At 43.4% G+C, this 72,089-nt stretch overlaps 1 protein-coding gene across 2 annotated transcripts; it reads left to right on the top strand.

Moving 5' to 3' along the window:
* Positions 1–38,700: 38,700 nt before the first annotated feature.
* Positions 38,701–65,195, top strand: NAPG (NSF attachment protein gamma). Of its 2 annotated transcripts, none has more exons than XM_054985715.1 (12): positions 38,701–38,712; positions 46,368–46,435; positions 48,289–48,373; positions 49,722–49,739; positions 52,703–52,733; positions 53,791–53,900; positions 54,021–54,087; positions 55,937–56,007; positions 57,019–57,097; positions 58,002–58,081; positions 58,429–58,558; positions 62,985–65,195. In XM_054985715.1, the coding sequence occupies exons 5-12, from the start codon at positions 52,722–52,724 to the stop codon at positions 63,132–63,134; spliced, it is 699 nt and encodes a 232-aa protein (XP_054841690.1). In that variant the 5' UTR covers positions 38,701–38,712; positions 46,368–46,435; positions 48,289–48,373; positions 49,722–49,739; positions 52,703–52,721; the 3' UTR covers positions 63,135–65,195. The 2 variants fall into 2 exon arrangements, with proteins under 2 accessions (XP_054841690.1, XP_054841689.1); XM_054985714.1 differs by lacking the exon at positions 38,701–38,712 and adding an exon at positions 45,304–45,394.
* The last annotated feature ends 6,894 nt before the right edge of the window (positions 65,196–72,089 follow it).

Below are 72,089 nucleotides of genomic sequence, written 5' to 3'. Positions count from 1 at the left end.
GAAACCAAGCTAGCTTAATAGTGCTTCTCAATGAAAATGTCCATTTAAAAAAGCCAATTTAAAACAGCAATAAATACAACAAAATCAACAACAGCAACATAAACAATGATCAGTCATCACTAATAAATCTGTCTGAAGACACAGGGGCCCTTTGAAAAGCCTCAAGCTCTGAACCTCATTAGAGAGATCATTCAACAGCTTCGTAGTAAGGGTTGCAAATCCGAGGTTGGGAAATTCTTGGAGATTTGGGGGTGTAGCTTATAAAGGGAGGAAAGGGAGCTTAGTAGGAATAGGATGCCATAGAGTTCACCATCCGAAGCTGCCATTTTCTCCAGGGGAACTGATCTCTGTAGTCTGGAGATAAGTTGTAATTCTGGGAGAACTCCAGGTCTTACCTGGAGACTGGTAACCCTATTTTCATAGCAATTGTGTTAAAGGCCATGCTGCTTGCAACAGATGTCCTTGCCTTGTGAGGTGTGGGCACCACAGAGAAGGCACTGCTGCAAACTGTAGACAGTAGTTGGAGTCTTTGAGGGAGAATCAGTCTGTGATGTTCCACATGCAACACAGGAGTAGGAAGTTACACAGTGGCCCCCAAATAAGAGAATTAACTACTCCTTTTAATGGATTCCATCTATTATGGCTTCTGGTCAGAGATGATGATCATAGAATCATAAAGTTGGAAGGGGTCTTACAGACTATCTAGACCAACTCCCTGCCCAATGCAGGAACAGCCTAAAGCATCTCTGACAAGTATTCATCTAGCTGCTCCTTGAAGATTGCCAATGATGGGGAACTCACCACATCCCTAGGCAGGTGATCCACTGCTGAATTACTCTTAATATGAAGAAGTTTTTCAGCCAGTACCTTCATTCCTGTAGAGGGTACCTTCCTGTCATTCCAGAAAAGGCACTGAAAAAACAGAAGCCAAACAGCCTACAACCATTTTGAAAACAGAGATGTCTGGACTCAAATGGGAAAAGCCGCCAGCCTTTGGTGATTGGGCTGTCCCTTTAAGGACGTGTGGAAAGGGCCTATATGAAATGAATTTAATTTGTCAGCAATAACATCCGATAATAATAATAACATTCAATTTATGTACCATCCTTCAGGACAACTTAACGCCCACTAAGAGCAGTTTACAAAGGCGATAATGATGAAAACTCTTCCTGAAAAAATGATGACCCACTATTTTTGTTTAATTACTTGCCTGATACCAATGATACTTTTATAATAGGTATATAGTCCATCTCTCTATGTATCTTATTTTTTTCCTTCCCTTCCACAAAGCAGTTCAGATTGGTGTACATTTTAACTTCACAGCAATCCTGTGAGTGGAGTTAGGCTACGAGACAGAGTGACTGGCTGAAAGACACCTGGTAAGCTTCATGGCAGATTGAAGATTTGAACTCAGGTCTCCCAGATCATAATACATGCTGGCTCTCAATTAAACTTTGTAGTATATAATGCTGAAATGGTTTATTATCAACAATCCTCACCTAATTTTTTCCCATTTGTTTCTAATTGACATTCCAGTTGATAGCTGATATCAGTCTATGTATCTTCAATGGAAAAAGAGTATTTGAAAAAAAATCTGTTCTAACAATGTTTATGTAGGAGAGGGTAATTTTGAGCAGGATTAATAGGCTTTGTCCTGTTCTTTTGGCTCAGACAACACAGGATCTTAATGAAAGGAAACAGACACAGTTGTTTTAAGCATTTCCAAAGGAAACTGCAGTAAAGTATAAAAGGTTACCATATAAAAGCTGCATGTGGTCATGAAGATGTTCTGATATTGTTTTCATTTGCCAGCTGTATGTAAAGTGGTAGGTTATGCCCATGGCCAAGAGGTCTTCCCAGATCAGAGCAACAAGAACCAAAACGTCATGGAAATATTGGCAAAAATGCTCACTTTACCTCCAAATGCATTTGATTCTCCAAAACAATGTACGTGTGTTAGGAACATATTCGAAAGCAACCAGACAAGATTTATTAGCTTTATTACAAAGTGCTTTATTGAGCGATATAATAATGGGAAAAGACATTTTCAGTAGGAACATTTTAGTCTCACTGGTCAGTGCGCCAGATACCATTACCAGTGTAATCCTAAATAGAGTTACTCCAATCTAAACTCATTGATTTCAATGGGCTTAGATGGGAGCAACTTTGCTTAGGATTGCACTATAAGTTGTCCCTGTTGCTGATTTTTTATTGCTAGGAGCCTCTCAGGTTGTTCCAGTATTACACATGTACTTGCTGATATATCTTGGGACACTTCTGAGGGCATACCAGGAACTGTTGATGCTGTTTATACTTACCATTCTGTGCACAGAACACCTCATTTTCCTGTGTTCCTCTTTGTTCTTTTGCAGCCCCTTCTGACATCTGAAAAGATCACACACACACACACACACACACACGTAATAAGACTGCATGGAGGAACAGCTGAGCAGGTTTGGGAGGAAGTAAGGAGGACAAGGAGGTAAAATTGTTCTTCCTTTCTCTTCCGAAAGTGCAGGTTCACTGAGGAGAGGTCCATATCATCCCCTTGTCCTGCCTCACTTCAGACTACTGACCTTCATGGCTGTTCCTCTTCATGGATCCTGCAACCCAAGGAATGATCATTCCAGGGGTCAAAAAGAGCTGCAGGGAAGTTGAAGAATGTAGGAAAATTCTGTGTGCCTTCTGCACGTGGATGGTAGAGTATTGCCTACTGTATATGGCTTCTCTTCCCTTGTGGATTAAGGTACGGCAGAAGTCAGTAGTACCTCATCAAAGCATTTTTCTTTTTCACAGTGTTCCCACAGTCAGATTCTGTGAAGATTATTATCCTCTACAAGCTCGCTTCTTGAAGGCACGGAGTGAATATGTTAGCATACTTCCTGTCCTGTTTATATAATACTTTTGAGTGCAAGTCACTTTCTTTCTTTCTTTGGCCATCTGTTACCAAGTTTTCTTCCATAACTTTGAAATAAAGTCTCAGTAAGTTGTTTCCATACCACCTAGTGCAAATGGGTGCTGTGCATAGTCCTGATTTGTAGTTTCTGCAATGAGTATCCACATTGTAACGGACCCTGGAGCTGCTTTTTTATTAGATTGATTATGACTTCACCTCCTTTGACAAGCATCTCTGCACTGTTGTGTCGATGTCTTCTCAGAATACCTGGACACAGGGGCTTCTATAATTAACTGCTTTTAAAGTTTTTTTCAAATTCAGTATTATGGTTGTGTTTCCATCTCCACTGACTGTGAGAGAACTGTTCTGACATGTCTGGTTTGATCTGTTAAGTATATAATTTGAGCGGTGAGCCAGCTATGAATAGTGGGCAGCATAATTCTGTTTTTACTTTTAAATATTTATGACTCACAGGAGAAACATGGAAGTCACAGATATTTCTTTTGTACTTCCATCAGATTCTGCTGGTCTTGTAGCATCACTGGAATAGAAAGAAAATAGGGTGGAAGACTGGTATTAGGCAATAATCCAAACTCTTCTACTGGAAATCAATGTCAAATCAAGCCTGTAGCAAAGAGCCAGCTTACTTTTCCTCTTTAAGTAAAATATGTCAAAGACGACAAGCTTTACTGTTGATGATAAGCCGCACTGTATCAAATATTTGCCAGATAAAACCAGGGATTTCAGAGTGGTAGAAATTTCTCTCAAGGGGAAAAAAAGAGAATTGCGTGAGACTATTTCCTGAGCAAGACAAAATTAATCACACCACTGAATAGGACTGATAATAGAAATGTTCTAGAATTAATCAGTTAGCCACGTTGTGAAGCACAGTTCCGTGGCTTCAAGACTGAGCATTTCTATGCTGCTCATTTTAATTAGTTTGCCCACATTTCCCCAAGCCTAGTTAAAGATGAAAAAGAAGTAGTACTTTATACTCACTTCAGAGACATTATTTATAGCATGCAATTTTATCCTTTCCCTCCCAGGCACAAGTCAGAAAAAAACATATCTTGTCATGTTTGGGCAGTATCTTTATATTTCCATTACAGTAACCAGGTGGAGATGACTTTTCATTCTATGCCAGAAGAATTGCATATCCAGAATATTTTTTTTCTTTTAAACATTTTGCTTGTTTTCTCCCTCAGAAGCATTTATCTTATTGTAATGGTGTCCTATGAAAATAATGCTGTCTTTCTCTTGCATTTACTACTCAGTTGTGCTTGCCTACAGTATGCAATATGTTATAGGTAGAAATTCTGCATTTGGAGTCTTGTTGACAAAGCCACAGCACAAAAGGAAGTTGGCTACCCCAGAATGACCACCAGCACAAACAATGTAACCGTCACCTACTAACTAATGTACCACTAAAAAATACTTGACACAGTTCTATGCAAAAATACAAAATTTACTAGTACATAAAGTGAGCTCTAAGTAGGCAATAAAGCAAATTCTGTTTAAACAACCATGGTAGAACGTATACCACACCCTCACCTCAACACAAAAGGGGGGGGGGGAAACATTCAAACCAATCCCCAATATCTACAGAGCCAATACAATTATAATAGGGCTAAAAAGCCTCTACAAAAATTCATCCAAGTATCAGTATACTTTTAACAGAATACACACGTATGTCGCCAGAATCGCTGGTCAATAGAAATTTGATTTGTAATTTGTAATAAACATATTCAAATTGTAACCACGGTAACAACAGCACAAAGCTATACCTTGCTCTGCTACCAGCAGCTAGTAAACCTTTCTCATTTAGCCATTACTTTATTACCCACCTACTGTGCCCACCCCCCTGCTGTGTTCAGACAGCACACTTTCCCCACAGCACCATCTTTCTACCTATGAGGCCACCACCCAAGGGGGATTTATTCCAAGAAAATATGGTTAAGATTGGGCTGTAAGAGTTGACTGTACGGGGATGCCCAGTGGGAAAAGCATCATCTGCATGAATCATATAAGCAGGAAAAGGAGTCACGTTGGCTTTGTAGGGGAAACATAACAGCACTTCCTCTGAAAAGATTCACTTCCCATTCCTCTCTTTTCCTTTTCATGGTTTATTATTAGAGAATCTGAAAGGGCACCCCAGAGATGATACCGGTCCACACTAGGGATGTAGCACGTTTGCTGTGAATGAATTCATTTGGCAAACTTACCTCATTTGCTGGAAGTAGCTGTGGTGAGCTGAGCCCAGGATTTCTTCATGGTTAGAGGTTGCACATAACTTCTTCTTTTTGTTCCCAACCATATTATTTACTTGGTCTCCAGTCATAATTAACAGATACAGCAGATACAAACTGAGTGGGAGAGAGTGGGGAGAAGTGAAGACTGTTGAACTCCAGGAAGGGAGGGAAGGTGTAGTCTTTGTGCTTCATGGGTACTTGAATGTTTTGTCATAAGCCAAAAAGGTTTCTGGCAAACTTACTTGGTGAGTATGCTCAGGGAATTTGCCTGGCCACATAATCAGTGCAAAAGGTGTGTGTGTGTGGCGGGGGAGAATATTGCTTCCTAGGAAGCAGGTGAAGCAAGGGCTCCAAATTCAATCACTTCAAGGACACACAATATAGTATGGACTAGACTTTGGCTTTCTGGGTCTCACTGTCTTTTAAAAGCTGCAGCAAGTCAGAGTAATTCCCAGGAATTTGTCTGTTTCCTGCACTAAGGAATTAGTGGGGTGGTGGTGGTGGTAAATGAAAGCATTCTTCATCACCTTAGATTTAAGAGGGGACCACTTTCTTACACTAGATGCTGTATTTTTGTGCTTCTGACAGGCACCACCTGCACATGGAGATACTTCTTTTCAACTACTTTGTCAGCTTTCTACCTCTTCTATCCCCCTCTCTGGCCCCACTGTCTAAATTCAGATTGTAAGCTCCTTGGGATAGATACTTTGCTTTATGAAACTATGATGTTCCCTCATCCTTAGACAGCAGAAATGGAACAATTTTTAAAATTCTAAAATAACTAATGTATTTATTTTAGAAGGGAAAGGTCGGGTGAAATCCAGAGCTGAAAATTTATGAGATAATTCAACAAATATATCTCTGAGGAAAAATCAGAACATGCACAGATTTCAGTTCTTATGTTCTCCAAAGATACTTAAATGCTTATGTTTTGAGGCTTTGGTTCCCTTGTTTCCCCCCATGAACTATAGTATACTTTCTTTTAGTATTCTCTGTCACTTTTGGAGTTAGGAATGCTGGTACCCACTTTCTGCTACTACAGTCTCCGTCTCTGCACTCACCAGTGCTTTCATCAGTCGTTAACTGAATCTGAAGGTCTCCACAGGCAATTTCTAACTACACCTGACCAGGGATCTCTTCATTCTCCAGAGCTACCTCCCTTTTTGACTGGGTAGAGAAAATATCCTCTCCTTAGAAGATCTATCCCCTTTCTTTGGCCCATATGGAAGTCTGCACCAACATCCCAAACCTCCTTGCCAGCTTTCCCTAGTTCTCCTGCAGGTGTTAAAACTGCTCTCTGTTAAGATTCTGTCTCCCAGCTCTTCACATTGAATCTGTCTCTACTAGGACTGAAAACATACCCTCCTCTTAACAATCCATCCTACCCAATCAAATGCCTTGGAGTAGCCTGTCACTCACAGCTCTCTGATTCTGTGAGGGATTAATCCTTAATAATCGTGCTGCTGTGTGTATAGCACTTGCAGGATTTTTAAAACATGTACTCCATCACACCATGTTAGTTTGTTGTGACAAAATAATCCAGTTTTTGAATTTCTTATCTCATATTTTATACTGGTTTTTGCATTGTTTTCTATTTTTGCAAGTCCACTTTACTGCTATTTTAATTGCATGTGCCCTACTGTTCCTAATACATTGTTTTAAAATGTTGGAATCTGCTTTGAGTTTCATTGAGAAAGGCAGACTATAAGTAAAGTAAGCAAAAGCAAGTTATAAACCATCAACAAAACCAAAGTTGCTTAGTAAAAATAGATCTTAAATAGATCTCAGACAAAAGTATTCTACATACCTTGGTGGAACAGGCAAAGGCCAAATGAACGTTTGCAAGTAGGGCTGCCAGCCAGGACTGGCATCTGGGAGGAGATTGGGAGTAGGACGAACCTATCAGATTGGCATCAGGCTGAGATTATACAAACAGACAGTGATATTGTTGCATCATTGTGATGCTCCAGGATTCCCCCAAACTCTATGGTTTAACCCTGAAGTTTTGGGTGAATCCTAAAGCATCACACTAATGCAATGATGTCTCTTCCAGTTGCACCAGAAGTGATGTTGTAGCTTCAAGCAATGCTGAATTGCCCCCCATTCCCTCTCGTCATTGGCACTTTGAGTCGCAGCAGGGAACAGTTGGTCCTGGACTGGAAGTCTCCCCCTATAAAAGGAGACTTGGCCAGCCATTCTCAAGGCATATTCATGTGATAGCTTTTATGAGACAGCTTCTTTCTAAAACTTTGCATTGATTCTATATCATGTTTCTAACAAATATTGCCTTTCTTTCTGATTGCTTTTTAAAAGTAATTTCTTCTATTAAAGGGCATGGGTCACCAATGTAATGAATTCTAGAAGTTTTTGGTGAGCAATGAATATCTTTCTGTCCATGAGTATGCTGTTCCTTCCTGTGCTGCTGAATACTTAAAAATATTTGTTTTTTTCTGGGTGTTTCAACTCATCATAAAGACTTAGGGCCAAGGTACACGTGACGAATGACACTTGAACAGCAAGTGGATTGAGTGGAGGGCAAGTGAACAGGGAGAAATACACTTGCTGTTCAAGTGTCATTCGTCATGTGTAGCTTGGCCCTTAGAAATGATTCAAAACTTGGACAAATTAAGGAAAGAGAGAGGTCTTTCAAATTCTGTTTCTTCAATATTATTTCTATCAGAAATTGGGAATGGGATAAAATTAGAATCTTCTTTAACTAAAAGCTGAATGCAAATCCAACCAGATCTTACAGCAGGATTCATGCATATTAGTCACAAGACCACTTGCATGGCTGTAAAGTTGGAGTGGAGAATTTTTTTTTTAAAACAAACAGAATATGCAGAAGGAGAACCAGTTCTTGCATTCATCTTCTGTACCTCACTGCACTCTGTTGTTGATCACTTTTCTCACAGCCTGGCTACAAGAGAAGTGCTTAAAGTAATGGTGCAAGGGAAACAAAGGGGGTGGGTTTAGCTCTCCTCACTCATGCGGTCTGCAGTAAAAGAGAGAGAGAGAAAGATCCCACTTTACATGTGAACAGGCAGTACAAGTCAACTTTATTTTTCACTTCCCAGAGGTATGTGCAGAGTTAACAGGGGCTGGAAGGTGGAACAAACACAGAGCAATGCTGGGGCCACACACTGATGCCAACATGCATGTCTTAGACAGATTACTGAAGCTGATTAAGATATTAAGAAGAAAGTGGAAGTAGAGCAGGGTATTTTGCTAACCTCCCCAAAGGCAGTACATTTCAGTTTGGTTTCACCTGGGCTTTGTGCAAGAGAAAAAAGCACAGCACATCCCCACCATATACAGGAAGCCAGGTACGTGGTTGCCTACGTGCCCTACCTGTACAAGTGAACAAAAACACATGGAACCACCCACACACACAAACACACTACTACATATCTACTTCAACGCTGTATAAAAGTAATAGTTTTGCTAGGCTATTAATAGCACATAGTAATGTAGAGCAGAACCACAAGTGACAAAAGGCACAGATTGGACACTTGTCTGCTTCCCTCAAGTTTTGATGGGAAATGTAGGCATCCTGGTCTCGCAGCTTCGCTCTCTGACTGCTGTCCAATGGACTTTTCAACTGTCACTTGTCCAACATTCCGCCAAGCTGCCTACATTTCCCATTAAAACTTGAGGGAAGCTGACAAGTGTCCAATCTGTGCCTTTTGTCACTTGTGGTTCTGCTCGTAGTATTTAGGGAGATGGCATGGTATAGCCCAATCTCATCAAATTTTGTAAGCTAAGCAGGGTCAGTACTTGGATGAGCGACCACCAAGGAAGATTCTGCAGAGGAAGGCAATGGCAAATCACCTCTGCTTGTCACTTGCCTTGAAAGCCCCTTGCTGGGGTCACCATAAGTTGGTTGCAACTTGATGGCACATACGTATGCATGCAATGTGGTATTTAAATGTTTAGTGCTATAGTTTTCTGAGGGTGCAATCCTAAGCATACTTAGGACTGACATCTGAGTGTATATGTGTAGAATTGCACAGCAAGTCTATATTTACATACGACAGTGTATCCATGGGCATCCTGTCCAAAAATTGTGCCCATTTGTGGGTGTCCATGTGTCAGAGGCAGGACAGGTGCACCTAAGACAAAGGTGATAAAACATAATTTTGTTCCTGTATATTGGAGAAGATAAGTGAGAAAACATTTCTAAACTGGGCTCTAAAGTTAGCATCATAGACTAGGTGTCAGAATTTGTGCGATGTTTGTGCCATGTCATATAAATCAAACAAGGATTTTGTATTATTTTGGAGCATTACCTCATTCCATAATTTTGAAGTCTCTGTTTTAAGCATAAACTAATAAAGAAAATTTAAAGCAGAACTAATAAAATCTTCATCCTGTGAGTCATTCTTCAGTCAGTTCAGTTTTGAGACCCTGAAGCATAATCAACTTGGAACTATTAATACATAGTCAGATACAGCCCTCTAGTGTTGGACCACATTTGTTACACCTGAGTTAAAGCAGTTAAAGCAGAATGCTGTTTTTATAATTTGTACAATAAAGCCCTTGTTGTCTGGGAACCAGCAATGTAGCCTGAAATAGTATAAGTATATAGTACTGGAAGATCTAAATCATGTCAGTGCATAAAAGTTCATTATAGGTCTTTCCATGAAGGAGATTTTAGTATATCACTAATTCAGAGATCAAACACATGTGTGCGCATGTGCACGCACGCACACACACACATACACACACACGGTTTTATTTTACTGTACTGAGCACCTGAGTAATTTATCCAGCAATTATTCTTGCATCTGTTTCTCTTTTAGATGGGTTTTTTGTTTGATGAGTTTTTTGTTTGTTTGTTTGTTTGTTTCAAATTCCAAGTAAACAGATAATCTGGTCCATCTTTTGTAACAAGTTCCATTGCTTAATGGCAGTTTTAGGATAGGAAGATATTTCTTAAGTGAGGCAGACGTGCACTTTTTGAGAAAATCTGTGAATCAGTCCCAAAATGGTATTATATATATACTTGTCCCTTTTTCAAATGTAACTTTTCTTCACTAACATAATAGAGAAATAATGGGTTGGATCCTAACTGAATTTGCAATTTACACTGATTTTCCCTTCTGGTTGCAGACCTCCATTCTTCATGTCAGAGTCCCCTGTCCCCCAAGAACAGCATTTATGGATATGAGTAGGTTACAGTGGGAGTGGGGAAGCAGGCAAGTTCAGTTCCTCTGATGAAAAATAGTCTGTGCTCTAAGAAGGCTATTTGATAGAGCTTTCCCTGCTCCTTCCAGTCCAAGTGACAATGTAAATGATGCTGATCCTGTCCAGCAAAATGTGGAGTGGCAGGCCTTGAAGGAATCTTGTGTGAAAAGCCAGTTTATAAACAGATTAACAGGGGAGAGTCATAAGCGATGCTTGTTAAATAAGGTGCCATTTTAGATAAACCAGTGGACCATAATGTGCTAAGAGCACAAAGTGTGAAAGCAGAAGTGGTTGTTTCAATAATGGTATCTTCTGTTAATTCTAGTTTATCTTTCATGACATCAGTAGCCTTCAAGGAACACCTTGCCACCGTGGTAGCTGAGCAGTTAGGAAAAAACCACTTGCAAGCAATTTACAAGTAGTCTTGGAGTGAGAAAAAAGCAGCATCAGTTCCCCAAGGGAGTCCCAGACCAGACATCTGCTAATAACACAGAGGAAAAGGTTGCTGGAGCAGCTGGGACTCTGGGAGTCTAATAGTGGCTGATACAGAAGCGCCACCATCAGCAGTTATAAGAACAGCCCTGGTGAAGAGGAGGTCAGGCACCTGCTGCTATGTGAAAGGGGACATGGATGGCTGGGAAACGTTAATGCTGCTGGATTCAGGTTCTGAAGTAAGCCTCATGCACAGTGAGCATCCAGCTCTGAATGAAAATAAATGGATGTAGCTGGAGTTAAATTGGTGACCACTGATGACAAGCCACTGAGAACAGGAGGAATTGGACTCCCAGTGACATTGGGGTCTCTGAAGTCTACATGGACTTTCATAATCACCACAGAGATTGCTTGTGTAGTTGTTCTTGGAGTAGATTTTATTAGGGGTGCACCACAAGGATGTCTGGACTGTCAGCAGAATGCATTTGTTCTTGGATAATTTCCTGATTTGAACATTAACAAATCTGAACCTCAGCGGGTCGCAGTAGGGTTGCCAACTCCAGGCTGGGAAATTCCTAGAGATTTTAGGGATGGAGCCTGGGGAGGGTGGAGTTTGGGGAAGTGAAGGACCTCAGAATAGTATATATGTTTACCACCACTCCCCCCTGGCTGGGGTGGACACAGAAGCAACATGTCGCACATGGGGCCATTTTGGTAAAAATCAGCCCCCAGTCTAGTTCCTCCTGTAGCACCCTCCCAATCCCCCTGGCCCCTGCTTTCATGCCAGGGGCACCTAGCAGTCCTAGGTTATACACCTAGGACTGCTAGGTGCCCCTGACATGAAATCCATAGATTCTGCCTTCCAAAACTACCAGCCAGTACCTGGAAATTAGCAGCACTGCCTACATCAGACCAGGCTTGGTGAGAAAGAGGAACTGCTTTCTGTAGTGGCTCATAATAAAGTGCTGGTGAAGCCTAGACATCATGCCCTGATACCCCTGAAGGTAAACAGTTGCTGTACGGAAAGTATCATAGGCTTGCATGGTATCAACTCCACAATTTACTTTCAGAATTCATAGTAAGAGTTCTTATTGCTGCGGCTAATTTTACAACATGCTCTATCTTCATATGTAGTTTTAGTATTTTGATTCTGTTGTGTTTGAATTGTTTTATTTTTATTGTTCTAAATAATTATGTTAGCTGCTTGGAACTGTATAAATACCTTAAGTGAGAACAGCAGCTACTGGATTTGCATACGGGATGTACTAAAACGAATGACAGAATTGCCCATTGGAAATAATGGGAGAGGCTTGAATGCCCATAGGAAATAATGGGAAACTGGAATGCCCATTGACTTGCATGGGCTCCATTGAAACACATTAAAGCAAAAAAAGAGGTGCAAAGAAAACGTGAAATGGATTTTGAAGGAAAGTGTCTGGGCTCAGATAACCTGTTCTGGGACTGGATTGACAGGCCCCATGCTGGAATGACGGCCCCTGGGTATGCCAGAAGGGCTCTGGGACTGGAATGACAGGCCCCTGACTGGAATAATGGCACCTGGGTGTGCCAGAAGGGCTCTGGGACTAGAATGACAGGCCCCAGAATGGAATGACGGCCCCTGGGTGTGCCAGAAGGGCTCGGGGACTGGAATGACAGGCCCCTGACTGGAATGACGGCCCCTGGGTGTGCCAGAAGGGCTCTGGGACTGGAATGACAGGCCCCTGACTGGAATGACGGGCCCTGGGTGTGACAGAAGGGCTCGGGGAATGGAATGACAGGCGCCATGCTGGAATGACGGCCTCTGGGGGTGCCGGAAGGGCTCTGGGACTGGAATGACAGGCCCCTGACTGGAATGACAGGCCCTGGGTGTGACAGAAGGGCTCTGGGACTGGAATGACAGGCCCCTGACTGGAATGACAGGCCCTGGGTGTAACAGAAGGGCTTGGGGACTGGATTGACAGGCCCCATGCTAGAATGAGGGCCCCTGGGTGTGCCAGAAGTGCTCTGGGACTGGAATGACAGGCCCCTGACTGGAATAAAGGCCCCTGGGTGTGCGAGAAGGGCGCTGAGACTGGAATGACAGGTGCCTGACTGGAATGACAGGCCCTGGGTGTGCCAGAAGGGCTCGGGGACTGGAATGACAGGCCCCTGACTGGAATAAAGGCCCCTGGGTGTGCCAGAAGGGCGCTGAGCCGGCGGCGGGGCGGGGGGCGTCGGGGGGAGCGGCGCAGCCGCGACCCCCGGGGGCCTGGCTGTCTTTGTCTTTGTCTCCGTCTCCGTCTCCGTCTCCGTCTCCGTCTCCGTCTCCGTCTCCGTCTCCGTCTCCGTCTCCGCCCTCCGCCCTCCGCCCAGGGGATGGGGGATTTTATTTTTGGCAACCTCTTCTACAAGCAAAACTTTTGTGGTACAAAGTTGTAATGTTATAAAATGGTAGAAATTTCATAAAATTGTAAATTTACTAACAATCCATCTCAAATAAGTATATAGATAATTCAAACAGTATTGCTTCTATAATCATATTAGGCATAAATATTAAACATAACTTTTAAACATTATGTAAAAAGTATTAAATACTCGGTAGAGATGGGTTGAAGGTTTTATCTTAAATCCTGAGCAGCTTGAAACCTTCAAGTGAGAACTGAAAACACGTTTCTCTGTTTTAGAGAAACTGCTTTTCAGTACAAATTAAATGGGATGTATGTTTTTGTTGCACTCTCCCAACCAGGAGACAGACTCCTCCTAAGAGTTTAATGGCTTCTTTCATTAACAAACACTAGTTGTTTTCATTAAGTGAGGTATCAAAATATAAATGTTCATTTAAATGAAACAGAAAAATAGCACAGATGAAGACAACAAGAATTAAGTTTCCTAACATTCCTTAATGAAATCTAACTCAGTCAGATTAACGATGAAATGCATTCAAGTTACCGTAGCACATATTACAAGGGTAAGTATCCTGCCTAGATCATCATGAGATTTCTTTTGGCCAAAACCCTGATCTGCTATTTGGATTACCATTTTTATGTATTATCTTATGCAGAAATCTAACATCTTTTCATATGATAACATAGATAAATATCAAACCACTATTTACTATTTCCAATCATGTGACATTCTACCTAGCCAAAAGTACCACTATGCCCAGCTGCAAGGTAAGAGATATGGATAGTAAAAATGACAGGAAAAGTTACATGACCAGATCATCCTTGGTCTCTGCTAACAATTAAAGAACATGTATTTGATACTGTTCACTATTTTTAATTGGCTGCCGAAGATAAAGAAGCACCAGTTATACACCATACTAGAAAAAGAACTACAGTGAAGTTCATACACCGTTACTTAGAATGCATATGTTTCACTAAGTATGTGTTCTAAACCATAATCAGCAGTCTACTGGTTTGAATCCCACTACTGACATGAGCTCAGTAGGTGGCCTTGGGTCAGCCACTCCTCTCAGCCCCAGCTCCATTGTGGGGATAAGAATAACACTAACTTGTTCACTGCTCTGCGTGAGGCGCTAATATGTGTAAAAGAGCGGTATATAACCACAGTTATTATTATTATTTATATTTCCATGACACCATCCCTTGACCTGTGAAATTAAGTATTTTGATAAATATGAAAGTGATACAAAATATAAATGCATTGCATGATGTGTGAGTGTACATATACAAACTTTAAAAATTGTATTGCATAATACTGCAAAGCATGATTACTGAGAAAGCTGCTTTCACTGCTTTCAGTGTGGAGAGCTGCTTGTAGATCAAAACAACCTGGCGAGCTGTCTTCATGTAGAGTGCGCTTGATTCTCTTGGCTTTCAATTCTGCTTTCGTTCAGCATGGGTAAAACAATGTGTCAGCAGTAAACATTTGTATCACTCCTCTCTGAATGGCCTTTTAAATTGTACTGCCTATCGTGTCAAAGCAATTAAAATTAACAATACAGTTACTAAGCTGCTAAGATCAATTAATGGCTCTTAGGCTTTATCTATTGATCTAGTGACATCTTCAAAACCCACTGGTAACAGACTATACATACTTCTCTTCTATCCACAATATATACACAAGGATTGATTACATATTCTTATCTTCTAAATTACATATTTAAATGACATATTCTTATCTCCTAAATTAATTAGTCAAACTCTTACATCAAGGATTGGTGACAAGTTGTGGACAGACTATGCTTGGACAGAATGTACACTGAGAATAAATTACATCAAACAAATTGGAAACTAAATAAATCACTTTTATTTAACAAATAAATTTCTTCTGAAGTCTCTTTAGAAATTAAACAATAGAAACAAACTATGTGGCATTCCTCAAATCCATGTGTAGGATGCTATGGAAGTGGTACTTAGAGGGAAATTAATCTCCGTTGCCTCCTGTCATGAAGAGCAAAAAGAAAACATTAGAAATGAAATGATATCTAGAATAATAAAACTAGAAGATGAACACAAAAAAGGCCACCCAATCTATAAACTTACTTGCATAAAATTAGAGGGAAAAACCTCCTCACATTCTATACAAGCTATTAAAGGCACCCAGGAAATACTCAAACTAATTCTGTAAAATTAGCCGATGTATTTGCTGAATACTACCAAACCATTTGTACATCAGACAATCCTGACACTAATTATATTTTAATTTTTTCATCATCACAGGAAATTTGGAAAAAAACTCACAAGAACATAAACAATATCTGGACCAGCCAGTCACAACAGAAGATGTTACAGTCACTATCAAATCCTTGAAAAAAATAACAAAGCTTCAGACAGGGATGGATTCCCTGCCAAATTTTTACAAAAAAATACATTCACCTACTTTCAACTCCACTAACTGCCACATGCAGCTCTGTTATGATAGGAGGTAGCATCCCTCTATCTTGGTCAGAGGCTGAAATAGTAGTTACTCCAAAAAAGGACAATGATATTACAAATACTAAATCTTCACAACCAATACCCTTACTGAACCAAGACCAAAAGATGTTTACAAGCATATTTGCCAAAACATTGTCTAAAATTTAAATAACCCAACTACTTTCACCTTGACCAGACTGGCTTTATGCCAATAAGGAATCTTTTTGACAATACACGTAACACTTTAACTATAATTAATTTCTGTGTAGCATACAAAACCCCTGCATTACTTCTGACCTTTGATATAGAGAAGGCATTTGATTAACTGGAAATACCATATCTAAAACTTTTACTTCAAAAAATGGGTTTTGGTGACCAATTCTAAAATGCCATTAATGCTCTTTATCTTTCTCCAAAAGCTACAGTTAGGACTAACAATGTACATTCGATAGATATCCATATAGCAAGGGGAACTAGACAAGGCTGTCCCCTTTCCCCATTTCTGTTTGCCATAACTATAGACAGGGCCGGTGCTACCATTAGACCAACTAGGCAGCCGCCTTAGGCACAGACCTCAAGAGGGGCATAGTTTTATACAGATTACTTTCTTGAAAAAAACGCAACTGAGAAAACCTATTGAGCACCCCCTAAATGGTCCTGTCCACAGACATCAATCAGCTCAAAAGCTCACCGCAACTTTATTTATTTATTTATTTATTTATTTGATGTATACCCTGCCCTCCCCACAGATGGGCTAAGGGTTGCTAACAACATTAAAAAATACATTAAAATCACAGAAACATAAAATCAATAATATTTTTTTTAAATGATTAAAATAGCCCAGGAGCAGGCTATTTAAACAAATATTGGGAGTCTGTATACAGGCATGGCAGATGGCTGAGGGCAGCTCCGGAAGAAATGGTGGTCTTAGATGGAAGAAGAAGGACACTCGCTGGCACTCAGCCAAAGGCCCAGCAGAACATCTCTGTTTTACAAGCCCTGCAAAACTGTAACAGGTCCCACAGGGCCCAGATCTCCAGAGGGAGTGCATTCCACCAGGCCAGGGCCAGGGCAGAAAAAGCCCTCGCCCTGGTTGAGGCCAGATGGATGTCCTTTGGGCCAGGGACCACCAGGAGTTGCTTGTCTGCAGAGCGCAACACCCTGCAGGGGACGTAATGGAAGAGGTGGTCCCGCAGGTATGGAGGTCCCAGTCCATGAAGGGCTTTAAATACCAAGGTTAACAACTTGAACCAGATCTGGAACTCCACTGGAAGCCACTGCAGCTGGCACAGCACATGATGAATGTGCGCTTGGATGGGCGTTCCGGTAAGGATGCGTGCCGCTGCATTCTGGATCAGCTGTAACTTCCAGGTCAGGCCCAAGGGCAGTCCAGGATAGAGTGAGTTGCAGTAGTCTAGCGTGGAGGTGACCGTTGCATGGATTACTGTGGCCAGGTCCTGTGGTGAAAGATAGGGCGCCAGTTGCCTGCCCTGTCGAAGATGGAAAAAGGCAGACCTGGCAACCGTCATGACCTGGGCCTCCATTGAAAGTGTAGCATCCAAGGTCACACCCAGACTCCTCACCAACAGGGAAAGTTTCAATTGTACCCCATCAACGGCTGGGAGCCGGTTCCCAGCTCGATTGCCCCATGATCCAGACACAAAACCTCTGTCTTCAGGGGATTCAATTTCAGGCGACTCTGATGTAACCATACCGTCACAGCCTCAAGATCCTTGACCAAGGAATCCAAAGCAAGATCGGACTGGCCATCTGTAATGATTCCAAGTAAATGTGTGCATGTATCTTTAAATGCTTGATGAGATAGGTGAAGAGTGGGGGGTGAAGGAGATGGATGAGTGAGTGATATGTGTCAGGCTATGGTATTCCAGACTTGATAGTCTGTTTCACTCCCTTCTGCAAGAAGACGAGGTCTTTTGATTTCGAAAGGTTTATTGTGAAAGACAGCATTCAAGGCCAGATGTGCATATTCCAGGATTAGAGATCCTGGCCGAGCAAAGCGTTGCTAGGAATGAATCACAGAGTAAAGGTTGTTACATTTCACACGCCCGGAGCCCAGCCTCCCCCCCGAGTTCATACAGCAAAACTTCTCAGAGGTGCGCTGAGCTGGCCAAGGTCAAAACAGCAGATAAGACAGGATCCTTTCCCATGGAATTGGCTCCTTGCAGGTGTTGCCTGGAATAGCAGCTAAGACAGGATCCTTTCCCATGGAATCGGCTCCTTGCAGGTGTTGCCTGGAGGGAAAGAAGTCTAAACACTACACAATTAAATATGGTGTTACTTAGGTTAAAACAGTTTCTGACAATATTTTTTTTTTTTATAATTTTTTTTATTTTCATAACTACAAAACACTACACCAGACTATCACAAGGAAAGGGGAGAGGGAAGGAACAAATAGGGGTGGAAAAAGAAAAGGGGGGGGAATGAACTACAAACACTAAACACTACACTTCAATGTTTCCCTTCATACTGTCATAATACAAAAATAGCTCCATAGAATAATGATGGAGTGGTTAATCATACAGAGAATAAACATTTCAAATTCTGGTTAAACTTTCCTCCCCCTTCTAGGTCCCGGACGCAATTCTCTCTGTGCAACCGCTGTTGCGTTGCTCTCCTCCTCCTCCTCCCCCCCCTCCGGCTCCTCCTTTTCTTCGTTCTCGGTGCAGCAGAGTTCTGGGTTTTTATTCTCAAAATCCTTTAGTTGATCTTCTGATAATATCTTATAGGCCTGATCTTTATATCTGAACCATATTCCTTCCGGGAATAACCATTTGTACTTTATTCCATGGTCCCTCAGAAGAGCTGCAAACTTTTTATATTTAAAACGCCGTTTCCGGACTAGAAATGGAACGTCCTTCAAGATCTTGACTTTCAAACCCATAAAGTCCAAATCCGCATTGTATGAGTTATATAGGATGGTGTCCCGAATCTTTTTAGATGAAAAGTCAATAATGATCTCACGAGGCAACTGTCGCTTTGTTGCATATTTTGAAGAAGCCCGACGGACCTCCAAAATGGCGCTTTTAACCTCTTCTTTAGTTGTCCTCGCGGGTGTCGCCAGTAGTTCCGAGACCAAATCCCACAGATCCTCATTTTCCTCCTCTTTCACGTTTTGGAGACGCAAAATTGTCTGCGTTCGTTCCACCTGTAGCCCGATCAGCTGGTTCTCCACCAACTTCAGCTCCTTTTTTGTAGCCTTCACAAGTGACGCACTTTCCAGAGCAGACTTTTCTGCCCCCCCCCCGCTGCTGCCTTAATGGTTTTCACCTCGCTTTCAATTAAGCCCACCCTTTGATCAGTTTCGTTCAGCTTGTCAACAAAGGGTTTTATGGCTTCCACCACCGCCCTGCGCACCAACTCTTCGAGCGACTCCCCCTTCAAAGTAGCCGAGATTGACTTACCGAGAGCGGGACTTTGCTTCCTTGCTGCCATTTGGGGGGGGGGGGGCCGCCAACAAAATTCTACAACTCAACGAAGGGGAAGAGCGAGTCTTCTTCAGATCAACCTCTCCTTCACAAACGCTTGTAAAACAGAAGGGATTCGCTTGTTTACAGGCTTCCGCCTGTTTCTTTTACTTGCCGTTTCTCGTTGCCCGGCGGCACTCGAGGCGCCGCGCACATCTGCCGGCCTCCATAGGGACAAATGGGCAATTCCCCCCCCGCATTGATTTCGGGGAGTTCTTCCCGCCGCGTCCCGGACCCTGGCTCCCTCCCTGGGAGTCCTGGGGGCTAATCCTTGCGGATCAGCCGCCCGGTCAGGGTGCCCGGTCGTTTCCTCCCGGACCAGCCGAGAGGAGCGTCCGGCATGGCTGAGAAAACGAAACCGAATCCCCAGTTTCTGACAATATGATTGGTTGAGGACTGAGAGGGTGGGTGGAGTGAATGCAGTTTGAGACTGAGAGTAGAGAGAAAATTTTTAGTCAGAAGAAAGCAGGCTAGCTGTGTGCTGCCTGAATATGTTGAAGTGTTTATGAGAGAAATATAACCTGTGTGGAACCTGAACTGAGCATGTTTGTGAAAGGACACTCAGTCAGGGAAAGAGAGGCCAGCTGTGTGAATGAGAGTAAATGAAGTAACTTTAAGAACCGAGAACTACGATGGTTGTTGTGGGTTTTCCGGGCTGTATTGCCGTGGTCTTGGCATTGTAGTTCCTGATGTTTCACCAGCAGCTGTGGCTGGCATCTTCAGAGGTGTAGCACCAAAAGACAGCCCGGAAAACCCACACCAACCATCGTTCTCTGGCCGTGAAAGCCTTCGACAATACATCGAACAACCGAGAACTACGTTTATGAAACCGATACGCTTCTCGACTAAATAAAAGTTTATTTTTGTTTTGCTATATCCCAGTGTAGCTGTCATTGCTATATCCCATTCCTATCTTCAGGGCCACATAGAACCACGAAGGAGCCTGATGCTTAGGAACGTTACCAAAGGGAAAATTTAAATAAAATATCTTGGAATAAAATATTCTTGGTGGCAGCAGACTACCCAGAGAGTTAAGGGATAGATTAAAAGAAAAATCTACCCTAAAGAAAGTAAAGGTCATAACACCATCCATCAGCAGATAGAGCTGAGTGTCATCCGCATACCAGTGACAACCTAGCCCAAAGCTGCGGGCTAACCGGGCAAGGGGGCACATATAGATGTTAAATAGCATCGGAGAAAGAATCGCCCCCTGAGGGATGCCACATACCAAAGAATGGTAAGCAGACATCTGTTCCTCGAGTGCCATCCTCTGTCCTAGACTGTGAAGGAAGGAGTTCAGCCATTGCAGGGCTGTTCCACAAATCCCCACATCGGCAAGGCAGTGGGTCAGAAGATTATGACTGACCATATCAAATGCTGCTGTAAGATCTAAAAGTATCAGCAGTGCCGAACAATTCCGGTCCAGGTGTCACCGCAGATCATCTGTGAGGGCAACCAGAACCGTCTCTGTACCATGGCCAGGCCTGAAGCTGGACTGGAATGGATCCAGGATAGAGGCATCACCCAGGTATACCTGCAGCTGTTCCGCTACCGCCCTCTCAATTACCTTACCCAGGAATGGAATATTCGAAACTGGGTGATAATTGGCTGGATCAGCAGGATCCAGTGATGGGTTCTTTAATAAGGACTGCACCACTGCCTCTTTCAGTGAGTCTGGAAAAAACCCAGAACTCAGAGAAAGATTAATGATGTCAGCTAATGGTGCCCAAATCCCATCACCACCACTTTTCACCAGCCATGATGGGCATGGGTCCAGTGGGCACGTGGTAGGTTTCACAGCATGCAGGACCCTGCCCACCTCCTCCTGGGAGAGTGGCCTGAATTGATCTAATGTCAACCCTGAGGACGACCAAGGGGCCTCCAGTACACATACTGCATCAACTGTGGTGGACAGATCCTGGCGGAGTGACAAGATATTATCCGCAAAATAGTCTCCAAAAGCCTCACAGCTTATTACCGAATTTACATTTTTATTTGTCCCATGTGTGAGGGACGTTAAAGACCAAATCACTCTGGAAAGTTGTGCTGGGCGAGAACTAGTGGACGCAGTGGAAGCTGCATAGTAGTCTCTGCAGCTTTCAGTGCCATCTCATAGGCCTTCATAAACGTCCTATAAGATGTTCTTGTCATTTCATCATGGAGTCGCCGCCACACTCGCTCTAGCCGTCTCAGCTTCCATTTGATTTGTCGTAGCTCATCAGTATACCAAGGAGCTACTCTAGTTCGGGGGCGGAGAGAGCAATCTCATCAATAGCTTCAGAGAAACGGGCATTCCAGTCCTCTATCAGCTCATCCAATGAGCCACAAGGGGGCATCGGATCCTGCAAAGCGTTCTGCAATTCAATTGGATCCATTTGACTCCATGGGCGAGCATAAATCAGCTCATCGCCCAAGCAGGAGGGGGTCATGGTGCTCAGACAAGCCCTCAGGATGAGGTGGTCTGACCATGGCACTGCTATAGCTTCATCCAGATCCACCTGAATCCTGAACCCAAAGATCAAATCCTGTGTGTGTCCTGCTTGATGTGTGGGCATTGATACAAACTGGGATAGTCCTAATGCTGCCATGGAGGCTATCATGTCCATGGCCTGTGAGGAGGTAGCATCATCGGCATGGACATTGATGTCCCCTAAGACCAGAAGCCTGGGGTACTCCAAGGCCCAGCCAGCCACCGCCTCTAACAGGCCAGGCACAGCATCTGCTGGTGCGCTGGGCGATCGGTACACCAGACAGATGGCTATACTCTCCTCGGCATCCCACACCAGGCCCAGACAATCAATGCCAGCAATCTTTGGCAAGGGGAGCAGCCTTATGGAGAAAGACTCTCGAATGAGGACCACTACCCCAACAAGACATTTCCCAATATGTAAAACAAATAGGAGAAACCTGTACCATAAATGTGTTGGAATATATGTGTGTTGCAAGGTCTGAGATTCAGTCATTATGGGGTTAATGTGTTTACCTACCATGCTATTGTTTAGATTGACCTGGAAGGGGAACCTGGCTCAAAGCCAATAATCTGCAAGCCCAGGAAACTTGAGAGTGTTTGTAAACTGTTATTGGTCAACAGGTCAGGTGATTTTCTTTCAGGGTCAAGAAGACAGAGGAAGAAGAAGATTCTCCATTCAGTTATCACAGCTCTTTGTTTGTAACCAGTAGTGAGAATGTAGCTCCAGGCATTTGTTATTTTGTAGGCAATCCTGTTAACCTTTTTTCCTTTAGAAGTAAATGATTTTAAAAGCTAAACTTGTGTGGTGACTCTCTATTGATTCAAGATCCATTGCACCTCTGAAGAAAAGCTATTTTTTAACCTTTTCCCCCAACAAAGTGGACCAGTTGAAGTAATTATTAAGGTGAAAAAGATGCTAGCGATTCGTGTATATTGTTCTTTGAATAACAGCAGTATGGTATGGCTTTGGATAGGCAATATGAGATCATTAACTCTCAAAAAAGGCAAACCTTATGAGTTATATCATCCTGCTTTCAGATAATACTGCCAGTCATTGCTGCATCTCAAAATAGTCTAGGAGACTCAAAATTATCTCAGAAGTCTCAGTCAACTTAAGAGGAACAATCCTTACTGAAACTACTCCTTTTTAGCTCTCCAGAGAGCCAGCTAAAAAGAAGAAAGCAAACAAACTAAGTAACTGCAGACAAAAGTATCTCCTTTTCAAGTACAACATAATTCTCTCTCTCATTGTCTCACAGCAAACATGAGAAGGGGGTGGGAGTAGAAGACACTCTGTTGTGCCAGCCAGGAAAAAGGTGGGGAAATAGCTTCCAATGTAGCTGAAGGAAATACCAATTGTTTAATTACTAATAGATTGCAAATGCTGAGTGCCATTAATACTGAATGATTATAATGAAAAATAAACTTTGTTCTCACATTTTACAGTAGCCTGCATTCAAAGTGAAAGATGAAGCTATGTAGACATGCTTATCTAAAATAGCCTGCATTCAAAGTAAAAGCGGAAGCAATGTAGACATGTTCATCTAAAATGTCAGTTGAAGTGCCTCGCTGTTAGATGGGAAAACAGATACATTCTAGCTAAAATGAGCTTAGCTTACCTGACACCAACACCATGTGATGTGTCTATATGCTGTATGTATAAAATGAGGAACTGTGAATGAATCGGGAGCTCAGTTCTTTGTGGCACTAGTCACGCTGAGCTCTGCCGGCAATAAACATCATTCCTTCCTGAAGATTCTGTCTAGTCTCAATTCTTGGGAACACTGAACCCTGCTACACCAATGCTACAAAAAGAAACTTTTCAGCAACTTGAGGAAGCCAAGCAAGAAGTGAGAAGGAAAACAAAAGGGAAAAGGTGGGAAACTGCCTCCAGAGCTAAGAAAAAACCCACTTCATAGAGCAAACTGTATCCCAGCAACACCAAGAGAAGAGGCAGAGTGGAAAACACTAAAATCTTCACAGCTATTCTGCTGTGTCTGGAAAGAAATGGGCAGAAAGTCAGCTTCATGGCTGCAATAAAAGGGAGGAAAGTAGGGAAATTCTGCTGTAGCAACGCGCAGAGCATACTTGCTGCAGAGGAACAAGTGCAGGGAAAAATACCTCTGCACTAGAACCTACAACTATATAGTCAAGTTTTTAAGGTTTCCTCAAAATCTGAAAATCCTTTAAAGAGTTATGATGACCTCATCCAATCCTTAAGGCCACTTTTGGTAGGTGCTCGAGAGGGAAAACTGGTCAAGACCAATTTGTCATCTAAACCTGGGTTTGATCAGAGCTGTATTTGTGCTAAAAATGCTTTAATCTATGCCTATAAGTTAGCACTGAGAGCTGATGAAAAGACCAGACAAGATGCATATCGTTCTCTTTCCTTTTTTAAAAAGAAATATAGATCACTGGTTGCCCGCTGTAAGAAAGAACATACCAGAAAACTGTGGGCCAATATAATTGAAGCAGCTACGAGCAAAAACTCAGTGGTGTTCTGGAAACTAGTGTCAAACCGTGCCTCCACAGCCGCCTCCCCCTTGGCTTCCTCTATCCCCCCAGATAAATGGACTTCTTTTTTCCAAAAAATGTATGATGATCCTATTCAACCCCCTCCTGCCCTAACAATAGAAAATCTGGCCAAATGCCCCCTAGTTCATGCTGAAGAGGTAAAAGCTTATATTAGCCAGTTAAGGAATGCAAAAGCCCCTGGGCTTGATGGAATATCTCCAGAATTACGAAAAACAAATAAGGACTGGTGGGAAACTTTCCTAGCCTCCCCATTTACTTATATTGATGAAACCAGCTACATCCCCAATGATTGGGGAATGGCTATAGTAGTCCCCTTCCATAAGAAGGGAAAGAAGGAGGATCCATCCAATTATAGACCAATCAGCTTACTAAGCATTGTAAGCAAGTTGTCTACAAAACATCTGCTGAAGAAATCTTTAGACTGGCTAGAACAGGAGGAAATAATTGCTGATGAGCAAGCTGGGTTTACAGCTTGCAGGTCAACAATAGATCACTGCCTAGTAATGCAACACCTTGTAGAGAAATACGCTACAGAAAACCAAGCATCACTTTACCGGGCATTTGTTGATTTAAAAGCAGCTTTTGACACAGTCTCTAGAAATAGACTTTAGAGGAAACTGCAGGCCTCCTCTATTGATAGGTGACTGCTGTCCCTTTTGGGGGCTATGCACAAGCAAACTGCCTTGAGTAAGGTGCAGCCGAATTGGGCATTTGACTGACCCCATTCAAACTTACAGGCAGGTGTGCCTTCTAGCCCCCTTTCTGTTTATCTTCTACATCAACAATTTGGTAAACCTTTTGAATGCCCCTGGATTGCACCCTCCCAAATTAGCAAATAGGCACATTCACGTACTGCTCTATGCAGACGATGCTGTATTACTTTCTAGGACCCCCATAGTGCTGAAACGAGCCCTAAAAAAATTCTCCCAATTCTGTGATACTGAACACCTTCTAACTAATTACCAAAAAACTAAGATCCTGGCTTTCGGTAAAAATCCAAAGACCAGACGATGGGAGCTTCAGGGGCATCAGTTAGAACAACTTATCAGCTTCAAATATTTGGGTGTAGTTTTGCAAGCCTCAGGTACCAAAACAACACATAGCAGCTTCATTGCTGATGTGGGAGAAAAAACAGCACACGGTATGCTGAAATTCTATCGATCACAAGGGGGGCAGTATGTACCGGCTGCGCTCAGATTGTTTAAAGCCAAACCATTGGCCCAGTTAGTATACGGATCATTCTTGGGGCTGCCATCCTCCTCTTTCTCTCAACTTGAGAGAGTGCACTCCAAATTCCTTAGAGCCCTATTACAAGTGCCCAAATGCATGCCTAACTCATGGGTTAGACGGGAAACAGGAATGTTAAGGGTAGAGGCCAGAATCACCATCCTTTCAATTTTCAAATGGCTGTCAGGACGTCTAAACCCGCAAGGTCTGCTCCCTCTGTTATTCCAAGACAAATTTCAATCTAATTGGCAAAAGGCGACTCTGAAATCCCTGGGAAAATTGGGTCTTTCCCCTCAAAGTTTGCTAGTCATCAGGTTAGACTGAGAAAAATCACTCATTAAGCAGAGAGTGACAGACATTGAAAGACAAACATTTTCTTAGAGCACCAGGTTTTATTTCTTCAAATACTACTAAATATATTGCCGCTCCTGCAGCCTATTTTTACTTTCTTGAATCCAGTAACTCCAGAAGGGCATTTGCTTTAGCTAGAAGTTCAACTCTACCCTCTGCCGTTCTGGAAGGAAAGTTTAAAGCTGTCCATTACTCTCTTAGGCTTTGCTCCTATCCCCTAAGAGAAACTGACTCAATGAAGCACATCTTCTTCAACTTCCCAAGTCATAGTAAAATTAGAGCGGAAACCATTAGTCTATTAGTAGAAAGATTCCCTGGAAGTTCAAATAAAATCAAACTTGATTATCTTTTGTCTGATCAGAATCACCAGACACCATGTCAAGTAGCAAGATTCTGTGCCCAGGTCTACAAGCAACGTAAATCACATAAGGCAGCTTAAACAACTAATTTATGATGATCTTATTTTTTTACTCTTATATTTATTCATCATTCTTCCCCGGTATCCAGTCTCAACGGCTTTTAAACTGATTTGCAAATGGTTTTATATGTACTGGTCGCAGACTGTAATAATAAACTTGACTTGAGTACCTCTGCACTAAGAACAGCAGAAATACCTGAACCTACTTCATGGGGTGAAATATCCTAGCTACCACCAGAAGAAGCTGAGAAATGGAGAAAAGCGGAGGGTGTGGTGTCGGTGTTGAAGAGAATGATAGCACATTGAAAGAGCTCCGTCTCTCCCATGCCTGAAATTTAAAATTTATGTTGAAAAGGTAAAGTAATAATATTTACCCTTCCAACATAAAGATATGCTAAGAGATCCAAAAGGCAGATTCATATTTATTAAAGGCACTATAGAAAACCAAACTTACACATTTGGCTCAATTTATGCCCCAAAACAAGACAGCCTAATGAAATTCTAAAACAAAGTTCATTAGAATACACATGCATCACTTAGTATAATTTGCTCTAAACCATATTTTCATGACAAACCCACAGAAACAGCAGCAACATAATCTAAGAGTATAATGGAAAGCAACAAATAGAAACAGAAGGATTAAAAATATCGTGCTCACTAGGTTGGAGGCAAGTTCTGACGACAACAGGGCCAACAACAAAGATTCTCAGGTCAAACTCCATGGTCAAGTAACAGATTCCAAAATCAAAGACAGTGACCCACCAAGGCTCAGGCAGCCAGAGCCTAAGAGCTCACCAACAGCCATGTCCAGAATGCCACAATTCTGACTAGCTAATCCCATGCTAGCTGCAGCCTTATAAAGGGAGTTTCTCCTACAGGTGAGGCTGGGTTCATTAAGCTTCTTTCTCCAAGCTGGCTCATCTCTGCTACTCAGGAGGAGTAGATCAGATCCTGTACTGGCTCTCCTGACATTTCCTCAGCAGGGGGAAGGCCGTGGGCTGCCAGGCATGCGCTCCTGTGCTTGGCCCATGACTCTGACCTTACCCTCAGCCTTCGCTGCTCCTGGGGTTCTTTGGGAGACAGTGGCAGTTCTGGCAACAGGCAGGTCCATGCTAAGGCCGCCTGGCTTGATGACTCTGTGGTTGTCAATCCTCCTGGAGATCCCCACAAATTACAACTGATCTCCAAATGCCACAACTTGGTCTTGACCAGTTTTCCCTCTCGAGCACCTACCAAAAGTGGCCTTAAGGATTGGATGAGGTCATCATAACTTTTTAAAGGATTTTCAGATTTTGAGGAAACCTTAAAAGCTTGGCTATATAGTTGTAGGTTCTAGTGCAGAGGTATTTTTCCCTGCACTTGTTCCTCTGCAGCAAGTATGCTCTGCGCGTTGCTACAGCAGAATTTCCCTACTTTCCTCCCTTTTATTGCAGCCATGAAGCTGACTTTCTGCCCATTTCTTTCCAGACACAGCAGAATAGCTGTGAAGATTTTAGTGTTTTCCACTCTGCCTCTTCTCTTGGTGTTGCTGGGATACAGTTTGCTCTATGAAGTGGGTTTTTTCTTAGCTCTGGAGGCAGTTTCCCACCTTTTCCCTTTTGTTTTCCTTCTCACTTCTTGCTTGGCTTCCTCAAGTTGCTGAAAAGTTTCTTTTTGTAGCATTGGAAGCTATTTCCCCACCTTTTTCCTGGCTGGCACAACAGAGTGTCTTCTACTCCCACCCCCTTCTCATGTTTGCTGTGAGACAATGAGAGAGAGAATTGTGTTGTACTTGAAAAGGAGATACTTTTGTCTGCAGATACTTAATTTGTTTGCTTTCTTCTTTTTAGCTGGCTCTCTGGAGAGCTAAAAAGGAGTAGTTTCACTAAGGATTGTTCCTCTCAAGTTGAATGAGACTTCTGAGATAACTTTGAGTAATTGAGAGGGCGGTAGCAGAACAGCTGCAGGTATACCTGGGTGATGCCTCTATCCTGGATCCATTCCAGTCCAGCTTCAGGCCTGGCCATGGTACAGAGATGGCTCTGGTTGCCCTCACAGATGATCTGCGGCGACACCTGGACCGGAGTGGGTCGGCACTGCTGATACTTTTAGATCTTACAGCAGCATTTGACATGGTCAGTCATAATCTTCTGACCCATTGCCTTGCCGATGTGGGGATTCGTGGAACAGCCCTGCAATGGCTGAACTCCTTCCTTCACAATCTAGGACAGAGGGTGGCACTCAGGGAACAGATGTCTGCTTACCATTCTTTGGTATGTGGCATCTCTCAGGGGGCGATTCTTTCCCCGATGCTATTTAACATCTATATGTGCCCCCTTGCCCCGTTAGCCCACAGCTTTGGGCTAGGTTGTCACTGGTATGCGGATGACACTCAGCTCTATCTGCTGATGGATGGTGTTATGACCTTTACTTTCTTTAGGGTATATTTTTCTTTTAATCTATCCCTTAACCCTCTGGGTAGTCTGCTGCCACCCGGAATATTTTATTCCAAGATATTTTATTTAAATTTTCCCTTTGGTAATGTTCCAAAGCGTCAGGCTCCTTCGTGGTTCTATGTGGCCCTGAAGATAGGAATGGGATATAGCAATGACAGCTACACTGGGATATAGCAAAACAAAAATAAGCTTTTATTTATTCGAGAAGCGTATTGGTTTCATAAACGTAGTTCTCGGTTCTTAAAGTTACTTCATTTACTCTCATTCACACAGCTGGCCTCTCTTTCCCTGACTGAGTGTCTTTTCACAAACATGCTCAGTTCAGGTTCCACACAGGTTATATTTCTCTCATAAACACTTCAACATATTCAGGCAGCACACAGCTAGTCTGCTTCCTTCTGACTAAAAATTTTCTCTCTACTCTCCGTCTCAAACTGCATTCACTCCACCCACCCTCTCAGTCCTCAACCAATCATATTGTCAGAAACTGTTTTAACCTAAGTAACGCCATATTTAATCGTATAGTGTTTAGACTTCTTTCTCTCCAGGCAACACCAGCAAGGAGCCGATTCCATGGGAAAGGATCCTGTCTTATCTGCTGTTTCGACCTTGGCCAGCTCAGCGCACCTCTGAGAAGTTTTGCTGTATGAACTTGGGGGGGGAGGCTGGGCTCCGGGAGTGTGAAATGTAACAACCTTTGCTCTATGATTCATTCCTAGCAATGCTTTGCTCGGCCAGGATCTCTAATCCTGGAATATGCACATCTGGGCTTGAATGCTGTCTTTCACAATAAACCTTTTGAAATCAAAAGACCTCGTCTTCTTGCAGAAGGGAGTGAAACAGACTATCAAGGATGGAATGCCATAGCCTGACTCATATCACTCACTCATCCATCTCCTTCACCCCCCACTCTTCACCTATCTCATCAAGCATTTAAAGATACATGCACACATTTACTTGGAATCATTACAGATGGCCAGTCCGATCTTGCTTTGGATTCCTTGGTCAAGGGTCTTAAGGCTGTGACGGTATGGTTACATCAGAGTCGCCTGAAATTGAATCCCCTGAAGACAGAGGTTCTGTGTCTGGATCATGGGGCAATCGAGCTGGGAACCGGCTCCCAGCTGTTGATGGGGTACAATTGAAACCTTCCCTGTTGGTGAGGAGTCTGGGTGTGACCTTGGATGCTACACTTTCAATGGAGGCCCAGGTCATGACGGTTGCCAGGTCTGCCTTTTTTCATCTTCGACAGGGCAGGCAACTGGCACCCTATCTTTCACCACAGGACCTGGCCACAGTAATCCATGCAACGGTCACCTCCACGCTAGACTACTGCAACTCACTCTATCCTGGACTGCCCTTGGGTCTGACCCGGAAGTTACAGCTGATCCAGAATGCAGCGGCACGCATCCTTACCGGAACGCCCATCCAAGCACACATTCATCATGTGCTGTGCCAGCTGCACTGGCTTCCAGTGGAGTTCCAGATCTGGTTCAAGGTGTTAACCTTGGTATTTAAAGCCCTTCATGGACTGGGACCTCCATACCTGCCGGACCGCCTCTTCCATTACGTCCCCTGCAGGGTGTTGCGCTCTGCAGACAAGCAACTCCTGGTGGTCCCTGGCCCAAAGGACATCCATCTGGCCTCAACCAGGGCGAGGGCTTTTTCTGCCCTGGCCCTGGCCTGGTGGAATGCTCTCCCGCTGGAGATCTGGGCCCTGTGGGACCTGTTACAGTTTTGCAGGGCTTGTAAAATGGAGATGTTCTGCTGGGCCTTTGGCTGAGTGCCAGCGAGTGTCCTTCTTCTTCCATCTAAGACCACCATTTCTTCCGGAGCTGCCCTCAGCCATCTGCCATGCCTGTATACGGACTCCCAATATTTGTTTAAATAGCCTGCTCCTGGACCATTTTAATTATTTTTTATAAAAAATTATTGATTTTATGTTTCTGTGATTTTAATGTATTTTTTAATGTTGTTAGCCACCCTTAGCCCATCTGTGGGGAGGGCAGGGTATACATCAAATAAATAAATAAATAAAAAAGTTACGGTGAGCTTTTGAGCTGCTTGATGTCTGTGGACAGGACCATTTTGGGGGTGCTCAATAGGTTTTCTCAGTTGCATTTTTTTCAAGAAAGTAATCTGTTTAAAACTATGCCCCTCTTGAGGTCTGTGCCCAAGGCGGCTGCCTGGTTGGTCTAATGGTAGCATTGGCCCTGTCTATAGTTATGGCAAACAGAAATGGGGAAAGGGGACAGCCTTGTCTAGTTCCCCTTGCTATATGGATATCTATTGAATGTACATTGTTAGTCCTAACTGTAGCTTTTGGAGAAAGATAAAGAGCATTAATGGCATTTTAGAATTGGTCGCCAAAACCCATTTTTTGAAGTAAAAGTTTTAGATATGGTATTTCCACTTAATCAAATGCCTTCTCTATATCAAAGGCCAGAAGTAATGCAGGGGCTTTGTATGCTTCACAGAAATTAATTATAGTTAAAGTGTTACGTGTATTGTCTGGTCAAGGTGAATGTAGTTGGTTATTTAAATTTAGACAATGTTTTGGCAAATATGCTTGTAAAGATCTTTTGGTCTTGATTCAGGAAGGGTATTGGTTGAGAAGATTTAGTATTTGTAATATGGTTGTCCTTTTTTGGAGTAACTACTATTTCAGCCTCTGACCAAGATAGAGGGATGCTACCTCCTAACATAACAGAGTTGCATGTGGCAGTTAGTGGAGTTGAAAGTAGGTGAATGTATTTTTTTATAAAAATTTGGCAGGGAATCCATCCCTGTCTGAAGCTTTGTTATTTTTTTCAAGGATTTGATAGTGACTGTAACATCTTCTGTTGTGACTGGTTGGTCCAGATATTGTTTATGTTCTTGTGAGTTTTTTTCCAAATTTCCTGTGATGATAAATAATTTAAAATATGATTAGTGTCAGGATTGTCTGATGTACAAATGGTTTGGTAGTTCAGCAAATACATCGGCTAATTTTACAGAATTAGTTTGAGTTTTTCCTGGGTGCCTTTAATAGCTTGTATAGAATGTGAGGAGGTTTTTTCCTCTAATTTTCATGCAAGCAAGTTTATAGATTGGGTGGCCTTTTTTGTGTTCATCTTCTAGTTTTCTTATTCTAGATATCATTTCATTTCTAATGTTTTCTTTTTGCTCTTCATGACAGGAGGCAATGGAGATTAATTTCCCTCTAAGTACCACTTCCATAGCATCCTACATGTGGATTTGAGGAATGCCACATAGTTTGTTTCTATTGTTTAATTTCTAAAGAGACTTCAGAAGAAATTTATTTGTTAAATAAAAGTGATTTATTTAGTTTCCAATTTGTTTGATGTAATTTATTCTCAGTGTACATTCTGTCCAAGCGTAGTCTGTCCACAACTTGTCACCAATCCTTGATGTAAGAGTTTGACTAATTAATTTAGGAGATAAGAATGTCATTTAAATATGTAATTTAGAAGATAAGAATATGTAATCAATCCTTGTGTATATATTGTGGATAGAAGAGATGTATAGTCTGTTACCAGTGGGTTTTGAAGATGTCACTAGATCAATAGATAAAACCTAAGAGCCATTAATTGATCTTAGCAGCTTAGTAACTGTATTGTTAATTTTAATTGCTTTGACACGATAGGCGGTAAAATTTAAAAGGTCATTCAGAGAGGAGTGATACAAATGTTTACTGCTGACACATTGATTTACCCATGCTGAACGAAAGCAGAATTGAAAGCCAAGAGAATCAAGCGCACTCTGCATGAAGACAGCTCGTCAGGTTGTTTTGATCTACAAGCAGCTCTCCACACTGAAAGCAGTGAAAGCAGCTTTCTCAGTAATCATGCTTTGCGGTATTATCCAATACAATTTTTAAAGTTTGTATATGTACACTCACACATTATGCAATGCATTTATATTTGGTATCACTTTCATATTTATCAAAATACTTAATTTCACAGGTCAAGGGATGGTGTCATGGAAATATAAATAATAATAATAACCGTGCTTATATACCGCTCTTCTACACATATTAGTGCCTCACCCAGAGCAGTGAACAAGTTAGTGTTATTCTTATCCCCACAATGGAGCTGGGGCTGAGAGGAGTGGCTGACCCAAGGCCACCTACTGAACTCATGTCAGTAGTGGGATTCAAACCAGTAGACTGCTGATTATGGTTTAGAACACATACTTAGTGAAACATATGCATTCTAAATAACACTGTATGAACATCACTGTAGTTCTTTTTCTAGTATGGTGTATAACTGGTGCTTCTTTATCTTTGACAGCCAATTAAAAATAGTGAACAGTATCAGATACATGTTCTGTAATTGTTAGCAGAGACCAAGGATGATCTGGTCATGTAACTTTTCTTGTCACTTTTACTATCCATATCTCTTATCTTACAGCTGGGCATAGTGGTACTTTTGGCTAGGTAAAATGTCACATGATTGGAAATAGTAAAAAAGAATTAAATTATGATTGGTTTGATATTTATCTTTGTTATCATATGAAAAGATCTTAGATTTCTGCATAAGATAATATATAAAAATGGTAATCCAAATAGCAGATCAGGGTTTTGGCCAAAAGAAATCTCATGAAGATCTAGGCAGGAAACTTACCCTTGTAATATGTGCTACGGTAACTTGAATGCATTTCATCGTTAATCTGACTGAGTTAGATTTCATTAAGAAATGTTAGGAAACTTAATTCTTGTTGCGTTCATCTGTTCTATTTTTCTATGTTTTATTTAAATAAACATTTATATTTTGATACCTCACGTAATGAAAACGACTAGCGTTTGATAATGAAAGAAGCCATTAAACTCTTAGGAGGAGTCTGTCTCCTTGTTGGGAGAGTGCAACAAAAACATACATCCCGTTTATTTTGTACTGAAAAGCAGTTTCTCTAAAACAGAGAAACATGTTTTCAGTTCTCACTTGAAGGTTTCAAGCTGCTCAGGATTTAAGATAAAACCTTCAACCCATCTCTACCGAGTGTTTAATACTTTTTACTTAATGTTTAAAAGTTATGTTTAATATTTATGCCTAATATGATTATAAAAGCAATACTGTTTGAATTGTCTATAAACTTATTTGAGTTGGATTGTTAGTAAAATTACAATTTTATGAAATTTTTACCATTTTATAACATTACAACTTTGTACCAAAAAAAGTTTTGCATGTAGAAGAGGTTGCCAAAAATAAAATTGCCCATGCCCATGCCCATGCCCATGCCCAGGACGAGGACGAGGACAGCCGGGCCCCCAGGGGTCACGGCTGCACCGCTCCCCCCGATGCCCCCCGCCCCGCCTCCGCCATCAGTTATCAAACTCAGTTCAAAGTCTTGACTGTGAGATGGCCTTGGCCTGGCATATCGGTAGGACAACCTCTTCCTCTATGTTCCACCACAGCAGCTTTGCTCACCTGATCAGGGCTGTCTTCAGATACCGTCGAGGAGGGAGGGAGAAAGCTGCCATTTCTCTACTGAATGTAAAGCCTTTGTCCTTCACATATGTGAGAAGCTGTTCTCTTCCACATATGTGACAGGGGGAGGTAAACCCCCCCACACCAATCCTTGCCTTTTGAGTGCTGACATCTACAATGGATGCCCTGGTTCCATTTTTTGGGGTTCACCAACCCACACTTTACAAACCAGTGGGTGAAGAAGACATCATTTGTGCATGTTATCTACCTACCTCTTTGTGGCTGCATGGCAGACAGATGTTTGGGATATAAGCTTCCCTGTGTCCCAAATACCTGGTTCCAGGTCACAGCGTTAGCAAATATGAATGCTGTGCTGTCACCGGATGGCATTGTCAACGATATCAAAAGGCACTAAGAAGTACAGGAAAACAAACAAGGATGCAGTTTCCAAATAAGAGGATCAGTGTAGGGCATTCATCAGGGCAACAAATGATCTTAGTCTGCCATGATGAGGGCAACAATCAGACTGAAATGGATCATCTTTATCACGTGGCAACGGGGGTGGACAGGGTTGCCAAAGAAGCCATGGAAAATGGTTCTTCACCATTGGTCCCATCCCCCTTCCATCAACACTGCCTCATCTGGAGGAGATCCAACAGATAATGGGCTAATATGCAAGTACAAGCCAGCAGCAGGAGGCAGCACCACAGTGAAGCCAAGGACTATTGCTGCCTGTCTCCCTCGGCTCGTCTTTGCCTCACTTGCCTCATCATTGGTCATCTGTGGCTGGTGTCTCTGATCAAGAGGGATCACTGATGGGGCAACTGAGGCAAAGGCAAGCCAAGTGAGGAGGATAGGCAGCATCTGCAGCACCAGGCTTTTCTGCACCACTAGACCACTGGCTGATTCTTGCCTAGCCAGCCTTATTGGCCCTCCTGGCTGCCTGGGCACTGACGTGTGTGTGTGTTGTGTGCAGACAAGTGGTACCCCAGACCACCATCCCATAGGAAATTTTCTCCTAGAGGCCATAATGGCAAACCTGATCTTGCTTAGAAGCCCTTTATCTGTTACATTCTAGAGTATGATATTTGCTGCTTCACCATCCTCAGCCTCCCCAGTCTTACAGTTGCTGACTCCTGCTTGTGCCAGAAGATTTAGGGGTAATATCAGAGGATGGTGTGGTTTAGGAAGGAAAGGAACCTCAGTGGCATATAATGTCATAGAGTCCTCCCTCCAAAGCAGCTATTCCAGGGGAGTTGATCTCTCTTATCTGGAGATCAGCTGTAATTCCAGGAGAACTCCAGGCTCTATCTGGAGGTTGCAACCTTACCCCGTCTCCTTCTCTTCAAATCAGCTCTGCTGTTCCCTCCTGTATGCTTGAACCGTCTCTCCAAGCACCTGCTGACACTTTAGTCAAAACCCTCTTCAGATACCAATACTTCATGCAGCTTTCCAACCAAGCTGTCACGAATTTTTGCATCACTGATTTTGTTCACATTAATCCACTGTTCACTGTACAAACACACACACCCTTCGCATCATTTTTGCACTCACCTTCATTTTGACCCTCTAACTGAATTGGTCTATGGGAAGCAATCCTTAAAGTGGATTCCTTTTTTTGGTTTATTATATATATTAATCGGACATCTCTTAATTTTTTTTCAAATAAATAAACAAATAACTGAAAAAATAGGACATATTTTTTGATTGTTACTTGGAGCATCCAGCCAGGTAACTCCTCTTCGCCTGAGGCTAAGTCCCAGGCTACCAACAGATAATTGTTGGGGTGGAAGGAAGCGAAAAACATGGTCTGGGTGTGTTTTCCGTCCCGAGTCTGCAGAAAACTGCAGTCTGTTTTGTGCTGTTCCATGAGCATATTGGCATAGAAAGGGTTAATTGAAGGGTGCCAGTCCAGAGTTTTCATTTCTAAAATATTGTTCTGGAGTGTCTCTAACACATCCCACTGTTTTTTGTGGCACTGGCATTTCTTTAGTGCCCGTTCCGGGCTGTTTTGTGCTGTTCCGGGAGCTTTTTGGCATGGAACGGGTTAATAAAAGCGGGGCAGTCCAGAGTTTTCATGTCTAAAATATTGTTCTGGAGTGTCTCTAACACATCCCACTGTTTTTTGTGGCACTGGCATTTCTTTAGTGCCCGTTCTGGGCTGTTTTGTGCTGTTCCGGGAGCTTTTTGGCATGGAACGGGTTAATAAAAGCGGGGCAGTCCAGAGTTTTCATTTCTCATAGAATCATAGAATCATAGAATCATAGAGTTGGAAGGGGCCATACAGACCATCTAGTCCAACCCCCTGCCCAGTGTAGGATCAGCCTAAAGCATCTCTGACAAGTATTCATCCAGCCTCTTCTTGAAAACTGCCAGTGAGGGGGAGCTCACCACCTTCCTAGGCAGCTGATTCCACTTTTGAACTACTCTGACGGTGAAAATTTTTTTCCTAATATCCAGCTGGTACCTTTGTAGTTTTAGCCCATTGCTTCGCGTCCTACCCTCTGCTGCCAACTGGAACAGCTCCCTGCCCTCCTCCAAATGACAACCTTTCAAATATTTAAAGAGAGCAATCATGTCCCCCCTCAACCTCCTTTTCTCCAAACTAAACATTCCCAAGGCCCTCAGCCTTTCCTCGTAGGGCTCAGTCTCCAGACCCCTGATCATCCTCGTCGCTTTCTTCTGAACCCCCTCGATTTTGTCCACATCCTTTTTGAAGTGAGGCCTCCGGAACTGCACACAGTACTCCAGGTGCGGCCTGACCAAGGCAGTATAGAGAGGGGCTATGAACTCCTGCGATTTCGATGCTATGGCCCCTTTGATACAACCCAGGATTGAATTAGCCTTTTTTGCCACCGCATCACACTGACTGCTCATATTCAGTTTACAGTCCACTCTTACCCGAAGATCCCTTTCACATATACTACTGCCCAGAAGTGTATCCCCCATCCAGTATTTGTGCTTCTCATTTTTGTGGCCCAGATGTAATACTGTGCACTTGTCTTTGTTGAATTGCATTCTATTCACAGCTGCCCACTTCTCCAGAGTATTCAGGTCTTGTTGAATTTTAATTCTATCTTCTTGGGTGTTTTCTACCCCTCCCACTTTGGTGTCATCAGCAAATTTAATGAGCAGCCCTTCCACTCCTTCATCCAGATCATTGATAAAAATATTGAAAAGTACCGGGCCCAAAACCGAGCCCTGCGGCACCCCACTGGACACCTCCCTCCAATCTGATGAAAAGCCGTTGACCACCACTCTTTGAGTGCGGTCCTCCAACCAGTTCCCTATCCACCGAACTGTCCTATAGTCTACTCCACAGTCTTCCAGTTTGCCCATCAGAATGTCATGGGGGACCTTATCAAAAGCTTTACTGAAATCCAGATAAATCACGTCAACAGAGTTCCCCCGATCCAGCAAGCTGGTCACTCGATCAAAGAAGGAAACCAGGTTGGTCTGGCAGGATCTGTTAGGAACAAAACCATGCTGACTTCCCCGGATCACTGAGCGGTCCTTCAGATGCTTACAGATTGATCCCTTTAAAATCTGTTCTAGTATCTTCCCAGCAACAGAAGTCAGACTGACTGGCCTGTAGTTTCCTGGGTCATCCTTCCTCCCTTTCTTAAAGATTGGGATAACATTCGCTCTTCTCCAATCTTGTGGCACATCCCCAGTCCTCCAGGAGGCCTTGAAGATGATGGACAGGCCTTGAAGACGATGTTCTGGAGTGTCTCTAACACATGCCACTGTTTTTTGTGGCACTGGCGTTTCTTTAGTGCCCGTACCGGGCTGTTTTGTGCTGTTCCGGGAGCTTTTTGGCATGGAACAGGTTAATTGAAGGGTGCCAGTCCAGAGTTTTCATTTCTAAAATATTGTTCTGGAATGGCTCTAACACATCCCACTGTTTTTTGTGGCACTGGCATTTCTTTAGTGCCCGTTCCGGGCTGTTTTGTGCTGTTCCGGGAGCTTTTTGGCATGTAATGGGTTAATTAAAGGGTGCCAGTCCAGAGTTTTCATTTCTAAAATATTGTTCTGGAGTGTCTCTAACACATCCCCCTCTTTTTTGTGGCACTGGCCTTTCTTTAGTGCCCGTTCCGGGCTGTTTTGTGCTGTTCCGGGAGCTTTTTGGCATGGAATGGGTTAATTAAAGGGTGCCAGTCCAGAGTTTTCATTTCTAAAATATTGCTCTGGAGTGTCTCTAACATATCCCCCTCTTTTTTGTGGCACTGGCCTTTCTTTAGTGCCCGTTCCGGGCTGTCTTGTGCTGTTCCGGGACCTTTTTGGCATGGAACGGGTTAATAAAAGCGGAGCAGTCCAGAGTTTTTATTTCTAAAATATTGTTCTGTAGTGTCTCTAACACACATCCCACTGTTTTTTGTGGCACTGGCATTTCTTTAGTGCCCGTTCCGGGCTGTTTTGTGCTGTTCCAGGAGCTTTTTGGCATGGAATGGGTTAATTAAAGGGTGCCAGTCCAGAGTTTTCATTTCTAAAATATTGCTCTGGAGTGTCTCTAACACATCCCCCTCTTTTTTGTGGCACTGGCATTTCTTTTGTGCCCCTTCCGGCCTGTTCCGTCTCGTTCCGGCTTTTACCCTGTCCCGCCCACTTCGAAGCTCTTGCTGCCTGCGCTGCCCCAGGCCGAGAACGCGCGTCGCTCCAAATCCACACGCAGATTCTCCCCGTGTTGAACTCCGAGCGGGCACTGCGTGACTGCGAAGGGGGTGCAGCACAGGGCGGACGAGGTAATGCCTGCCCCGCCTGCCCTGCCCTTTCTAGAGCCTGTTGGTTTTTTCCCCCCACAACGGGCTTTGTTGCTAGTCCTACTTTATAATTCCCTTAGCGGGTTTCCGATGCATCAGTAAGTGCACCAGGCAGGCCGCTTCTGGAGTGTGCCGCTCGATGCCGCAGGTTTCGCAGCCCGTTCGGAGGGCGGTGGCAGCGGCACGGGAAGGGCGGCGCGTCGGCAAGCCCTGGGGGAGCAACGGCGGGAGAGAAGCCCGCCACCCTCTGATCCATGCTGGAGCCAAGCCGCACCGCTTTTGGAAGGGACGGGGTGACAGGGCGAGGGCGAAGTGCTCGCTGCCGCGTCAGCTCTGCCGGAGCCAGGTGTGCCACTCTGCAAAGATCCGGGGCTTTGTACGGCAGCAGCACTCCGCTCAGACCTTGCACCACAGCGGTGCCCCTCTCAGCCCTTCCCGCGGTGGCGCAGGAAGGGCAGCAAGGGCGGCGTGTCAGAAAGCCTCAGAGGAGCCGTGGCAGGAGAGAAGCCTGCTGCCCTCTGACCCCTGCCAGAACCGCGCCACACTGCTTTCAGCAGGGACAGGACGAGGGCAAAGCACCCGCTGCCATGTCAGCCCTGCCGGAGCCAGGCACGCCACTCTGCAAAGACCCGGGGCCTTGCATGGCAGCGGTGCTCCTCTTGTGGCGTCTCGACCCGGGTTCGAGGAGAGCAGTGCACACGGTTCCTGGGGCCTCGCAGGGCAGCAGTTCTCCACTCTCCTTGGGCCCGGGGAAAGGCGGCATGAGCGGAGTGCCACCGCCCTGCAAGGCCTCTGGAGCCACGGCACTCTGCTCTCCGATCCAAACCCCCATTGCCTCCCTCCCTGCCTTTCCTTTCCACACCCCACCTGCCTCTGACCCCTCCCGAAAACCCCATTGCCTCCCTACCTGCCTTTCCCCTCCACACCTCACCTGGCTCTCAGCCCTTCCCAAAACCCCATTGCCTACCTACCTGCCTTTCCCCTCCACACTTCACCTGGCTCTCAGCCCTCCCCAAAACCCCATTGCCTCCCTAACTGCCATTACTCTCCCCACCCCCACCTGCCTCTGACCCCTTCCCAAACACCCATTGCCTCCCTCCATGCATTTCCTTTCCACACCCCACCTGCCTCTGACCCCTTCCCAAACACCCATTGCCTCCCTACCTGCCTTTCCTTTCCACACCCCAACTGACTCTCAGACCTCCCCAAACCTCCATTGCCTCCGTACCTGCCATCCCTCCCCAGACCCCTCCTGCTTCTCACCTCTCCCCAGACCCACCTTGCCCCCCACCTGCCAGCCCTTTCTAACCACAACTTCCCACCAGCCCTCCGCAGCCCCAGCTTTCTAGAGCCCATTGTATTTATTTGCACAACTGGCTCTGTTTCTAGTATAAAATAACAAAACTTCACCCCCTACCCACCACCCATTGAAAAGGCAATATAATGTTGATAACAAAAACTATTGAACTCAAATTAATAAGAAAGCAATTTTCATACCAAATGCTAAATCAAAAAACATGATATATGTACAGCCTCTGAGAGACCCTGTGGAAAGTGAACTCATTTGGGCCTGTTGAACAAAAGTGCAAAATCAAGGGCCTGTCTTTATTGGGAGCAAGAGAAAATGTCCCCCCCACCCGAACCTCAATACTGCTGGGTAGCACAAACTGCTAGTGACATATTAAACTGGTTTTTTTTTTTTAAGTTTGCATCGTTTCCCCCCTTCCCCACTTATACGGCTTGCAAGGAAATGGGAAAAAAAACAATTTCTTGACTCTGGAATGCTTTCCATTTTGTTGCTCAGTTGTTTCTTACTGGAATTAGTTCCTTTATGAGGAGTAGGGGCTGAATGAGTTAACTTTTTTGTGCAGATTTTGATAGGTCAGTGGAGGTAATCTTGAGTTTATACAGTAAAGCTTGTCCTGATACGATAGAGTACCATACGGCAAATATTTTCAAGTTTAAAGAAATAGCATTAGCAAGGAGCCAAGACATAATTTATCGCACCCACGGGCCGTCATTCCAGTCAGGGGCCTGTTATTCCAGTCCCAGAGCCCTTCTGGCACACCCAGGGTCCGTCATTCCAGCATAGAGCCTGTCATTCCAGTACCAGAGCCCTTCTGTCACACCCAGGGCCCGTCATTCCAGTCAGGGGCCTGTCATTCCAGTCCCAGAGCCCTTCTGGCCCACCCAGGGGCCGTCATTCCAGTCAGGGGCCTGTCATTCCAGTCCCCGAGCACTTCTGGCGCACCCAGGGGCCGTCATTCCAGGCAGGGGCCTGTCATTCCAGTCCCCGAGCCCTTCTGGCACACCCAGGGCCCGTCATTCCAGGCAGGGGCCTGTCATTCCAGTCCCCGAGCCCTTCTGGCACACCCAGGGGCCGTCATTCCAGGAAGGGGCCTGTCATTCCAGTCCCCGAGCCCTTCTGGCACACCGAGGGCCCATCATTCCAGTCAGGGGCCTGTCATTCCAGTCCCAGAGCCCTTCTGGCACACCCAGGGGCCGTCATTCCTGTCATGGGCCTGTCATTCCAGTCCCCGAGCCCTTCTCTCACACCCAGGGCCCTTCATTCCAGTCAGGGGCCTGTCATTCCAGTCCCAGAGCCCTTCTGGCACACCCAGGGCCCTTCATTCCAGTCAGGGGCCTGTCATTCCAGTCCCAGAGCCCTTCTGGCACACCCAGGGGCCGTCATTCCAGCATGGGGCCTGTCAATCCAGTCCCCAAGCTCTTCTGGCACACCCAGGTGTCGTCATTCCAGTCTGGGGCCTGTCATTCCAGTCCCAGAGCCCTTCTGGCACACCGAGGGCCCGTCATTCCAGTCAGGGGCCTGTCATTCCAGTCCCCGAGCCCTTCTGGCACACCCAGGGCCCGTCATTCCAGTCAGGGGCCTGTCATTCCAGTCCCCTAGCCCTTCTGGAACACCCAGGGGCCATAATTCCAGCATGGGGCCTGTCAATCCAGTCCCCGAGTCCTTCTGGCACACCCAGGTGCCGTCATTCCAGTCTGGGGCCTGTCATTCCAGTCCCCGAGCCCTTCTGTCACACCCAGGGGCCGTCATTCCAGCCAGGGGCCTGTCATTCCAGTCCCAGCGCCCTTCTGGCACACCTGGGGGGCCTTTATTCCAGTCTGGGGCCTGTCATTCCAGTCCCCGAGCCCTTCTGGCACACCCAGGGCCCGTCATTCCAGTCATGGGCCTGTCATTCCAGTCCCCGAGCCCTTCTGGCACACCCAGGGGCCGTCATTCCAGTCACGGGCCTGTCATTCCAGTCCCCGAGGCCTTCTGGCACACCCAGGGCCTGTCATTCCAGTCAGGGGCCTGTCATTCCAGTCCCCGAGCCCTTCTGGCACACCCAGGGGCCTTTATTCCAGTCAGGGGCCTGTCATTCCAGTCCCAGAGCCCTTCTGGCACACCCAGAGGCCGTCATTCCACCATGGGGCCTGTCAATCCAGTCCCCAAGCCCTTCTGTCACACCCAGGGACCATCATTCCAGTCAGGGGCCTGTCATTCCAGTCCCAGAGCCCTTCTGGCACCCCCAGAGGCCGTCATTCCAGCATGGGGCCTGTCATTCCAGTCCCCGAGCCCTTCTGTCACACCCAGGGCCCGTCATTCCAGTCAGGGGCCTGTCATTCCAGTCCCAGAGCCCTTCCGGCACCCCCAGAGGCCATCATTCCAGCATGGGGCCTGTCATTCCAGTCCCAGAGCCCATCTGTCACACCCAGGGGTCGTCATTCCAGTCAGGGGCCTGTCATTCCAGTCCCAGAGCCCTTCCGGCACCCCCAGAGGCCGTCATTCCAGCATGGGGCCTGTCATTCCAGTCCCAGAGCCCTTCTGTCACACCCAGGGGTCGTCATTCCAGTCAGGGGCCTGTCATTCCAGTCCCAGAGCCCTTCTGCGCCCACCCAGGGGCCTGTCATTCCAGTCCCCGAGCCCTTCTGGCACACCCAGGGGCCTTTATTCCAGTCAGGGGCCTGTCATTCCAGTCAGAGAGCCCTTCTGGCACACCCAGGGCCCGTGATTCCTGTCATGGGCCTGTCATTCCAGTCCCTGAGCCCTTCTGTCACACCCAGGGACCGTCATTCCAGCACAGAGCCTGTCGTTCCAGTCCCAGAGCCCTTCTGGCACACCCAGGGCCCGTCATTCCAGTCAGGGGCCTGTCATTCCAGTCCCCGAGCCCTTCTGGCACACCCAGGGGCCGTCATTCCAGTCAGGGTCCTGTCATTCCAGTCCCAGAGCCCTTCTGGCACCCCCAGAGGCCGTCATTCCAGCATGGGGCCTGTTATTCCAGTCCCCGAGCCCTTCTGTCACACCCAGGGCCCGTCATTCCAGCATAGAGCCTGTCATTCCAGTCCCAGAGCCCATCTGGCACACCCAGGGGTCGTCATTCCAGTCAGGGGCCTGTCATTCCAGTCCCAGAGCCCTTCCGGCACCCCCAGAGGCCGTCATTCCAGCATGGGGCCTGTCATTCCAGTCCCAGAGCCCTTCTGTCACACCCAGGGTCCGTCATTCCAGCATAGAGCCTGTCATTCCAGTCCCAGAGCCCATCTGTCACACCCAGGGGTCGTCATTCCAGTCAGGGGCCTGTCATTCCAGTCCCCGAGCCCTTCTGGCACACCCAGGGCCCGTCATTCCTGTCATGGGCCTGTCATTCCAGTCCCAGAGCCCTTCTGGCACACCCAGGGGTCGTCATTCCAGCATGGGGCCTGTCATTCCAGTCCCCGAGCCCTTCTGGCACACCCAGGGCCCGTCATTCCAGTCAGGGGCCTGTCATTCCAGTCCCCGAGCCTTTTTGGCACACCCAGGGGCCGTCATTCCAGTCAGGGGCCTGTCATTCCAGTCCCAGAGTCCTTCTGGCACCCCCAGAGGCCGTCATTCCAGCATGGGGCCTGTTATTCCAGTCCCCGAGCCCTTCTGTCACACCCAGGGCCCGTCATTCCAGCATAGAGCCTTTCATTCCAGTCCCAGAGCCCATCTGTCACACCCAGGGGTCGTCATTCCAGTCAGGGGCCTGTCATTCCAGTCCCAGAGCCCTTCTGGCCCACCCAGGGGCTGTCATTCCAGTCAGGGGCCTGTCATTCCAGTCCCCGAGCCCTTCTGGCACACCCAGGTCCCATCATTCCTGTCAGGGGCCTGTCATTCCAGTCCCTGAGCCCTTCTGTCAAACCCAGGGACCGTCATTCCAGCACAGAGCCTGTCGTTCCAGTCCCAGAGCCCTTCTGGCACACCCAGGGGTCGTCATTCCAGCATGGGGCCTGTCATTCCAGTCCCAGAGCCCTTCTGGCACACCCAGGGCCCGTCATTCCAGTCAGGGGCCTGTCATTCCAGTCCCCGAGCCCTTCTGGCACACCCAGGGGCCGTCATTCCAGTCTGGGGCCTGTCATTCCAGTCCCAGAGCCCTTCTGGCACACCCAGGGGCCGTCATTCCAGCATAGAGCCTTTCATTCCAGTCCCAGAGCCCTTCCGGCTCCCCCAGAGGCCGTCATTCCAGCATGGGGCCTGTCATTCCAGTCCCAGAGCCCTTCTGTCACACCCAGGGCCCGTCATTCCAGCATAGAGCCTTTCATTCCAGTCCCAGAGCCCATCTGTCACACCCAGGGGTTGTCATTCCAGTCAGGGGCCTGTCATTCCAGTCCCAGAGCCCTTCTGGCCCACCCAGGGGCCGTCATTCCAGTCAGGGGCCTGTCATTCCAGTCCCCGAGCCTTTCTGGCACACCCAGGGCCCGTCATTCCTGTCTGGGGCCTGTCATTCCAGTCCCTGAGCCCTTCTGTCACACCCAGGGACCGTCATTCCAGCACAGAGCCTGTCGTTCCAGTCCCAGAGCCCTTCTGGCACACCCAGGACCCTTCATTCCAGCATGGGGCCTGTCATTCCAGTCCCAGAGCCCTTTTGGCACACCCAGGGCCCGTCATTCCAGTCAGGGGCCTGTCATTCCAGTCCCCGAGCCCTTCTGGCACACCCAGGGGCCGTCATTCCAGTCTGGGGCCTGTCTATCCAGTCCCAGAACAGGTTATCTGAGCCCAGACACTTTCCTTCAAAATCCATTCCACGTTTTCTTTGCACCTCTTTTTTTTGCTCTAATGTGTTTCAATGGAGCCCATGCAAGTCAATGGGCATTCCAGTTTCCCATTATTTCCTATGGGCATTCAAGCCTCTCCCATTATTTCCAATGGGCAATCCTGTCATTCGTTTTGTACATCCCTTTGCATACGGTTACTCTTTTGCACAACCGTTAAAAGTTTAGGAACGGTAGCTGCATTGTGTCTGGTCATTTTATTAGGCAAATTTAGCAACTCAGGCAACCAATCTATTTGTAACATTTCCTTTACAGGAGTTATATCCACTGCCTTCACACGTGTCCTGAAAAGGGCCGCTGTTGTAATCCGAAACCAGTGAAATCTGTAACTCCACCTTGGATTGCACTGCCAGTTTTGCAGACAACAAAGTGGTCTATTATAGCAGCCACATAACATGTTTGCGCACGCGCAGTTCTCAGGCAAAAGTCGTCGCCCCCCCCCGAACTTCGCTTTGTGCATAGGCTTGGCCACGGCGGCTTTCCGTACTCAGCTGACGCAGTGGCTAGTTGGGCTGCTGCGATTCTTGTCAGGCGACATGGCTGCCCAGAAAATCAACGAAGGCTTGGAGCACATCGCTAAAGCGGAGAAATAGTGAGTGGGCGAGGCTGAGTGAGATGGCCGGGGCCAGGGGGCTGGGAAGGGGAAGAAGTGGCGCAGGGACAACGGGCAGTGCTTTATCACCCCTTCGGGAAAGAACAGAGCTCCTCTAATACGGCCTCTGTAACGTGGGAAAGGCAGAGGCGGGGGAGCTGGGCCGCTGGCTGGCTGCGCAGCGTCAGGTGGGAGGGAGGCAGTTGTCTGGCCCGTCTCTGCCCTGGAGCAAAAGTTGGGTCCTTTCACGTAAGCAACCGAGTATACCCTCCTTCTCCAAGAACTACAACTCCCAGAATTCCCGTTGTATTGGAGGTGTGACGGGTCGGCTGGAACCTTTAAGAGGCCCGTTAATCCTCCCTGGGGGTGGGGTGGGGTGGATTTGGGCTTAGTATTGGTGCAGGTATAATAATGGGTGGGAAGAGCAGATCAGGCGGTACTGCAGCCTCGAACAGACCATCAGTTCAACCTAGACACTAGAGCCCCTTTTCTTCCCAGGAGTTAAAGCTCCTTGTGTGTTATTTATCGTTTATATAATGCTTCCTTATAACAGGAAGGTAGGCCAGTGTTATGCCCACATTGCAGATGGGAGCTTGAAGCAGGGGAACAGTGTCTTGCTAAAGGCCAGTTATTGAAATCATGGTGAAAATATTATCTGAATTGGGAACCCCCCCCCCAAATCATCTACATCTGCTCCTGCTTGGGAATGTAGTTTTCTCTGTGTGAGAAGCTACGAGTTTCTAATAGAGAGTTAATGGTTCTCATTTTTTTCCAGAAAGTTTTCAAATATACAATGCTTCATTAAGATCAGCAAAATAAAATAAAATCCAGCAGCACCTTAAAAGCTAACAACATTTCTTTCGGTATGGACTTTAAGAACAGCTGCCAAGTTTATGGAGTTTGTCATATGAGCTCCCACCAGTGTTGATAGTAGACTATTATTATTAATTGTTGGATTTATTTTGCATTTCAGTCTTAAAACTGGATTTTTAAAATGGAAACCAGACTATGATAGTGCAGCAACTGAATATTCAAAGGCTGGTATGTATTGTAAAGCATAGGCATGTGCTTTTGTATCCTTGAATGTGTGGTGTGGCTTTCTTGAGGCATCTAATTTTCATGAATATTGCAATTACTAGATTCACACAGTTGTTGTCTACAACATAATTGAGTGGGGATGGAATGTAAGAGGCCAACCATCCACATAACATTCATCAAGGTCTCCTATCCCTCAGAAGCAGCATTTCATGGAGATCAGAGGGCTGCAGGGTGGGGGTGGGGAGACAGGAAAATTATGTTTCACTGACAGAATATTTAGTCTGGATCCAGTCCCATTTCACATAGCGCATGCTTCTTGTTTTAGGATTCATTATGAAGTGTTGGTGTATGATACTATTCACTGTCTTAAAAGTTGAAAATACGTAAAACTCAGAGAAGAGTTTTTCTTTAAGTTGAAAAGTATAGTTGCAAATGGATTTGTTTCCCCTCCCTTGTAGCTTCTGGTGGTTTATATTATTCTTGCCAGAGGCTAGCAGATGCCATATTGCTATCTTCTGGTTTTCCATCTAGGGAGAAGGAGAGCATTATTAGAGTGGGTGGAAAGCCAAAAATAAGTTGCATACTTAAGATGATTGAATTTCAGCACCTTGTTTTAATGTTCTAAACAAAGACAGATGGTGGAAATTGACAGGTGAAGGACGCTACGTTTGATCTTGCTGAGTGGACGTATTTTATAAAGATTTCCTAGAGAAAAAACAATCAACAGAGAACTACATAGGCAGCACTAATGCATCTCTGAAAGCTTTCATTTCATGTGGACCCAAATAAGACACAATTTAACATTCATATTTGCAAAACTGGAGATTACTTTGCAAAGTACCATAGACAAAAAGATATATGAAATTAAATTGCATGGTAGTGGTAGAAGTCTTGGTGTTATATCTGGTCTTCCTCATCAGTCAGAGTTGTGGAGGACTTTGATGGCACTTAAATCTGTTGTCCCTTTCATACAGTCATAACAATTAACAGATGTTTTCTGCAGAAAGCTTTCAAATCACTTTATATTGCTATATGAACATTAGAAATGTCTTGCTGGGTCAGGCCAGTGGTCTGTCTGTTTTAGCATCCTTTTTTATACTATGGCCAGCAGGCAGAGCACAGAGGCCCAGGCCTTCCCCTGATGTCACCTCCTGTTACAGGTATTCAGAGATTTACTGTGTCTGATTATGGAGGGTTCCCTTTAGTCACCATGTTTATTAGCTGTTGGTGAACATATCTTCTATGAATCTGTCTAATACCTTTTTAAATGCTAGTGTTTACTAGAAGTGAATTCCACAATTTAATTACTTGTTGAGAAGTATTTCCATTGTCTATTCTGAACTTATTGGCTATCAACTTGATTTGGTACCCCTAAGTTCTACTATTATGGGATAGAGAAATAAAGCTCTTTCTCTTTTCACTTTCTCCATCCATGCATAGTTTTATAAACTTCTATCATGTTTCCCCTTAGTTGTCTCTTTTCTAGACTGAAAAGTCCTGGACTCTTCAGCCTTTCCTCGTAAGAAAGATGCTCTAACTTTTTAATTATCTGGGTTGCCTTGTTTTGTACTTTTTCCATGTGTGTGTGTACACACATGTGCACCAGCACACATACTTGCACAGCCAGCATATTTCATTAAGGCTGTTAAGAAATCAGATATTTGTATAATTAATTGAGTTGTAATAAATTTACAGGAAACTGGGTAAAAAGCACTTTGATCTAGTAAAAATAGAAAATGCCTTTAAAGTTACCTTGTGAATGTTATTATTAAGATGCAGTGAACTGATAACAAGACATTTTAAGTGTACGAAGAATACCCAATGCAATTGTTTTCTTTTTTCTTATTTCTTTGCAGCTGTTGCTTTCAAAAATGCCAAACAGTTTGATCAGGCAAAGGAAGCATATTTGAGAGAAGCTGCCTCCCATGAAAACAATAAAGCGTATCTTTTAATTTATTGTTCCCAGTCTTAAAGAACTGAAAAATTAATTGAAGTTGGGTTGATACTATATGTATTCAAAAATTAGGGATGGTTTGGATAAATGTTTCAACAATTGAATTCTATACACTGGGGAAAGGACTTGCATGCACATGAAAACTTGAGCTGGGTCATCATTAAGTGTCAAAATCCTCACTCCTTGCATTTGGCCCAATTTGGATTGCATGCATGCATCTAGCCAGCCTGTCCATTGCCTATGCCTGTAAGGTCTTGGTCCCTGGTAATAGAAAAGCCGAAGCTCAAGGAGATAAAAAAAGGGGTTACAGTGAAACACCCTGTGCAACATATATAGAATGTTAATTTCAATCTTCTATTTCACGTACTCAATTTCCATTCTAATTTCTTACATACAATAAGTCACACATGTATGTATGTAAGAAATTGGAATGGAAATTGAGTATGTGAAATAGAAGATTGAGATTAACATTCTATATATGTTGCACAGGGAGTTTCACTGTGACCCCTTTTTTATCTCCTTGAGCTTTGGCTTTTCTATTACCAGTTGTATTAGGAGATTTACCTCTTGAGTGTAGTGAGGTCTTGGTCCCTGCCAAGCATCAGCATATTAAAAATAACATTGGGCTAAGAGCATGGAATCTACAGGGACTCCAGGTTGTGCAAGAATTAGTGATTGCATGGATCATACCTGTGTGTGTCAGACCCCATCTATGTAAGATCTGTTCTTCCAACGTTATGTACAAAGTGTATGGTGGACCCAGATGCGAGTCAGGCATGTGTTGTGGGTATCACAAGCAGGAATGCTCTTGCTCCACCACTGTATGTAGGCACTATTTAGTTGGGGATTTGTGTGTATTGCTCCTTAAGAAATATGCTTATCAGAGGAGTTCATTTATATGTTTGGGGGAAAGGATTTGAGTGTTTGCTATTCAAGAATTTAGTGAAACACTTGATGTGGTTCCCCTCTATCATGTTTGTGAGGCTGGTTAGAGTATAATTTCTCCTTGCCTTATAGTCCATGGCCACTCTTCCAAGAGTGTCTTGAAGGTCAAACTTGTACTTGACCAGTGGGGATTTTGACTTTTTAAATATCACCTGTCTTCCCTCAGGTCTCAAAATCAGCTTGTCATGTTGCAAAAGGAGTCACTGGCAGAGATAGTCATGAAGTTCTCAGGACTGTGGATGGTGGAAAGGAGAAAATCACCAGTGAAATATATTTCAGACTTGTTAGTAACACATGTAGATATGTATTTTTTCTGAGTGCAATTAAAGCACTCAATTAAGACCGGTTATATTTAATTTGTATCCTTGACTTTGAATTATTTACGTCCAGTCTCTTCCATGCTGCCAAGTAAGTATGAATTCTGTCATCATTTGCTAAGTTTTCCTGTACATGTGACATGTACCAAATGTTGATGTCGAGTGGAGTAATGAAATAGTCATGAAATAGGCTTATACAGGGAACCATTCAACTGACCTCATCAAAGCATAATCAAACATTACAAGAAATTAAATTTATACATTAGTTTCCAGTGAAGATTGTGAAAGTTGCAATCTTGTAAGGTTTCCTGTAGTTCTAATATCTTATTATTCTGTAAAAGTTTCTTATGTCCCATGTTTGTTTTTTTTACCCATGTCACTAAAGGGGCATTCTTTTCATACATTTGTAACATCTGGAGGCCCCTAAACAGTTAGCTTAGTTACCCCTGTACTTTAAATGTGGTAATCTAGTTATAGACTATTGAATTTAGGCAAAGGAGACCTCACTGCAAACCTCCACTCGGCTACAAAGCTTAAGGGTGTCTTTGGGACAGTAAATGGGTTAGGTTTTGCACTAAGACATTTCTGCAAATCCATCCTTTCTTCTACAGACCTCCCTTCAGTTGTTCCTTAGGGACTCTGCCCTCCAGCAACTGCATTTTGTGGTGGTCATCAGGCTGCAGTGGGAGGGGGGAGGCAGGAAAGTAAAATTCCTCTGATAGAAAATCAGTATGGCTCCAATATCTCAATATCTCTCACCCTAACTTAGCTCATATGATTATCTCATATGTTCTCATATGTTTTGGCCATGTATGCTCCCATCAGATCCTTAGCCAAAAAAAAAAGAAATCATGATAGTATGGAGCTAAATATAGTATTTATAGGTAGGGGTCTGCCAAATGGTTTCCTACTTTGTTTTTCAAGAAGTTAAGTGGGGAGGATGTAGAAATTGTTCTTGAAAAATACATTAGTTGTAAAAATAATCACCTTTTAAAAATCTGTTACCTGTTTGCTACCATTGTTTTTATTAACTAGCTGCTGCTTTGTAAACCCCTCTCGTTGTTAGGGAATTAGGTAGGCGGTTGAATTTGTCTATGAGCAGACATCACTGAGCAAAAGCAAAGTCCATTCAGAGTTGAGTTGATGCTTACTTGGGAATACTTTTGAAAACTCTGTAACGTGTTGCAAAATGAGGCAGAAGAGCAAAAAGCTTCTGCTTGGGAAGGGTGAGTTGTGGAGATCCCATTGGGCAGATGTATGAGCTGCCCACATCTCTTCATGCATGTAATAAAACCATTGGCAGTAGGAAACAGAAGCACTCATCACTTGTGAAGTTGCTTTTTTGTTGCATATTATAACATGAAACCCCTCCAAGATGCATTAGCATAAATAAGATCCAGAGGAGTTAGCCATGTTAGTCTGTAGTAGCAAAATAGTAAAGAGTCCAGTAGCACCTTTAAGACTAACCAACTTTACTGGAGCATAAGCTTTCGAGAACCACAGGCATCTGACAGAGAGAGCTGTGGTTCTCGAAAGCTTATCTGACTATATAAAAGGCTAAGCGTATTCAAGACAACTCACTTCCTACCCTGGTGCATCACCAGAGGGCAGTGGTGTGGAGGGAAGCCAGATGAGGCAGCCAGATCTCCAGAGAGCATGCCATGACAGAAAGCGCACGCCAGGATCAGAAGTGGAGCAGGCAGCAATGCTTCCCCCGCCCTGCCTTCACCCAGCTGGAATCGGGCAGAGCAGGTGGCAATGCCTGCTCCCCGACTTCACCCAGCTGGGATGAGGAGTGGAGTAGGTTGCAATGCCCACCCCCCACCTTCACTCAGCTGGGATGAGGAGCAGAGAGGGAGCAATGCCCGCCCCCCAACCTTCACTCGGCTGGAATCAGGAGCATAGTAGGTGGCAACACCCACCTCGCTCCTTCACACAGCTGGGATGAGGAGCAAAGCAGGTGGTAATGCTTGTCCCCCACCTTCACCCAGTTGGGATCAGGAAAGGAGAAGGTGGCAATGCCCACCTGCCCTTCACCCAGCTGGGATCAGGAGGGGAGAAGGTGGCAATGCCCCCCCCCACATTCACCCAGCTGGGGTCAGGAGCAGAGCAGGTGGAAATGACCATCCCCTCTTCACCCAGCTCAGATCAGGAGCAAAGCACGTCTCAATGCCCTCTCCCCCCTTCACCTGGTCAAGATCAGGAGTGGAGCAGGTGGCAATGCCCGCCCCTGCCTTCACCCAGCTAAGATCAGACCTGGAGCAGGAGGCAATGTTTCCCCCCCCCCCTTTAACCAGCCAGGATCAGGAGCGGAACAGGTGGCAATGCCCGCCCCCTTCACCAGGCTGGGTTCAGGAGCAGAGCATGAGGCAATGCCCATCCCCCTTCATCTAACCTGAATCAGGCACAGAGCAGGTGGTAATACCCATCTGCAACTTCACCCAGCAGAGATCAGGAGCAGAGCATGAGGCAATGCCCTCCCCCTTCACCCAGCCTGGAGCAGGCGTGGAGCAGAATGCAATGTCTGCCTTCCATTCACCCAGATGGAATCAGGTGCAGAGTAGGAGGCAAAGCCCGTCCCTTCTTCATTCAGCTGAAATCAGGAGCAGGGCAGGTGGCAATGTCCACCTCTACTTCACCCAGCCGGGATCAGGCATGGAGCAGGCAGCAAGGCCCGCCCCTTCACCCAGCTGGGATCAGGAATGGAGCAGGGGGCAATGCTCGCTTCCCTTCACTCAGCTGGGATCAAGTGCAGAGGAGGTGGCCATGCCCGACCCCTCTGCCTTCATCCGGCCGGGATCAGAGATGGAGGAGGAGGGAATGCCTGCCTGCCCGCCCTCCTCTTTCTAGAGCCCATTGTATTTTTCCCCACAATGGGCTTTGTTTCTAGTACTACAATAAAGTTGGTTAGTCTTAAGGGTGCTACCGGAGTCTTTACTCTTTGGCATAAATAAATAAGGCTTAGTTAGTCCTATTTCTGTAAATTGTCCTCTGTTCTTTAGCACTGATATGCTTCTTTAGTTTAAATTCATTGCTGATGTATTTTTCTTTCAGGGCTTATGAACAAGCTGGTATGATGTTAAAGGTATTGGCCAATTCCATTCAAACTACCTATAAGAAGACATTTGGGTAAAACTAAATATGGGGTGTTTGTCTATGTAATATTCGTCTTGCATTTTAGTATTGACATGCAGTAATTGGAGATTCATTAACCATTAACAAATATAGAATTTAATGTGCTTAATCCTTTTGATTTTAGGAGGCTTAAACAAATTTGTCTGTATTGAACTGTGATTTTATTTAAAAACTATCACATCTAAATTGCCATATTTTTGTAATGTTTATTTTTAGAGTTTATATTAGTATTTTTTTCGCTTTTAGACTACTGTGCCACATATCCTGTGAACAATTAAATGACTATCTGATCCCTGCATTAGTAACCCCAAAATATCTGTATTCAAGCCATCCTAATTAATGATATATAAAATACTTGAACACTCTTGTAGTCATTCCTAAGCAAGCTTACTTATAGGTAAGCCTGCTGATTTTAATGGCTGCTATCAAGGCTGCTTGCTGTCAATTTTTATTTAGAAGTACAAAAGGCACATGTATTATATATAAATCTATCCTTATAGAGCAACAGCATTTGTACTAGAGGAGTTCTTCCTTGTTTTTCCTCTCACCTTAAAAACAAATTGTTTGCTAACCCACTACACAAATATATCTTTCTTTTTCAGTGTTACAGGACTGATTCACAAATGTGTGGTAGTAATGGTTTACGTGTGTGAATGATCCATCACAGAACAAACTCCACCGATAGCTGTTTAGTGTCTTCTCATACGTCATATTTTTCGGAGGACTTAGTTCACATGTAGCTGTAAACCATTAAGTGATAGTCCAAGTGGATTGTGAAGCTGCCCAAATTCAGTTCCTTTCTTTTGTAGACTTTGTAGTTCAGTGAATTTTGCTACTGTAATTCCTTCATCCTTTTAAAGGTTTGCATCCTCTTTTTTTGTTTATAGGAATTAGCAAAACTTTAATTGTCTTAAATGCTTCATATTGTGACAGCATTGAGATATCTAGTCATTTCAGGTTTTATCACTGGTTCTGACATACTTGGACCTTCTTCTTTTTTCCTACAGGAAATGCAAAAACATTATGAAGCGGTAGAATTGATAGAGAAAGCCAGTATGATGTACCTGGAGAATGGGACACCTGACACAGCAGCTATCGCTTTAGATCGGGCTGGAAAGTAAGTATGCTGGGATTGGATATTTTTCAAAGCTTCCTAACTAAAAAAGAACTCTGATTCCATTAGTTTGTTAGCTTTTTAAACTATTAAATTAATAAAAGTGTTGAAACTTTATTTCAGGGTAATAGAAAATATAAATCCAAGCAAGGCAATTCAGCTATATCAACAGACAGCATCAGTATTTGAAGTAAGTCTTCTAAAACTGTAATAAATGTTTCTCATGAAAGCAAGCTTGACAGAAAAAGTAAAAAATGTTTAAAATGTGAATTATAGCAGTTGGGCCATGTTAGGCAGGGGTGAGAGCTTTGAGGTGTAGCCACATCTGGATACGTATCTATCACATCCCTACACCTTTACATGATTCTCTCCATTTCTATCATCACAACTTCATTTACTTGTATAGTGCAAGCTTTGGTGTGAACTGCAAAACCTAAACCTCAGGTCAGAAGAAAATGGGTGCCAGTGGCGCCATACTTCAGCAGTCATAAGAGCATAAGAAGAGTCCTGCTGGATCATACCAACAGTCCATCTGGTCTGGCATCCTGTTTCACTCAGTGGCCAGCTAGTGGAAGGGCAACAAGTGGGGCTTAGATACCAAGGCCCTCAGTTGATGTCGCTTTCGAGCATTGGGTTTCAGAGGCTTATTGCCTCTGAATATGGAGGTTCACTTTATTCACTGTGGCTAGTTGCTATTGATGGACCAATAGGTGAGAGACTACCAAGAGAGTCTAAGGTTGCTATGCAGAGGCAGGCAATGGCAAACCACCTCTGAATGTCGCTAGTCTTGAAAATCCTATGGGTTCACCATATGACAGCTATGACTTGGCACTTACATAGTAATTATATAGGCCCAATTACGTACATCTCATATTACTTTATTAAAACATCTATTTTGTTTTTTATCAAGGCATGATGTAAGACACCTCTGAATAGAAAACAACACTTTCCAAAAGAATACTTATTTCATACAGTGTCCTGCTTGCTCAGGTCATTCTTAGATATAGTCTGGGCATAAAACCATTTATTCATAAACTATCTTTCTCAAGGTTGGGATAATGAGAATGGTGCTGAAGCAGTAAATGCTTGCAAAACTAAAAAGCAAATTCTCAGGCCTACTTTGTTCAAGATTATATAATATTAAAGACAAAGTCCATGACACCCCCACCCTCACCCCCGGCCAGAATCAATCTAATTGAAATGTATCAGTCTTTGAAGAAGGAGAAAAAGAAAAATGAAGAGTCCAAAGAGCAAGAGAAATAAAATCACTGCAGCAAAATCCAAATAAGATCACACTATAGATCTATACTACAAAATTACAATATTGGCCGTTTTATTTTAATTCCTTTGTCTGATAATCCCTAATACAAAGATTGCCTTTTTCAGTGCTGCCACATAACTGAATTGATGTTTTTGTTGAGCAGTGTTCTACAAATTCAAGATCTCTTTCCCACTCATTCTGGACCTCATCAGCATATAGCTAGAATTTTTGGCTTCAGTGTGCATTACCTTTCACGTATCTATATTAAACTTCATTTGCCACTTTCTCGCTCACTCACCCTGTTTGGAGAGATACTCCTGAAGTTCTTCACAATGACTTAGTTTAAACCATCCTGAATAATTTGATATCATCTGCAAACTTGGCTTCTACACGGTTTGTACACAGTTCAAAATCATTTATGAACAAATTGAATAGCATATTGATTGCTCACTTCCTTCCATTGTGAGAACTGTGTGTTTAGTCTTGCTTTCTGCTTCTCATCACCTAACCAATTTTTCATCCATAAGAGGACTGCTAAGCTTTGTCAGGAGTCTTTTGAAGTTCCAGGTGCCAAACAATGCCAAAGGCTGGCAAGGCAGAACTTCTCTTTGCAAAAACCATGCTAACTTTCCCTTAGCAGGCTCTTGACCAGGCTAACAATCAAAATGTCAAAATAAATGCAGCTCAGATTTGATATCATAAGAAAACTCTACCCGTATCTCAACCTAAGGTACCTCCAGTATATAGGCAGTAATGTTTAATATATTTTCTTCTCTAGAATGAAGAACGGTTACGACAGTCAGTTGAAATGTATGGAAAGGCTTCAAGACTTCTGGTCAGAGGTCGGAGGTATGCATTTTTACTTTTTTTAGAAAAATGAATCTTTTTGACAGTATCACCAGCTAAAGTGGGTTTTTGCACAAGAAGAGGACACCAGTCACTATATTCTTGCATGTTATCTAGATGACATTCTTATAATATCTATAATTATGAATCTGCCTGTAAACTGTCGCCTACAATTGATTTCTTGTTTGAGTGTGGTGTGGAGAGCATAGTGGCTCAGATGTCATGAGCATCAATTTGCTAGTGACTACAACATCACTAGTGACAGAGAATGTGAGTTCCCAGCAACCCCAGAGTCCTAGCCATCTGTAATGGGAGATCTGTATGTCTTGGAGGAGGAGACATCCAAAACCAGGTGGGGCACTATGGTTGCAATAATCTCAGCACTTTGGTTCCATTGAGAAGCACCTATTTCTCATTTAAATTGGTGACTCCCCATGGTACCAAGGTATTGCAGTTGCTATAGCAACTGTATCTCCTGGCCCCAGAGGATGTCACAAGGGGGAATTAGAAAGAGCAGTTCATGGGTACCAGGGCCATGGTCTGCAGGGCTTACTCCTTGTGGGCTGCATGTGACCCATGAACAGTTCATTGTGGATGTTTCTCTTATTGTTAAAATGAAACCAAAGAGAATGGTGAACATGTTTATCTCTCCATACGCATAACTGCATTGGATGCTGTGATTTAGGAACAAGTTACATTGCTACTATTACTGGATTGGAGCTAGCATGAGGGACTGCATAGATAAAAGTATTTCTTAAATTCATCTGGAAGATATCACTTCCTATGTGGTGCAGGGCTCATGTAATTATGTTAAAAACAAACATCTTTTATGAGACTAGCCTTGCTATTGTATTCATGTGCTCAGCAGTTGTTATAGGCATAGGCAATGAGCTCATAACTTTTGCTTTGTTGAATGTTTGAAATGAAAGTTGGTTGAAATGGGTTTCTTTCTGGATTTCTGTAGCTTGAAAGACTAAGCTGGTATGGATTGCCAATTGTATTCTTGTTTTTCAGGCTGGATGAAGCTACAGCTTCGCTGCAGAAGGAGAAGAGTATTTATAAAGATATTGAAAACTATCCAACATGTTACAAGGTATAATGTCTATTGGCTGTGTTTTCTGATTTGGGGGCAGCGGTGTGTGTGTGTGGATTATTATGTTTCACTTAATTATTATGCTTCAGAATATTTTATGTTGGAACATCTGCAAATTCCACACACAAGCAGTTGGAAGCTTTGCATTATGTTCTGTTCTGTTTTTTCCTTTTAGAGTTATAGTTTGTTTTAAATTTTCATTTAGAAGCTTGGGGTAAAAGCTTATTATATAACGTCTGAATTGTAAAAATTGGTAGACTTGGAAAGTGCTGAATATCTGTGGTGTTAGCACAAGAATGTTTTGCTTTCATACCTCATATGATACCTACAGATCTTGTTGGAGAGCGATTTCAGATACCATTTTAATTTTCTTATCCTTTTCAAATGCAAATGTTGTCACTGTAGCATTGGGATAAAATCATGTTGTGCAAAACAAACAAGTTTGCTGCTGAAAGTGTGTAATTGTAACTCTGCTACATAGTTGCACGTAGAAGCAAAAGTAGCCTATTGGTATAAGTAAATAATCTACAAATATGAAGTTTTCATAAGGAGAAAAATTTTGGAGTGTGTCTTCTTGTCTTGATAGCAACAAAGCCCTTGTGACACCTTCTTTGAATGCCTATAATGTGTGTTTATGTTCAGACAGTTGAAGGCTTACTGCATTTCTTTCTCTTCTGCTCTTTCAGAAAAGATGAATATGCCAGATATTTAACAATTTTAGAGCATACTAAATCTCTAAAGTACCTCTGTCTGGTACTATCATGCTCTTATTTTTAATGTTTTAATAGTTACATTCTCAGAAGGAAACAGTTTCCCAATTTTGCTATTAGCTGTGTAATTTTTGTATTAAAGTAGTAAAATACCACTTTGTTGCTAGAGAGTGATTATTTCCTTAATTTTTTAGAAAACTATTGCTCAGGTCTTAGTTCATCTTCACAGAAATGACTACGTTGCTGCGGAGAAGTGTGTCAGGGAAAGCTATAGGTAAGACCTTTATTTTCTTCATGGATTTTTAATTTAACAACACATGTTCCATAAGATCTCTTTTAAGTCGGATCCTGTGTTTCTGTAGGTTTTTATGCCACTGTTGTTTGCCAGTGCAGGGCATTCTCTGAATCACTGTTTGGGGAAATGATAAGTGTATCTGTCCCCAATATCATGTTGTACAACTCTCTAATTAAATGGTGGTTTAAAAATTAAGCTGTATTGATCACTGAATTAGCTTTGATTCTGTGTTCTTCCATTGCTTATCAGTACCCTGCTTGGAAATCTGGTTTCTTAAATTTGACGGAAGCTGACAAAATGAGTGAACCTTTTCATTTTTTTTTCAGCATACCAGGTTTCAGGGAAAGTGAAGACTGTGCAGCCCTAGAGCAGCTTCTAGAAGGGTACGATCAGCAAGATCAAGATCAAGTATCTGATGTCTGCAATTCGCCACTCTTTAAGTACATGGACAATGATGTAAGTTGATAAAAGTAGGGGTCCTTATTTGCCAGCTGGGTCAATGCTGACCAGTGGGAACTATGTACAGATTCATTAATTGATCAAAATAAATGAAAATTATTTTTTAAGTACAGCGCACAACCCAGCAAATAACGTAACATTAACTCCAATTGAGAGAGACAGAAAATGGGCAGTGGAAAAAATGTGCAAATTTCTAATGCATTTCAGGCAGACCAGTTTAACACTGTGGAGAGTTGAAATATATCAGTTAACATAAAAATTAAATTACGTAATAGCCTAAGCTCTCTGTCACCTCCAGCCCATACAGCTGAAAGCTAGGCTGAGTCCCCTGAGTTCTTCTACATCTCCACTTTAGTCTAAAACACTTGACACAGTTACCTTTTTCTTCATCTGGAGTTTCCAGGTGAAAACCTTCTGAAGCAAAGCTGGAGGACGATATGAGAAGCTAGACAAAGACAGAGATAAACAGAGCAAGCCTCATGTTTAAGCCTCATGAAGGTTTGAGTTAGAGAACTTCAGAGATGAAAGTCTGATCCTTGAACGTTCCAGTCTAGCTTTTCATTGATCAGAGGCAGCCTCGCTTGTCCTTAGGACAGGTGACAAGTTTCTTTTCTTCTCCAATAATCTAATCATTTTCTTTTGGGGAAGATTCACCATGACCAGTATTTTTCAAAAAAACCCTCCCCTTCTTGTACTTCACTTTCAATAAAGGAACCTGTCAACTGTCCACCCATTTTTATCCTCTGTTGGAGTGTTTTCAAGGTTGGCTCATATGAGTAACTTGTGTCCCTTTGGCTTTATGTACATTCCACTTCTGCTTTTTCATTCAGCAGACTGTTACAGTCTCATCTGCACTTAGCCTCCATCTCAAGCTTTACAACCTCCCCCCCTTTCCCCAGTCTTAGTTAGGGAGGGCTTGGGGCTGTCCCTACTGCCTGGAGTCATGGTGAATCATCTCCCTCGGAGTCGCTTTCCTCCCCCAACCAAGGTTCTCCCAAGCCTGCCTTGGGTGAGGTGCTGAGGGAAGGGAGGCAGCTGTGGGGACTCTCCACTTCAGCCAAGAGCTTCCCTAGTTGCCCAAGCTTTTCTGGATGGACCAGGGTGTTGGCAGCTGAGACAGTGGTGGTGCTGTAGTGATATTTCCCCCTGCAAGAAGCCTATGAGCAGGCATCTTCCCTAGATTTTCATCAATGGTGAGCTGTGTGCTTTGAAGTGAAGGTATGCTTGTACCCAGTCTTTTTTTCCTCCTACCTTTTTTACTTAGCATTCCAAAATGGCTGGTATGATGTCCTTCCCCCCTTCACTCTCCCCACTGTGAGGTAGATTTTCCCACCAAAATTCAGTTTTCCTGCTTTGACTGAGTAACCCCAAGTAACATGTTAATATTTGTGGTTTTAAAAGCCTGTTTGTCCAACCCAGACATGCAAATATAATTTTGGTTTTTTAGCCCAGCTCAGGAATTTGATGGGGAAAAGCAGAAGTGTTCTTCCTTTTTCTTTGAAATGGCACTAGAGACTGTATAACATTCAAAAAGAAATAACAACTTTAACAAGCAGGGATTGAGTAAGTGTAGTCAACGGATGGAAATACAGAGGTAAAATGTTGTTGGTATTACAGAATACACTTTGTGTAACAGGCATGAAGCTTATTTTCATATATTCTTGGTTCTTAACTGTGAGAGGTGTTTTACTTAGTAATTTAGGTACAGCAACAATGTTTCTTCAGGAAGTTTCTTATGACAGTTCAGGTTTTCTGCAGTTGGTCACTTTTTGTTTACATCTGTCTCCTGAGTAGTCTAAAACCATTTACCCTTCAGAGCCAAACCCCCTTCGAAGTTGGGCCAGAATTAATCTTCTTCTCCTCAGAAGATATAAGCCCTCTTCTTTTTGGCTTGAAAGGGAGTCTCAAACCACAATCCATTCACTCTCACCAAAACACACTCCCAGTTCTCTGGTGTCTGCGTAAAGTGTACTTCAGCTTATGCTGACACTTAGACTTTGAATTCTGAGATACAATTCTTCCTCAGGAAAGTAATACTACATTTAAGGAAAAGTTGTCTTCTCTCGTCGTTCTAAAGGTGAACCTGTCTGACTTTCCTTGTTAGACTCCCCGACTCCAAAAGAAACTGTCAGTCGACAACTGACTGCCTTCAGACTGGTTCTAACTGACCATTCGGAGGAGAGGGAGCCTGTCTCTCAAGCTTTACCCCTTATTGGAATTCTATGCATTCCTTTACCTGGCAGTACTATATAGATCTGGAGGCATCAGCTGATGTTTCCTTTAGTTGGAGAATCCTACAACAGATGGTGACCAGTTAAAGTTCAGGGGAGCCCCCACCCTAGGATTAATCTGCTTTGCTACATCCCAGCTGTCTAAAACTGCCTCACCCAGATCGCTGCAATCCAAAATTCACAGTAAGTGAACGGATTTTCCACAGCTTTCATTGTTTAGGAAGATTTTTTAAAAACAAGATTTCTTCTGAGCAATCGTTACAGCAAAGATTCCATATGATTGTCATTCTTGGTTAATGAAACAAATTGTGTTTAAACTAGCAGGACATTTCAAGACAGTATGCAGGGAGCTACCATTCAGAAGCAACTGCCTCTGTTATATGAGGATGCTGGCCCTGGAATATGTTGTGATTGATCTCATCCATTATGTGGTGGAGTTCACTGTTCTTTGTCAATATTCAAAAGTGATAGCAGACTCAACAAGGATGGTGGAGGGACCCCCTGCTCTAGTATTTCCATATCTATACTATTTTCCACTCTGCATAGAAACCCTGGCCCGAGCCTCAAAGCCATCTTTGATTGGTGGTGTAGCATCAACACCACCTCCTAAAGATCTTCGTATCTCACTTTTGTTTCTTTGTTTTTGAGTCATAATGCCACAGAAAGTTTTCTTGGGAGCAGTTGCTTTGTACCATTGTACATGTTAGCTGTCTGACAAGATTAGTTGATACCAAATTCAATAATGCTAAGAAGCTTCAAAATCAAAGGGTATATGCGTACATGGTATATATGACAGCAAGAGATAATACTCAAACCTTTGCCTAGAAGGGCAAAGGTTTAAGTATTATCTCTAGTATTATCTCTAGTATCTAGTATTATTTCCATTTTGGTGAAATACAGTCTTAGTGACTATTGGTGGAATGACCTGATACAAAATTCAGGGTTGCTACTGAAAATAGCCATTCCCGTACTGAGTTTGCCACCTCTATAATATCTGTTGAAGGTCACTCTTGTCATCGCTTCATCAAGTAATGTAAGAAGAGAGCAGTGGTTAAGAGCGCGGGACTCTAATCTGGAGAGCCGGGTTTGATTCCCCACTCCTCCACTTGAAGCCAGCTGGGTGACCTTGGGCTAGTCACGGCTCTCTGGAGCTCTCTCAGCCCCACCCACCTCACATGGTGTTTTGTTGTGGGGATAATAATGACATATTAGTTGTTGTAGATTTTCTGGGCTGTATGGCCCGTGGTCTTACAGGATGACTCAGCCCACCTTCCTGAGTAGATATAAATTACCTGCTAACATTTTCTCCACACATTGACACTGAGAGAATTCTGTCTTTCAGTGCTACACCTCTGAAGATGCCAGTCACAGCTGCTGGCGAAACGTCAGGAACTACAATGCCAAGACCACAGCCATACATCCCGGAAAATCTACAACAACTAATGTTCTCTGGACGTGAAAGCCTTTGACAATATAATAGTGACATATGGTTGTTGTGGATTTTCTGGGCTGTATAGCCGTGGTCTTGGCTTTGTAGTTCCTGATGTTTCGCCAGCAGCTGTGACTGGCCTCTTCAGAGGTGTAGCACCAAAAGACAGAGATCTCTCAGTGTCACAGTGTGGAAAAGAAGTTGGCAGGTAATTTATATCTACTCAGGAAGGTAGGGTTGGGCCGAGTCATCCTGTAAGAGTTTCCCAGGGTGTGGAATGCTAATAATAATGACATACTTTGTAATAATGACATACTTTGTAAACCGCTCTGAGTGGGCATTAAGTTGTCCTGAAGTGCGGTATATAAATCGGATGTTGTTATTATTAAGAAAGGGGGGACTTTGGTAGCTGATCTGGTTTTTAACATAAAAGAGAGTTATGAAGTATGTACACTTTATTTCAATAAGTAGTACAGAGGTAAGAATTCCATCTTTGTTATGCATTTATATCGTTTCTATGTTGTTGAATGCTCAATAAAAATTTAATTTAAAAAAACTCCAAAAAAAAAAGTAGTACAGAGGAAATAGCTCCCTGTTCCTCTTTGGTAGCTCAGGGAGTACCAATGAGATGAACACTAGTTATTGCTCAAGCTGGTAGGTAGCCAACTATCCTGGTGCTTATGGCAAATGCTTGAGTTCAGACTAAGTTGGTTAGGGTGATAAAAGACATAAACTACTATTTCTTCTTCTTTTACTTTGCCAGTATGCCAAGCTTGCTCTGTCCCTGAGCGTCCGTGGAGGAGGCATAAAGAAGAAATCCCCAATAGCTCCACAGGGCAAAGCAGAAGGATCAGTAGTAACATCTTCTCATGAAAATGAGGAAGATGATGAATATGCAGGCGGACTTTGCTAACTCCAGTTCTCTCAAATATCAGACTTACTGTTTCCAACTCTTGAGCAGTTTCAGAAGTATCTGAATTACCATCACTTCATTACAGTCACGAAACTGGAAGGATAATAATGACTTGGCAGCTTTGGAGGTACATATTTAAAAAGCATGGCTGTACCCTTGGAGCATTTGAGGTTACATTCTTAAATCATCTTTGTCGTGCATCTACTTTAATAAAGAATTTGAGTACTATAGCATTCTGAAAAAGAGAGAGGTAATTGGAGAGACAGAATGTTTATCTTCAGTATTTCTCAAAATCTATAGTTTCAGGGATGTTGTTTCAATCAATAGCCCCATGAAAACTTGGCATTTGGGGAAAGGGAAGTTTTATTGCTGAAGGGTTATGTATTTTTTCTAAAAAAATACTGAATTATTTGAGATCATCTTATAAACCTCTGACAAGTAACCCTGCTGTTCTCATGTGAATATAATGTTAAGTGAAATGTGTCTCTCTAAAGGATGTAGGAGCTCTGTGGGCCAATTCCAAGAAAACTCGCATCAGTTTTTCAGAAGTGTGAATGTGGTAACTTTATGGTTTTCAGTGTAACACGTGGATAAACTGTAGCAGACACCTGGTTAATATTTGAATAGTAAGTACTTTTTAACTTCGGAATCTTCTGCTGGTTTGGTTAAAAAAAAGGCCTTACAGATTATTTATACCAATATCTGATGTATGTCACGTGTATAAATCTAGTTAGATGTAAAATGATGCTGCTGTTCGGAGTTCCAGCGGATGAGAACCTTTCAACATTTGTATCCCTATTTGAATGAGTTCTTTGGCATGTAGACGTGTAGGCTGTTGTACAGAGGAACAGCAGCCAGCTTTAAAGACTTCCTGCAAATTGTTCTTGATGTTGTACTGAATAATATCACACTATTTAACTTTATAAACTCACTACTTGTATAGAGATGGGCAATGTGCCACAGCAGAAGGATCTTGAAGTGTGTTTTCTAACATTCCTGTAATCGTTTTGTACGTCAGAATGAATTGGCCCTATATCAGGAACAATATTCACTTTTTAAGTATTTATACCACCATGGAATAAGGTAGTACTAAGTACAATAGTTTCTCTAGTCATTTGAGTGGAAAAGGCAATTCTGCCTACTTAAGTATTGCATACATATGCAAAGCTCCCCTCCCAAACGAATGGGTCAACACACATGCTCAGAAGTGTGAAATGGAGCACACATTATTGGCTATGGATTGGGCAGTTAAAGATTTTGGGATCCTTGAGAGTCATGTACTCTTCTATGGGTAACAGAGGGAGCATAGTTTTTGTATAGAAGAGGCCTGCAGTAGGTCATATTGCATGAGAATAGGGCCGTATAGTCTCTAATGTACTCTACTCAGAAAGTTCAAATGTTTGTGGAGAGATGGTAGTTACCCTGTAAGGATGAAAATTTTGAACCTAGATCTAAGTTAAAAACTTCCTTTTTCATTATGCATGGGATAGTCAGGTACATGAAGTGGAATTTATATGAGAAGAAAACAATACCTTAAAACTAGATTTCAGTGATGCTGTCAGTACTGAAATTCGCCAAGGTTAATATAGCTTGCAGTGGGTAACGTCGCCATATGACCTTTATTTTATTGACAAAATGTCATGGAAATACTATTGCCGTTATCAAATGTTAAAAAATAATAAGTGCTTAGTTTGTTTTCCATGCAATTTGCACACTCCTTCTGTCTCAAATGAAAAATTCATGAAGGAGGAAATTTTTGAAGAATAATGCCAACTTTTCAAGAGCCAAAGCAAGTACTGGTTTGCATGGAGATGCTAAAATGTAGTCCAATATTATCACGTGAAATGACTTTATAAATTATTGAATATGACTTATTTGTACACTCAGATGCTGTGTAAACTGTGTGTAAGCAATGTGAAAACTGTGCTTTCATTGTATTTTTCCCTATCCAATCTGTGGGATGCAATAGAATATCAAACATGTTGTAATTGTTCTTCAGATGCAACTGATAAGAAGAGGCACTGTATGTCACAAGTAAAAATAAAGTCTAAAGTGATTTAACTCTGCATATGATTTTGATCAGCTCACTTTGCATTAATATGTTCAGATGTTAATGATGAACATGCAGTGCTTTCAGTTGACAATCCAATCCATTAAAAGCCATTAGGAGAAGTTTATATGACCCATTATCCTGGGATAATGAGACCATAATCACTTGATATTTGTAAAAAAAATTGTGAGAACTGAAGGTTGATGCAAGTTATTGACAGGTATTAGAAAAATCAAGACTTTTCGAATGAAATCTCTTTAAGAGATCATGTAAACAGTAATGAAAGAGTTTACTCGCCATGGTAGAGTTCACACTCAGACATAATAAGCTGTAAGTGATCCAAGATGGCAAACACTCTGGGAATCTTCTAGGCATGAAGGGTATGTTATCTCAGAGAAAGCACTTCAACCTCCAAGTAACTATGCATAGGATCAGACTTTCATCAAAGTGTGATGGGTTTATATGCACTTGAACTGATCTGAAATTTTGACCCATTAACTTTAGCAATTACTTGATCCTCTTACTCACTAGATAGGCTGGTGCTTCTCAGAAGAAGGTCCATATCCCATTTAGGGCATCTGTTCAAGGGAGAGTGAGTCCCTGAACTTAGTTTTGCTGTTTTTGTTTGCCACAAGATGGTGCTGCTGAACAGATGGCGTATTACCACTAGAATATCACTTATTTTACCTCAGTTTTCAGTCAAGGATGCCTTGATACTTTGCTCATACATTGTTTTAACTGTGCAAAGCAGATCTAAATGCAAAATCCTATTATAGGAAGTAGTCTAATTTTGTACCTGTTTATGAAGTATACCTGCTTGACAGAGCCCAGCAAAAATTTTCAGTGTTATCCTCATAAGAAAGCACTGTCTCCTCCCAGAATATTATTATGAGGGCAAGAAAGGCAGAATATAAATTTTGTTAAATAAAATAAAAATATTTGCCTCGTTCCACCTCATTCTTTATGTAAGTTCTGTAATTTAGTGTCAAGATTTTTCATTACAGTTCTGTTCTGTGTACAAGCTCTTCACTTACTTCAGTTCCCTGTCAAAACCTTTACTTCTAGAATGTTGTTTGTACATCAAATCCTTTCCCAGGTTCCCTTGTTCTCTTTCAAGGAGTAGAGGAAAAAATTAAGATAAGATTAAATATAAGATAGGAAGAAGGGAAGAATAAAAACAAACTGTTCAAGATCAGTGATGTTTCTACAAAGAACAAGGTAGAAGAAGGTGTTAATTAAACAATGCATTTTAAATTAAGAGAACGTTATATAAAACAATAGACGCAACAGAGTCCTCAGGCTAACATGAAGATATGAGAGTCTAGCAGCCTTCTTGTGACACAAGGGAAAACACTACAACTGAGTGAAGAAATTCTTTTGTACATATAGTGATGAGGTCTCTTACGAAAGCCTTTCCAAGAGGAAACAAAAATTTGAATCCAACTGAAGAAGACATCTCAATAGAAGAGGTTTGTAGGGTCCAATCATTGGTGGCAATGGATTTGTCATCCGTGCACACACACCCTGTCTATGGCCAGGGGCTTACCAGCCATGCTTCTGATTAGGGGTGTGCGCCAGAAAAAAATTTGGGTTTACCCAAAGCGGGAAAAACTTTCATGAAACCCAAAACACTAAGCAGCAAGCCATTTCAGATTCAGGTATTAAATCACTTCAATGTGCTCCATATAGATTCAGAGCATACTGAAATGAGGGAAGCTTCCAGCCCCTCTCACTTTTCCCCGCCAAACGCTGATCCTGGGGTTTAAATGCCCCTTCTGGAAATGTGCATTGTAAATCCTGGCCGGCTTCCATCAGTGGCTTGGCAAGCTGCTGGTCCAAGAGGGGAATACCATTTCACCACCGCTTTGGAGTGACAGGGAAAGGGTATTTAAATGTTCCTTTCCCTGTTGCTGCAAAGCAGCAGGAAGAGGGCATCCCCCCCCCCCCGGCTAAGGGGATGGTGGCTCCTTTCCCCACTGCTTTGGAGCGACGGGGAAAGGAACATTTAAATGCTCTTTCTCTGTTGCGAAGTGGATTTCCCTGCCAAACAGCTGATCTTGGGGTTTAAATGCCCTCACAGCAGCCTGGAAAGGGGCATTTAAACCCCAGCCGGCTTGGATCAGCTGCTTGGCAGGGATTTCCCCGCCAAACAGCTGATCCTGGGGTTTAAATTTCCCTTTTCCTGCTGCTTCGCAGTGGCATGGAAGGGGGTATTTAAACCCCTTCACCCAAAGCTTCCTGAAGCTATATGAATCGCTTTGGGAAGCTTTGATTCAGGGTTTCTGAACTGGGCCCGGCATGCTGGGCCCGATTCGGAAATCCTGAATCTATGCGAATTGGGCCTGATTTGGGTATTTTACCTGAATCAGAAACCCGAATCGCACACCCCTACTTCTATAGCTCTGGAACCTGGGAAAGAACACCCCAAAACACAGCTGCTGAAAGAAGAATGTATGCCAAAAAATAATGAGGGCAGGAATGGGTATTAGAGAAAACTAATGGAATACAAGTGAGAAAAGGAGTGCTAGCACATCCTCTTCACTCACACATCTAGCCATATACCCAGTGTCCATCTCTGGGTACCTTGCTGTTTGTTAAGAGTAGTTCCAGGTAGACATGGGCACGAACAGAAAACAAACAAACATGGTGTTCACTGTTCGTTGCCATCCACGAACAATGAACAACGAACACTGATGAACATGACCTGTTCACAAACATGTTCGTTGTTCGTGGGGGCCAGCAGGCTCTCCTCCAGCCATCAAGATCCCTACCTCACCACTCCCAGAAACCCTACCTGAGCAGGCAGCAGGAAAGGTACCAGTAATAAATAATAGCTTGGCCCAGAGCCTGGCAGCAGCCCTGGAACTTGAAGAGGTAGATCCATATCCCACCACACACACAGAAAATTCAAGCTCCAATGCACTATCAAAATGCCAACAGCAACTCTCTCCCTCTCCACTGTCTGCAAACTAAGCCAGAGCTGGGAGTCCCCCTCCCCCCTGCTCTTTGCTCCCTTGTAACAAATTTGGAGCTCCACACTTGGAAGGAAGACCTGCCTATCAAGCTAAATTGGGCTTAGATTGGGGTTTCTAGGGCAACAGCAGGAGTTCACACATAGTTCAGACAATCCCTGCCTATGTTGCCAAGGGAATTGATTGCAGGTGCCAGACTGGCTTGACAAACAGCAAGGAACGAGGCTTGCAACGACCACCTGTTCGTTTAGAATGGGGCCTCACTAACAGCAGATTTGTGAACAGCAGATTGGGCTGTTTGTGGCTTTTTAAAGTTCGTATTGCTGTTCGTGCCCATCTCTACTCATGAGTTGCACAACTTTACTGCTGTACTGCTGTACAGACCATGACTCTGTACTGTGGAATTCCTTGCTAGAATGGCTCTAGTTCCAGGTAAGATTCCTGCTTCTGGAAGAGAGCACTTACTTTGGGTTCCCTCTTTTTCTGTGATTCTGAAACATTGTGTCTAATGTTGTACTTTGCAAATCCTTCATGTTGGGTGGATATGATTGCTCTATCACACAATCCCTCTATCAAAATGAGGTGACAAAGCTATAAGGACTTAAACATGTGCCTCGAGTCTTGTGTAAGAACGTTTCTGAGCTGAAACACTGTTGCATTCCATAGGTAGTAAGCATGCCAGGCCTTTAATATTTTACTGACTCATGTCCAGCTTTTTCCTCTGGCTCTGATCCTCTCGAAGAAATTGTGCTTCCAAATGGAACAGCAATGAAGAAAGAATTATAGTGGCTCTCATGCTATACAGGCATTCACAGAGCATTTTATGACAGGTTATGAGAGAGTGGTTAACCTGAGCATGCCCTTTGCTTGTGAATTCCTCAGGACTGTATACGTTGCAGTAGAACAGCATGTTTAAAGACTTTGATATTAACAATGTGGATGTGTTTGTGTAGTTCAAATGAACCAAAAATGAAGTATTTTGGTCAAACGTTATCCTGAGAAGACTTGCTAATCACAACTTTGATACCAAGCAGAGCTGGGAGAGGGGCAGGAGAGCAGTTTGGCCTGGTCCTCAAGTTCGAAGGGGACCTCATATTTAGACATTATTTTTTTGACATTTTATGTTTCACAACCTATTTTATACTCATTTTGGTGCCTTTTCATGTGTCTTCATTTTTTATTTTTATTATGGTTCGGGCCTCCAAAGCAGGAGCCATTTTTAAAAAAAAATTCACTGCTGCTCCAGGAAATGGGAGTTGAGGGCAGGGAGTCCCTTGCCCCAGCAGGGGTATAGCCACCCTGTATTTTTCACACAAAAATAATATAAAGATTATCAACATTTCCAGTGCATTTCCTTATATCTTGGAGAGAGGAGTGATTTCAGATGACTAATGACAATAGTAGGTAAATGACAATAGCTAGTGAATGACAACAGCAGGTGTGATTGGATTGGGTGGCGTATGCAGTGCAGTGTTGAGTGTGGAGAAATCAGCATTGGTAATGAGACCAGAAGCCTAGGTCTCAATTCAATCCAAATGGATGCATTGTCTTGAGCTTTGTTATCAGTTGTTGAATTGACAGATTTATTTTTATTTTATTAAATTTATAACCCACTCCCCTCACAAGCCGGCTCAGCGGGTAACATCAATTAATAAAAATCACATTAAAATAAATTAAATACATTAAACACATAAAAGTACCTTAAAACATAAGAATCAGTGCAAAAAAGCAGCAGCTCTTCACAGTGACCTATTTGTCAAACCCGACCTAATACATCCCATGGGATGGGGTGATGGTATACATATTAGGTGAGTCGGCAAACAATCAGGAAGGAGGAGCTGCATCCCCCATTTAATAGGAGACTGGCAAAAAAGGAGCTCACCCAAGTCCCAACCTCAACCATATGCCTGGCGGAACATCTCTGTTTTACAGGCCCGGCAGAAGGATAGTAAATCCTGCTGGGCCCTGGTTTCCATAGACAGCGAATTCCACCACTCTGGCCTTGGTTGGGGTCAGGCGAGCATCCTTGTGGCCAGGGACCATCAACAGTTGTTTATCGGGGGGGGGGGGTGGCCGGCAGTGTCGGAGTGAGGCAGCAAACTCTAGGGCTCGTCTCTAGAGGAAACTGAAACTGCCACGTTGGGGGGTTATACACCCCTAATCGACATGTGAAGGGTGTCAAACAGCTGGGGACAAGCCTCTTGATCATTCTGGTCAGTAGCACCTGACAGAACTGATCAGGGGAAAGTCCTATAGCCAAGTGTCTGGCAGAATTCATTGAAATTGAAACTCGGAACACCAGAGAAGGAGTGAAGCTTTTATCTTCTTGCTGCTTGCTGTCTGAGATGTGATTTACAACTTTCTGTGAACTGTTTGTTTAAAGCAAAGAATTGCCAGAATGATAAGAGCCTTTTAACTTTTCTGCTTGAGAAAGGATTAAAAAAGGGAGAGGGGGGACTGGCAAAACTCCCTTTTCTGTGGGACGGCTTTGGATTGCAGAGAGCTACGTACTATTTATCAGTGCTTGTTTTGCTCTTGTGGCTCTCTATGAATGGATTTATCTGGTTGGAAACAGAAGATTTAGCAAGAGAATGAGAAGCTGTGACTTTTGTTCTATCTCCTATGTAACTTGCTTCTAACACTTAAACTGCTGGTTGGAAACAAGGTAACAGTGAAGTTTTTCTTCCTTTACTTTTTAAAAGGATTTATCAATTTTTGTGGATTATTAAGAGCCAGATTTACTAATATACTGGTAGGATCTTGGAAATTTTTCTGTTTTTTCTCTCTTTTTTTGGACTTTTGAGTATTTTTATTGGACATTACCTTTTCCTTTACTGGATTACAAGTTATGATGCAGGAAAAATTTCACTCTGAGACTACTGGAGCTGAACTGAATGGAATATTGTCATCTGCTGGACAATTTTTGAATTGGTAATTGGTAATTATTTCTGTTAAATATTGCTGATAAATTGAATTGTGGTACAGGACAGATTTAAGTGTTTATATTGAATATTGAATAATGATCAAAGGAAGTTGCAGGGGATGGATAAAATTAATACCACATTATACCAGGTGGTGGAGAAAATGAAAAATCTAAATACAGAGGTAACAGAACTTAAAGGGAAAATGGATGATTTTCAGGTACAACTGACAGAAAACAAACATATGACTCAAGGTATAGCAAACCAAATTCAAACAATAGATGCAAAAGGTGAAGAAACTCACCAGAGAACAGAAGAAGTGGCCGCTAAACAAGATGTTGCTTGGAATTTGCTAATGGGACTGAGATGGAACAAGCAGCCTTTATTATTCAATGCCAGGATGTAATAGAGGATAGAGATGAAGATTTGCGGACTGAATTTGCAGAAGCCCTAGCGGAATTTTTGGAAGAAGATCAAGGGGAGATGATCAAAGAGATTGATTTAATATACAGAGTTAATTTGCTATATGCAAAAAAAATAAAGTGCCAAGAGAGGTACACGTTAAATTTACACAACGGGTAACCAGAGATTGTATCCTGAGAATGTTGAGGGATAAGCCACAGAAATTCAAGATAAAGAGATAAGGGTCCGAAAAGAGACTCCCTGGAAAGTGAGACAGAGGCAGAAGGAATGCGCACCACTAATGACGCAACTAAAGGAGGACATAATTCCTTTTCAATGTCTAATTCCAGAAGGAGTCAATTTTCAATATGAAGGAAAAAGGTTCAAGATTGACTCTATGCATAAGATGGAGAATTTTATGGAAAGATACGGGAAGAGACCAAAACAAATGGACAGTAAGAAAAAGAGAGCCAGAAAAGAAGAAGGCGCAGAGAAAGACTAAGGAACCTCAACACAGGACTACTCAACAGCATCAGAAGAAGAAGGACCCTCAAGGATCAAATTCCAAAGTCAGGAACCAAAACCAGTGAAAATGACCAGAAGGAATAAG

Source organism: Eublepharis macularius, chromosome 7 (assembly GCF_028583425.1).
Source record: "Eublepharis macularius isolate TG4126 chromosome 7, MPM_Emac_v1.0, whole genome shotgun sequence".
Lineage (NCBI taxonomy): Eukaryota > Metazoa > Chordata > Lepidosauria > Squamata > Eublepharidae > Eublepharis > Eublepharis macularius.
This window is presented reverse-complemented; position numbering and strand designations above follow the sequence as displayed.

Bases quoted from the DNA above. Each gene is read 5' to 3' on its own strand.
- NAPG (XM_054985714.1), top strand. From the start codon at position 45,339: ATGGCTGCCCAGAAAATCAACGAAGGCTTGGAGCACATCGCTAAAGCG. The intron at 53,901-54,020 runs GTAAGTATGCTG...ACTTTATTTCAG, and splicing joins GCTTTAGATCGGGCTGGAAA to GGTAATAGAAAATATAAATC. The intron at 54,088-55,936 runs GTAAGTCTTCTA...TTTCTTCTCTAG, and splicing joins AGACAGCATCAGTATTTGAA to AATGAAGAACGGTTACGACA.